The 60,948-nt window shown below is 38.1% G+C and overlaps 2 protein-coding genes and 1 long non-coding RNA gene across 4 annotated transcripts; all 3 read right to left on the bottom strand.

Moving 5' to 3' along the window:
- Positions 1-511: 511 nt before the first annotated feature.
- Positions 512-8,061, bottom strand: LOC148879994 (tetraspanin-10-like). The gene is made up of 12 exons (XM_088961777.1): positions 7,936-8,061; positions 7,602-7,831; positions 6,961-7,073; positions 6,773-6,827; positions 6,605-6,660; positions 2,527-2,574; positions 2,101-2,149; positions 1,929-2,012; positions 1,728-1,795; positions 1,458-1,583; positions 1,292-1,367; positions 512-872 (listed from the first exon to the last, which is right to left on the bottom strand). The coding sequence occupies exons 2-12, from the start codon at positions 7,653-7,655 to the stop codon at positions 804-806; spliced, it is 798 nt and encodes a 265-aa protein (XP_088817903.1). The 5' UTR covers positions 7,656-7,831; positions 7,936-8,061; the 3' UTR covers positions 512-803.
- A 5,882-nt stretch (positions 8,062-13,943) lies between these two features.
- Positions 13,944-16,680, bottom strand: LOC148879993 (uncharacterized). Of its 2 annotated transcripts, XR_016105834.1 has the most exons (3): positions 16,178-16,673; positions 15,592-16,096; positions 13,944-15,370 (listed from the first exon to the last, which is right to left on the bottom strand). It is a non-coding gene; the product is annotated as an uncharacterized LOC148879993 (long non-coding RNA). The 2 variants fall into 2 exon arrangements; XR_016105833.1 differs by lacking the exon at positions 13,944-15,370 and having other exon boundaries at positions 15,434-16,096; positions 16,178-16,680.
- Positions 16,681-24,505: 7,825 nt separating this feature from the next.
- KEA2 (K+ efflux antiporter 2) lies at positions 24,506-44,116 on the bottom strand. The gene is given in 9 exon segments (XM_088966636.1): positions 24,506-24,702; positions 37,454-37,522; positions 40,080-40,199; positions 40,304-40,363; positions 40,463-40,651; positions 40,868-40,924; positions 41,300-41,471; positions 42,050-42,464; positions 42,467-44,116. Coding segments are annotated over 9 exon segments (2,427 nt in total). The 5' UTR covers positions 43,719-44,116; the 3' UTR covers positions 24,506-24,609.
- Positions 44,117-60,948: the final 16,832 nt, after the last annotated feature.

The following is a 60,948-nucleotide window of genomic DNA, read 5'->3' as shown; positions in this document are numbered from 1 at the left end:
CGAATAAACTGTCGTTACCATGCTTGTGGTATTTCTTTGGATGTGTTTAGGGAATGGAATAAAGAGGCCGACTGGTTAGCTAGTTCAGGTCATCCGATCCGAATCCTAAGCACAACCGAACCAACTAGCTCCATGCTGGGGATCTAGATCCGGATCCACCCAATCTGGACAATCCAGTCGCAGATGCAACATATCATTGAGAAATTTAACTAATAATGCCTAACACGTGGCTGTATATGAAGAAAATCTATGATACCGAAAAGACATGGTACCATAAAATATTTGACCAATCACTCGAAGCATCAAAGCATCCGATGAATTTGATGAATAATATCTGATACCGGTCGATTGATCGTAAGTTTTTCTGATATCATGTCTTCGTAATCATAGTCAAACCCATATGCCTAATATATCTTTCCCACCGCTTGAAAATGACCAATAGATCCAGAGGGCTAAGAAATGGCATGGTAGTTTGGACGCGACGCCATGGATTAGATTGTGTGGCACTGGCTTTTCCAAATTTCGGGTTTGGATTTGGCCAAGAATTCCGGAAAAAGCTTGGCTGTTTGAAACAATCAAAGCTCAGAGTCAGATGGTTCAGAGTGCACACAAGGCTTCCGTTTACAACTGTGTAATCGTATAAGGAACACCAATATTCCAGATTTCTTGTTTCTTCTTCTCTTTCCATTTCTTTCACGTTTGGCATTCCATAATGCATTTCACTTGCCCTTTACCCTCAGAATGTCTACAAATTAGTGCCAATCCCCTTCAATGATAAGACAGATCGGAAGCACAGTCCATTTTCAAACCTTGGATGAACGACTCCTGGCAGCATTTCTTCTTGCGCAGCATCCAACAAAGTAGATAATTGACTGGTACCATGGAGCAAAAGAATGTTAGAGATGAATTATGGAAATTAACAGATATAGCACATAATGATAGGATATGCACTGAACTTTAAAAGACCAACAAGATATTTTGAATCCCCTCCCCAACAGGCAACATCTTTTTTAATCATAAACACTATATATCAACTCTTGCTATAAGCCAGTGGTTTTCCACAAGTAAAATACCAGTTCAACATTAAGTAATTCAATTTGAATGATGGCATAATGATATAGAGATCAACTGGGCAAGGGAACTTGATCAGTTTCCTCCAGAAAAGTTTTGAATGCTATTGACTGGGTCATCTTGAATCTTGGAGATTTTACTTTATGAGATCTACTTTCCACTAAAAAAAGGAAAAGAAGGAAAGGTTTTTATTGATTTTCATGCTAGAGGAAGTCCTTACCAAAACAACGAACAGAATCACATTAAATATTGCAACCACTCTCCATTCAGTTTTCATGTATTGTGCAACTCCAGCCCTAAAAATAATAGAAGGAAACTCATAAGTGAAACTCTACATAAATGTAATGAGAAACAGAGCACTGCATTTCTTCTCTTTTTTAACTTACTTGCAAGAATCACAACTGTAGCACTTAATGGTTTGGGAATTTTTGTAGAGTCTACAGTCATTGTTAGAACTGATTGGATGAAAGCTCAAGTCATAGTAAGAAGCATTTATGGCAGGGTAGCCGCACCTGAAAAGCATAACAAGAAATTCAACCAAGAAAATACCACTTATATGTGGTTGACTATCATAAATATGATAATATTAATTGATAAATTCATGGAATATGTTGACTCAACAATCATTTAACAATTCAAATATGCCAGGCACCTACTCAGATGGTGGTCGACAACAACCAGCCTCAATTGGGGTCAGCTTGGCCATTTTATATTGTTTAAGTGTCTGCACAAAGTAGTCAAAAAGGAATTAGGCACAATGTACATATGGATGTATGTATACCATTTTGGATATTGAAGTGCAGATGCAGCTCTAAAAATACTTGGAAGAAGAGGACCTATAGGTTGGAGAATGTAACCTTATATTTCTTGGGAAGGTTATTGCAGTCTTCAGATTTCACAAGACAGCTCTTCAAGTGTGCCCAGTTGTTTGTGTTATTCAACTTATCAAAACCACAATATTGAACTAGATGAGAGTTGGTACCTTGGCATTGGTTATTGAGACAGCTAATAACAAGAAACATGCCTTACTTGTTTTAGAAACCAAGAACTGTAATCCCGAAGTTGATACTCCTTGTACCTGGACAGATAATCAGATATTGGGTGATCAAATTACTGAATCCCTTGTGTTAACTTAAAGTTTCCTTCTTACATCTTAGCAGTGTGTCTAATGTGAATAATAATATCTAAAAACCATTGAATACATGGTTTGACCTTTTCGTATGAGATAGAATTTGAAGTTACTTTTTTTCCACCAGGTGGCAGGTGGTGGGGTTTACTTTTCTCATCTTTTCCTTTTTTTTTTGTAGGCCCTTTTTCTTGCCTATTAATTATTTCTCCTTTTGCATTTCAAAATTAATTGGAACTTAAGAATATATACTGCACCAAGAGAGATATTCTAGTTATAAAAGAACTATACAGTAACTTTTTGGTCACATTAAGTGGCACGTGTCTTACCTCAGACCAGCTACAGAATGTCCAGATCCATTATTTGTTATAATGAACCTATAAGCACAAGAAAATCAAATGAAAAACAAAGTTATGCCAACAATCTAAAATATGGAAAAAGAAATTCCTTTCTGTTCCATGGAGGATTGAGGACCACAAAAGCAGAAGGTTTCATCTGCTCCATTACTTCCCCAAGAGAGCCTCTTTCATCTCAAAAACCTGTTGATTACACTGTTATGAGAAGGATCAAAAAACAAAAAAGTGAATGCAACCTCAGAGAGTAAGCCTTCATTGTCCATGCAAACAACATGTTGATTAAACTTAAGGAGCAGCAAACAACATGGATCTGTTTAGCTATTAACCTAGGATGTTATTAGTGTTGGATAAGGAGAAATGTTTAGAAAATGCAAATCCATTTCTTTTGACAAGCATATAATAGATGAAAAGTAGACAGACAGATAAGGTGCAACTTAGCAACTTCAGAAATTCACCATCCCTTCTGGTCCTAAGCTTCTGACACATTGATACTTGCAGGGTGATCCTTCACAATAGCCACATTGTGACTCAAAATGAAATCTGAGAAGTCAACAAGGGGTTCACTGTGGATGCATGAAAAGTTCACTAGAATACATGAATTCATCAACATAGAGTTGTTATAGACACACACTGTTGAATAGGGTATTTGAGTACATCTTTCACCTTATAATATATCAATATAATCAGACAAGAAAGAAAGAAAAAAAAAAGTCTGTGCTCCTAATCAAATCTGCTCATCAGGTTTACTATTACCATTTACCAGCAGGATTGACTTGACATGTTACAGAGAAAAAACCAAGTGTGAGAGAATTAAGCAATAAATGGAGATTGATGAATTAAGATGGTTTTGCAATTCAGAGAAAAAAAATTGAAATGTCAAAATCCATCCCTTACATTCATAAGTTCATTTAATACTTGCTTACGACTAATTGGTTCACCTTGAGAATTTGAACAATGTAGTCTTATTTATAAAACTAAATGTTAGTTAAATGAAGAGGCAGCATCTAAAAAGTCTTCACATAAGATAACATAAGATGATATAGCATATGCTAATGAAGTTTATTATTAGCAGAAGAGCAGGGGGTAAGAACAAAAATCCAAAATCCCTTGGGAAAAAGACCCGTAGAAGTAACAAGTCTACATGTAACTGCAATGCTAAGTCTTAATTATTAGGATTGTTAGCATTCCATTCCACAATCTTTCTCCATCCATCCCTCTATACTTCTATCTGTTGGAAATAATGTGGTGAAGGTAAGTATTATGGCAAAGCAATCATTACTCAGATTTGAGGATTATGAGCAGATTTGCTGAGTCAAAACTATCCTTTGTAGAGAAGTATTATGGAAAATTGGCAATAGTGGTGCTAATTTCATGTTTTTTTCTGGATTTTGTGATGCATGTATGTTGCAGGCTTGCAACAGTGTATTTCTTGTAGTTATATCATGAATTGGTTGTAATTTGAATTGTAAAATTTCTCTCCATTCCTCAGTTGAAATTTGAATTCTAAAATCCCTCCCAGGGCTTCAGCCCCTTTCTCTATTTGGGAAATCATGGGCCCCACCTCTCTTCACTCTTTACTAATATAATGGAGCATACAAATCTAAACAATACTCCATCGAATGATTCTCATGGGCCCCACCTCAAAGTACAAACAAGTTAAATAGAATGATTCTCATGGTGTTGTAAGGGATTAACAGCTAAGATGATTTATTTTTTCAGTTTAAGAATCCAAAGAGTTTGCAAGGATTATCCAATTTGTCCATCATTATGTAGATTCTCTTTGTTAGTTGAAAAAGAAAGAAGTTCTAGCATCTTTTGAGTTTTGATGACATTATTTATTTATTTTTTAGAAATGGTAAAGTATAGACTTTCATTAAATCCAAAATGACTATCCCTGTACAACTAGAGGCTGTACAAAAAGAATTCATTGTCCATATAGCACTAAAAAGGTATCCCATGAATTTTTACAAAAAGATTGTCATGTACAAAAATGGAATTACAGCTTTTCCATTTAAACAACTTGTGAACTGCAAGCCAAGAATGAAGTTTTCCTACTATCTTCTGAACCACAGAGTCTACTGAACTACATATGTTATGGAAGAGACTAGAACTTCTCTCCTGCCAAACTACCCAAAATGCAGCAGCCGGTACTATGCTCGAAGAAATTCTTCCTCTTTTACTCAGGCCTTCCAACCTCCATTTTCTTAACAAGTCCATTACTGAAGCTGGGCAGCAATTCCTTGCTGCAAATAATCCCATAACTTTGATCTAGACAGAGAATGTAAAGCTGCGACGAGGCACTAAGTGATCAACTCTATACATTCCTCACCCAACAAATATTCTGCATTTACCATAATCACCCCCCTTCAATAGGTTGTCTGTGTGAGAATTCTATTTGAACTTGCACTCAAAACAAAGAAATCCACTTTGGAAGGTATATCCTTGCACCAAACTTTCCTGGCAAGAAACTCATAGTCATCCAACCTGGTCAAGAAGTTATAGAAAAGTTTAACAGAGAACTGGCCTGTTTTCTCCCAAGTCCACACCCTTCTATCGGCTCTGTTGTACACCACCTGTGTATCCATCAACATTCCAACTTCCAACCTCCCAATCATTTAAATTTCTCTGGAATTGCAGAGTCTGAACAATGTTCCCAGCTTACTTGCATACAATCAGACACCCTTACTTCCTTGTCTAAAGCTAGCTCAAAAAGAGATGGAACGGTCTCCATTAGTGGGCTGTTCCCACACCAGAGGTCCTTCCAAATTTTAACTTTTTGGCCATTTCCACCTGAAACCATACTCCCTTCATTAAATGACTTTGTACCTTCTCTATTCATTTCCAAACTTAGCTTGAATCACCCTCCTTCACAAGCAGTCTTGCTGCTCCCTGAATCTTCAATACCACTGGCACAAAAGGGATACATTCACCTCCTTCATTCTCCTTACCCTAAGTATCAAACCTCCCACTTTTTTGTGCCTACAACTTTTCTCCAATAAACAAGGTGGTATTTCATATACTCTTTTCAGCCTATCCAGGGAAAATTTATCATTTTCTTCTCAATAATTGCTGCCATATTGTCCGGGACAGGGTACATTGAGAGCAGATACAAAGGTAAGAGATGAGACATACTTTTCGGCAGTGTAAAGCTTGCACCTATCCATAATTGGTTCCCATATTGCTTTTTAGTTGCTTCTGGCTCCCAATGGCATTCCTAGATACTTTGAAGGCAACTTCCCCTTTTCACATCACCATTCTTCTGCCCATTGCTCCAGATTTTGCACCTCTCCCACAGCTATCAATTCACTTTTATGTGTATTCATGTGTGGACCATAGAGCACTTCAAACCACCTTACTATTGCCATTAGGTTTTTGATGCTAGAGTCAAAACTGAAAAGTTAAGATCATGCTTTACATTGATCAGCGGAACAGGATTCATGTAGCCGACCCCATATAGTTGGGATAAGGCATGGATGATGGTGATGTTTCACATGGATGCACATGCAGAACCAGGGCTTTGTTATGTCCTGACACAGAGAGAAATAATGGAAGACTGTGGCTATGAGAGTGGAGGTTGGACATTTAGGATGGTAGATTAAGTTACATGGCTATTCAAGTTTAGGTAAAACAGAGCTATTGTCATGAATTTCTATTATGTCAAAACCTCAATGGTTGATGGCCACAAAATTTAGGAATATAATGGTCATGGCAGATCTCATGCTGTTGAGCTTTTAAATTATTATTTTTTGTTGACTGTCTTATGAAACCTTTACGCTATAAAAATTGAACTTGCAAAATTTACCTTAAACAACATCTTTTTATTCGTCAACTAAAGTCTAAATTGGTTCTTAATGGTGCAAAGCAATGACAAGGTAAGCAAAGGTGTTGCACACTCAGGAGATAAAAAGAACTTTTAATTACCATTTTAAAATAAGAACCTTTTAAAAACAGAAAAACCAGTAAGGTGCAAAATAAAATAAGAAATCTATCTAATATCCAAGTAAATAAAAATAAGAGATCTCTCTTTAGCTTTTCTAATGGCAATACTTACGCTAATACTGTGAAGACCAGAATCCCCACCAAGATCAAGCACAACAACACTAGATACTGAAAGCACAGTCAAGGCCAGGTCTAGATGGGGAAAAGGATAAATAACGAATTAAAACACATACACATGCACAAAAACAAAGACATCTCATAACTTATTGAAGAAGGATACTATCCATAGCAATATGGAGATGTTCTTCAATGCGCCCATAAACCCAATCAAAGATCTGTAAACGAAAGAGAAGTGGCATTTAATTCCTGTGTAGATAAATGTTTGCGTGTTTAGTCTTTACTTGTTTATTTATATTGTGGTGGGTAGGGGGAATAAGCTTCAAGGCAAACCAGAGATGGACTGCATACATGACAAGAATGAAACCACCAAGGGCCAGAACAGGGAGAGTGAGCGACTTTCGACAGCCATCGTGGTGAGTACTCATCCAAACCCCAAAACAAATAACAGCTATTGCCAGTATCTGCACAATAAGTACATGGTTAGAACATCAACCATCTCAGAAACAAACTGACTGTGATACATCTTTTTGCGGAGGACATATGTTCTTCGGAATGGGAAGAAAGCTAAAACAGTGAAACAAGTATTATAAGTAGCGGGAAAAATTTCAACTCAAAAAGGAAGGAAGTAAACTCCATTTTATCAAAATTGCAAGAATAAAATTATAAAACAACAGAAATTTGCATATCAGCAGAAAACAACACATATCTCCGAACATGGAAACTAAATATCACAACAATGTAAAGCGACAAACAGATAGAACAAACATGAGAAGAAAAGAGGGACAAAAGGCTAAGAAAGCGAAATCACAAGGAGTGAAACCCATTAAAGAGATGGTAAAAAAAAACAATAGAAGGAAGAAACAAGGCAGGAGTTACAAAGAAGTTTCAAACATGTAAAATTCACCTTAAAACGACGATGAATAAGCAAATAAATCAGGAGGAAAGGCTAAACAAAAAAAGAAAAAAAGGGAAAGAAAACAAAAGCTTACCATGGTGAGAAAGTTGATCCATCTGATCACAAAGGTGCTGGTTCCTGAATCCATATTTCCACTCTGCTCTCCCTCTTAAAGCTTCCACAGAAACGCAGACGCATACAAAGAGAAAGAGAGGAGGATCTCTGCTATGCAAGATTGTAAAGCAAGATTTTATATTTTCTGCTACTATACATGATCCAATTTAAAGAGAAGTAATTTTCTGAGGTGGCACCTGCACTGTTGCACTGCGAAAGAGAGGAGCGATAAAGAAAAAGGGAACAGTAAGGACCTGAGTGGGGATAGATGATCAGAAAAGGGCATTTTGGTCAATAAAAATAAAAGAACTCACATGGTAGCCATGCTTTATTGCTTGAAGCTTCATTCATTTCGTTACTCAACATAACAAGGAAAGACAAGAGTAAGCAGAGGGTTTACTCCGGTCAATACTCAAAAACACATATAAAAACACATATAGGATAAGGAGGTTATTTAGTTGTTAATGATGAGCTACGCGAGGTCAAGAATTATTTGGTCATACATGATTGATCCTCTGCACTTTGGCCCCTAGATTTTGGATTGTCGTCAGGTATGTGGGGGCCAACTATTAAAGTTGCAAGGCGAAGATCAGACCGGACGCCAGACGGTCGTTGACCAACTGTGGGCATAATATGGAAATGTGAATGGACTTTGAAAAATAAGGTCCCGATCCAACGGTGGTGGGTAAGAATCCATGTAATCTTGGCCATATAATGCATATGAAGACCGGAAGAGGGACCCCAGTGGCCCAGTCACCCGACTCGGGGCGGGGGCAACGTCGTAATCTTTTGATGGGATCCCATTACAGAAAAAATCGTGTCCATACAAAACACGACATCCAACCATCCAACCGTATATAGGAATCTATTCCATAGATAGCAAGGTGGTCCATGTCACAGAACCTCTCCCTATGCTCCTAATTCTTTTCTTAATTTATATTTTTAGTTTTATGTAATTGCCCATTAAACAAATAAGAAAATAATATAAATAATAATCCTTCTATCTTATTCCTAAAATATCTCTCTCACACACATGCAACTCTAGAGACAAGATTGCCCCCGACAATGTCCCACAACACATTCTTACACTGTATTAGGAATATCTCCCGATGATGATGACATTATCATTTCTAGGATTATCATCGGGAGATGTTTCCAATACACGATGGAGATGTGCTGTGGGATGTTATGGGGAGCAATCTTGTGGGGGGCTGATTTGAATTCGCAACTCCAGATCTTCTACCCACAATACACTACCCCATGCCTCATGCATTGGGAACATCCCCCGTGCATAATACTATATAAAAGTATGAGATGTTCTCCATGTATGGCAACGATGATATTATTCTTCATGTGTGACAATAATATTTTACATATTTTATAATAACAAATTACAACAAGATTAAAAATTTTAAACAGTAATAAACATAGCATAACTTAAATTATGGATCAATAACAATTTACTAAATAAATTAAAATTATTAATTTAAACCCTATTTAAATTTAATTTTCAAATAATAAAAAATAAACACAATAAGTCGAGTTCAATATAGGTTTACCTTCATGCTACGTAGGCCCTCATTTTGCCACATCATCCAACTCTTAGCCTCTAACCATGCCACCCTACCTTCCATTTCAACGCTTTAACAAAGTTGGAAACTTCTCAAACATTAAACGTATAAGATAATTAATATTTAGTAATTAATTATTCATAAAATACATAAATATTTGAAAATTAATTTATTCATATCAATAATTATTGAATAATCAAATTTTACTATTTAATTATAAATTTATTATTATATGAAATTAATTATATATTAGTATTATCTGAAAAATGACAATTATTACATGAAAATTTCAGTAATTTAAAGATAATTATTTATTTTTTAAATTTCAAAAAAAAAATCTTTGAGCAATTTTTAGTCAGAAAATTATTGATTTTGAAATTTAATTTTGGTAACAAAAAATATTTATTGATATTTTCTTTTACATTGGCTTTTGGTAATTATTAAATTGAAAAATTATTGGGAAATTTTAATATTGATAATTTATATTTGGTAATTATTAATAATTTCTATAATTATCGTAATTTACATAGGTTTTTGGTCTTTATTGGGAATTTTTAATTTAGCGATTTCCAAAAACTAATTTTCATGTTTTTGTTAATTTAATTTAGTGAAAGTTAATTTAAAAAATCTAAATTACTGAATTTTTTATATTTTCAGTAATAATTATTCATAAATTCATTTTTTTTGAAAAATAATTTTTCGTATGAATAAATTCTGAAAAGTTTATTCATATCCATTCGGAAATTTATTCCTAAACTTTTGAAAAGTAATTTATTTAGATCAATATTTGTACTAAGGATTTTTAAGATATTTGTATTAAGGATTTTTAAGATATTCAAAATTTTCTTTCTATTTTTTATTGTGCAGACAACATTAAATTACGAATAGATATTTTTATTCATTTAGTTTTAATATCATATGCCAAAGTGTCAATTGTAGCAAATGCTTGAAATCAAATTCAGTTTGCACCAAAGTTGGGAGGGCCCTACTAGTATTCTTAACATGCCACTGGAGTGTACACGATTTTTGCTTTCGGGCCGGGAGATACTGTGCTTAGCTCTTTAAAGCTAGAGGCCCATTAAAAATTAAAATTTGCTCTTACCAAAAATCAGTTAGGTTGGATTATTTGTGTTATGGTTTTAAAAAGTGATTTGGAAATGGAATCGTTCTGATCATTAGTTTTTGGGTCGATAGTTCGATCGTTCGATTTGAATGGATGATCCATTCTAACAACAAAAATTAAAAATAAAAATGGCAAAAAATTATTGAACGGATCAATAGGTCAATGATTTGATCAGCCAAGTCAACAAATTATTAACTGATTCAACAGTTTTTGGCCATAAATCGGATATAGGGTAAAACGAAACCAATTGCCTAAACAATTCTCAGGCCAAACGATCCGACGATCCGAATCAACTGCAGTTCGAAAACTATGATTTGTGTAACCATACTGATTTCTATTTTGATTTTTAGACATTTTAATAAAATTGTTTCTCCTAGAGTGCTAATTTTGTCATGGTGTGGTGCATTTAGTCTATGAGGAGCAAAAGGAGATGAGCATTTCCGTGTTACTTTTGACAGTTGGAGCATTAGCAGTAGCGGTGAAAGAGACATCAGTACAGATTACTAAAAATAATAAATATAATTTCAGGGGAAGAAGTTTTTAGCCGGGTGGCTCCCCTCCCCCCTTTCCCCGGCGGAACACACGTCCAACTCCAACTGAATTACTGGCTTTACAAGTCACAACTCAACTGGCTTTAAGCGGAAACTCAGGTCGATTTTGCTTTTCTCTCCCACAGTCAAAGGTCCAACTTTTATTGTTATTAACTAGTGAATGGAAGTTAATTATATATATATATTTATATGAATAGGCATTAATAATTTTTATTATTGCTTATAAATTACCATTTTTAAGACACTCATACATTCTATGTTCACATAAATTGATTCTTATATGTCAAATCCATAAATTTATGTGGGTCATTAAGTTCAATTTGAACTATTTATTACTTTAATTTAACCATTCTTATTATTATTAATTTATTTTAGTATTTAATTTAAATTTTTTGTTATATAGTAATAATATTAATTAAATTTGTAATTATTTAAATATTTACTTAAAATATTTTTCTCCAACCAAGTGTAATTATTATATAATAGATTTGTTAATTCATATTTTGCATTTACGAATAAGCATTAATGATTTGGCTTAACAATTTTACTTGTTGTTAATAGATATTGATTCTTATTTAAGGTTTAGTTACTATATTTGGTAAATATTATGGGGCCTGCTTTGAATAAACATTAATGATAAATGATGATTGTTATTTCATTTTTTATTATTTACTTAATTAAGTACTTGATGATTGTTAATTATTTTTATAAATACTTATTGTTATTATTATTTACTTAATTCAGTAATTTTCAGCAAGTAATTATTTGATTTAATCTGAATTATTTCAAAATTTTAATTATTTATAATAGACATTTAGCGTAGGCTCTTTATTTGATTTAAGAGACTTACCATGTTTTATCTAGAGAATGACCCCATACTAAGAGGCAACTATAGTATTATTAAATTTGAAATTTACTATTTAACAATAAAAAAACAATATCCTGTTGAGCAACCCACTCCCAAAAAAGTAACAATAACTTTGAAATCATTAATCTATATATAAAATAGAAAAGTTAGATGGATGTTTACAACAATATCATCAATACTGGTTAATATATAGGGACGTATGAATTGATAAAAAGCATTTAAATGATATCCATTCAAAGAGGCAAAGAAGAAAAAAAATCATTCAAAGACTTACTAAGAAAAACAATTAATGCCAAACAATATTTGCAGGTGCATCCATCCTCTAAAGCAAGAGATGAAAAATACATGATTATAATCAAATCATCATCATGTATGGCTACAATCAACTACTAATATAATCAGGACTCCAAAGCCCATTCAACAGAGGAAACATGAAAGAAAGGAGAATAAGGGGACCATATCGAGTATGGAGGTCACCTCCAAATTAGGTGGCAACGTTTCTTTTGCTCGATCATGGTTATGGATTTTAAGTCTAAGCTCCCCACAATGCACGTAGGCTGGCTAGAAGTTATCTTTAGGGAAAAGGTAGGGAAACCTATACATAACCTAATGGTATATATGAATTATGGGAATTGAGAAATAAAAATAGGAAATGTAGGTTGAAATTATAATTTAGGGCATGTTGATGTGTCAAATTCAAGTCAATTAGAACACTCATAGATTTTAGTTCATTCATTTAGTGGTAATTTGAATATTTTTTTTTATTCCATGTCTTTATTGAGTAATATAGATTAATAATTATGAAATCAGTAATAATAATATGTATATTATTATTACTGTTATTTACTCGTAATATATTCTTATTATGTGTGTATTGATTTTGAAATCAGTAATATTAAATTATTATTATTATTATTATTATTATTATTATTATTATTATTATTATTATTTTTCTATTATTATTATTGTTATTATTATGAAGTGATTAATTTGTTAATATTATGATTTTTAGTTAATTCCTAAAATAATAATTTCTTTTATAATTCTTTTAGTTTAACAATAATGAATAATTGAAAGTTTTATAATTTAACTTTCACTAAATGATATATTTATTGGAGAATAATAATAGTATTAGTTATAATTACTTATCATAATAATGTAAATAATTAATACTTATTATATATTTATAAAATAATTAATACGAATTAATATAAATCTAAAATGATTATATCTCAATTAATAATTAACATTATTAAAATACTTCTTAATTATCATAAAGTAATTAACATTTCGAAGTAATAATTATCATTATTATAATCAAGGAATTAATTATCAATAAGTAATTGCAATCAGTAATTAATTTTTATCAGAAATTAATTATCAATAAGTAATTTCATATAAATATATGAATTATAATTTCTGATAATAATTCTAATATAAATAATTAACATTAAATATTTATTTTCAAAATAATTAATATGAGTTAATATAAATATAAAATGATTATTTCTGAATTATTAATTACCATTATGAAAATCCATATTTATTATCATTAATTAATTATCATTACGAATTAATGATGAGCAATATTATCAGTAATTAAGTAGTAATAATAATTATTATAAGAAATTATTATTATTAGTGAACTATTATTATTAGTAATTAATATATGGAATTAATTAATCAGAAGTCATTAATTATTATTAGTACCCCTCTCTTGCAAAAAGTTGGCTCATCATTATTGTCATCATCAATGACAACTTGATAAATACATAATTTGATAAAAATAGGTAAATATCATTAATTTATTGTTTTACCTTTTGGAAAACTAAATAAGAGAAAAATAAATGATTAGCATTGAAAATGAAAAATTGTTTGGATTTTTGCAAAAAAAATTATTGAACATAAAAAACCAATTATTCAAAAAGAAGGTCGTTAACCAAAGAGTAATTAAAATTAATCAATAAATAATAATTTTAAGAAATTAAATTAATAATTAATTATCTGTTTGAATTAAAATGGGTAATTTCAACAAATAATTTTAAGTAATTAAATTTTTATATTAACATTTTTTAATAATAATCAGTATTATTGACTAACAATATATTCTTATTATGTGTATATGGATTTTGAATTAATAATATTAAAGTACTACTACTATTAGTAGGAAAAAACATGTGAGTGCCAATTTAGTATCCAAACTTTAAAATGCGAAAATCTGATACCCGAATTTTCATTTTGCGACAATATAAAATCTACCATCGTGCTAATTAAGAATTTTGAAAATGTCAAAATTACCTTTCCAAAATAAATAGTTCATAGTTCATACGCACCTCCCTCGATTCCAACAACAACAAAGAACCATCTTCATTCTCGACCAGGGAAGAGCGCCCGGAAACAACCGAACCAGATCAGTGACGTCTCCTCCTCTGACGCCGACAAGATCTTCCCCTTACTCTTTCAGCTACCTGAGGTCTTTCTCTCCGCTCTTGAGCCCCAAGACCAGAACCGTCGCCGCCCGCCTTTAGCTGCCTTAGAACCTTTCAACTCTTCTTCCACTTCAATCCAACGGAGCCCTAAAGAATGTCTCAAGACCAGCGACTCCAGGCCTTCTACCACAAAGCTAACGATGAAGATTTCCCCGAGAACTTCCACTGTTAGAGCCTTAGGTATCTCATGCGGTGCTCCCACCCAGATCAGTAGCTTCACGGCCTCGAGGTCCCCTCCAGTAGAGGTTCTCCTCTGCTACTCCAACGAAACCCATAGTGGCATTTCCAACTCCCTGAGCGTTTCCAAACACCAGGCATGAACCGGGAGTCCAAACGTTCTTACCCTCCACCTTCGAGTTTCTTTGCACCTGCAATTCCTCCCAAGGATTGGTGATCACCGAAACAGAGACAACTTCTTTCATCCTATTGGGTATGGGCTCTGTTCGCAGACGAGTGTTTACCGCCCTGGCATGGACGTTACCAAGGCTGAGCTAGTAGGAAGAACGAACTAGAGAAGGCAAGATAGAACGGAGACCGTTGGAGAGTGGAAAGCCAAGGTCTACGAACAGTGACGGTGTACTCCCCGGTGGACGAATAGTAAATAAAAGTGCAAAGTTTCTCCCCTCCTTGGCTCCAACTCTTAGTGTATAAGTTCTCATCTAGCCAACTGTCAAGACCCCTCGGCTGCTCGACCAGCCGACGCATATAGCCTCCCCGAGGTGATACGCTCTGATTGGATGGCGGTTAAGGCACACGGCTCTATACGAGCCATACGTCCACTTCGCCTTCATGATAAGGCAAGGAACAACAGGGACCTCGGCTATAAGCACCGGCCAACAATCTTGGCCTATAATGAACAACCACATTAAAAGCGATCTATGTACTTCGCCAAATAGGAAGGATGTGGTGGCCTCGGCCAGGCGCAGCTCAGCAGCCTCGGCCAAAGTCGGAGAACAAGCCAGGAGATCTAAGGACTTCTCCTCCCTTCCCTCCCCGTTGAGGAAAGGGACCCCGAACACCTCGACGACTCAGCTTGGCTTCGGCTGAACTCCTTCAATTCAACATCCTAAGCGAACAACTAAGTGACAAACCACCTTAGATGGTAATTTCTTTGCTGCTTGTGACCTCTTGGAAGGGGGCACTGACCCTAACAACAAAAGAGAGAGAGAGAGATACGAGTGTGAGAAACAAAAATAAAGGCACAAGTTACGGAAAAAAGTATATTCCATTGAGTATTCATTGTCAACACTTTACAAAAATAGGCTTCAGATGGGGAGGCCAAACCCTTTACAAGAAATAAGTTAAGAAAAATAACAAACAAAAAGAAAGGAGGAAGCAGAAGAAGAGTCGCCTATGTGACGCCCTCACCAGCAGAAGCAGCTGGGTCCTCTGCAGCAGAGACTTCAACATCCCCCGAGACCTTCAGTTGGTCCACCGGGAAGCTCGACATCAGCCTCAGCACCTCGATCTTGGTGTCCTCAATCCCCTCCAGGTAGGAGTCAACCCCTTAGTCGGTGAGGTAGTGTTGGTACTCCTCCGTTGTCTTCTAGATGTTGACGGCATCCCTAGCCCTCTCCTAGGCCTCTGCCACTCACGCTTGAGCTGCTGACAAGGCCTCATCGAGGCGGATGTGCTCCAGCTCAGACTTCTTCAAGGCCTGCTTGATCTCGGCAGTGAGGGCCTTCTTTGCCTTGAGGTACTCCTCCTGCATCCTTTGGACCTCCTTCTCCTTGTTCATAGCCGAGACAACAACATATTGATCGCTCTCGGCCTCAGTGACCCACACCTTGAGCCGCTCCTTATCCTTGGCCTTCTTCAAGTGCTAGACGAGGAGCCCGACCCAATCACCTAAGCCGACGAAGTATTGGCAGACCTACAGCAAAAACACCTTCGTCAGTAAGTTAAAGCCATAAAGACAATGCCAACCAGAGAAGTGATGGAAAGAAAATCTTACCTCGGCCAGGTGGTCCGAGGTGTGGTCTCGGAGGTCAGTCGGGCTCTCATTCATCATGGCTAGACGATCCCCCTGATTGTAGCCCTACCAACTCCCCGGGTGTCAAGGGAGTCCCCTCTCAGACGTTCCCCCTGATCATAGACCTATGGCTCCGATGAAGATAGAGGGATAGAAGGATGAGGCCCCCTTTGCTGGAGGCCCCCTTAGCACATTGGCGGCCTCTCCTCCTCGGGTACCGCCCTCGGTTGAGTGGTCCTTGTGTGCCAACCTCTTCCCTAGGGGGGGGGGATTGAGGTGCATCAGGCTGGCCTCTTCTGGACAATCTCTCATTTCCGGCTCCCCTCTATCGGCCTCTTGCCTTGGTCAGCTCCAACACTAGCAGGAGCTTGAGGCCAAGGCGTCCTCTTAGCAGGCACAACCTCCCTTGGCATTTGCCTCCTTGGTGGGCCCTCGCTTGGTATCCTCTTCTTGGCTTGGGCCTTCTCCAATAGCAGCTTCTTCATGTCAACTGACATCTCTGCAAAAGAGCAAAATACACATTAGTACCTCTAAACAGACAAGAAAGATGACGTGTTAAAAAGCCGATGAAAGAAACTCCCCTACCAAGGCGAGCAGGACTGAGCTGAACAAAAACCAAAGGGAACTCTTCCTCCACTAGGGGCTTGGCCCAAATCGTCCTCAACACACGAATGTGGGTAATCACATCGGCTTTATCGTCTCAAAGAAGGACTTTGGCCTTCTCAACCGACAAGAAAAGCTCCCCCAACCCGGCTTGAATGACCAATCCTCGGGACATGACACAAAAAAGAATTTATTCTTGTAGTTATGAACAAATGAAGGGTTGTCAACAGCTTGGCCTCTCTGAGACTAGATATAGTACATACCCCCCTCACTAGGGTGTGGCCTCAGCACAAACATGACGCAAAAAATCTTTTGGGTCAGCTCCGCGTCTCGGAGTCGAGCCGCCACTAGCATAGCAATGATGGTCATAAGAGCATTAGGGGCCAGTTGACTAATGGAGATGTCGTACTACCTCATCAGCTTGGGGATAAGAGGATGGAGGGGAAAGCTAAGACCGAACTCTAAAAAATGTTGGTAAATGCAGATTTCCCCTTCTTCCGGTGTCCATGGCCGATCACTGATGTTGGGAACCCTAAGTCTATAGGACCGAGGGATGTAATACTTCCTAGCCAAGGTCTTCACCTGCTTGAAGTCAAGGACACTATCTTGCTCTGAGTGCAGAAGGTGGTCTATGTTCACCCCTCGGGCTGTATACTCGGTCAATAGACTTGGGCCGAGCTCAGGGACCTCCTCACCCTTGACCACGTCAAGTGACCTCGAAGACCCCTTGGCCTCCTTAGGCCTCATAGATCTGGCGCTCTCATCAGGAGAGTTGTCGCCTCTTCAGTTTCTTTCAGCACCTATAGGGGCAGTCCTCTCCCTCAACACCTTGACCTCAGGCCTCGAAGCAGGGACCTCAGGCTCACTTGGGTTGTCTCCACTGCCACAGGCAGCAGATGGGGTTCGGAAGGAGCTCGCTCCCGAGATATCTGGAGTTCATAGCATCAGGGCCGGAGTCCGAACAAGACATGACTGTAGAGGGGTTCTTTACCTAAGGATACGAGGTCTATGGATCTCTAAAGAAAACCCAAGCTCTCTAAGAGAAACAACACTTGGAGACAAATGGTGGGGGGAAGCACAACTAAGGCCCCTATTTAAAGAAAAATGGATGACCACGATGCGACTGCCTCCACGGCCCAATTGAGTGACTGACACGCGCCGTTTGCCTCAGGAAGATGAAACAGCGTTGGGCGAGCCGACCGGTCTGCTCGCCGTGTTGGTTGGTCCGCCCAGTGACTTTGAACCAGATGAAGCGCAACCTGACCGGCCCAATGCCCATCTCGTGTACGGATACGACGCATCACCTTGTCCCACGCACAATCCTCTCCTGGAACCCGTCCCAGGAACGGATTTGACCTGGCAACGCAAGAACCCATGGCGCACACGGTTTGGACCCATCGCTGAAAGTCATCCCCTGCACGCCTATGGCTTACTCGCAACGAGACCTGTCTTGCACACAGTGCAGCCACGACCACCTGTCACCAAGTGTTACCCTCGTCGATCCCAACCGAGGTTGACGCCTTGCACAAACTCGCCTTTTCATGAATGAAACAAGACAGGGGGGCAAGTACCCCTCGCACCCGTATCCCGCATGGACTTAAACTCTCGGGCAACGAAGTTGAGGCCTTTGGGGAGCACAAGCCTTTTGGCACCCCTCGGAGGGAAGGGAAAAGACCAAATCAACACCACCACAACTAGCATTAGATGCATCCTCAGCAAAGATGAAGCCAAGGCTAAGGCCCTTGCCATGAAGACCCATCGACGCCTCCTAGAAAAGGCAATGCCCTCTCTCTGGCCAAAATAGGGGCTCGTAGCTGAGACCTCCACTACGGCCTCAAGAGTAGGGGGCAAATGATGTAGGCGTAGATGACCTAGACCAATAGTGCACACACGCATGGAAGATGATGACACCTGGAGCGGACCCAATAAGGGTGCGGCGATTTAGAGCCAATGGAGCAGCCGTTTGTGGTGGCCTCGGATGGCCACATTCCTCAGGACTAGACTGCATCCTAACCATCCGAGCCCTCCTAACTCCAAACAGCCTCAAGTACAAATAGGGGGCAACCCCCTCAAGGTAAGGATCTGGACTCTGAACTACTAAGAGCTCTACAGTTTCTCGTGTGACCTCGTCTGAGCGCTCCTCACTCAGGCGTCATCCACCTCCTACTCCCCCATACTAACTTGACCATCAGAGTCTTTGCCTCGGGGTTAGCACCTAAGGTCTCAAACGTCCTCCCCCTCTTCATAGGTCTAACCTTCCTGCCCTCGGCCACAGCAGACCTTAGACTCTTCAGCCAGCCCTCGGCTTAGAAGCAAAATTACTTTGTTGCCCTTAGCCCATTCCGGACAGCAACAAATGGCAAGTGCATTTACTGATCCTCGACTATGGCGCTTTGTTCATTTGAATTAACTAGCAACGAGGCGATGAAGTTGAAGTCGGAATCGGAGTTGGAGCCAGAGACGTAAATGAAGATGGAATCAGAATCAGAGACAGATTTGGAGTCGAAGACGTAGATGAAGACGGAATTGGAAATAGAATCAGAGACAAAGTTGGAGCCGGAGACGTAGACGTAGATGAAGACGGAATCAAAATCGGAATCAGAGCCATATACAATCATAGACGAAGATGGAATCAAAATTGGAATTGGAATCAGAGACAAAGTAAGAGACGGAGATTGACGGAAAATAGAGTAGAGCTAGGGTTGATCATGGGCCGGGCCAGGCTTTGCACTTATGATAAGGGCTATAGCTTAGGCCCGGGCCCGGGGTTCCGGGCCTGAAATATAAGCCCTAGCCCAGGTCTATATGGACCTGGGCCGGGCCGGGCCTGATTTTGGGCCAATATCTTTCATATATATAAAACATTACATATCTATAATAAATTATATTAAATGACATAACATGCATATAAACTTATTTTATACATTATATAATATAAAATATTACATATAATATAAATTATATGTCATGCTATAATATTTATATATAAAATATATAATATAATATAAAATAACTTGTATACATATGTATACATTATACACAAAATGTGTAAGCCCAAACCCAGCCCTAAAATTTGCGGGCCTAATGTGGGCCTGGGCCCAGGCCAGGCCTGAACACAAAACCCAGGCCCAAGTTCGAAATTTCTAGGCCGAGTCAGTCCGGGCTGAAATGATTACCCCTAATTAGAATCATAAAACGGTATTTTAGAAATTTTAAAATATATATCTGTCACGTTATGTAACTTATAAATAGAATGTAACGGAAAGTTAAAAATTCAAGGATACTTTAAGATAATAGTGAAATAAAAAAGAACAAGAATACAGTTAGTTAAAAATTTAATGATACTTTAAGGATAATTTAAGATAATACTGAAATCCCCAACAGCTTGTTTTGGGATTGGTATAACTTCAGCTTTGATTGAGTTGCATTGATCAAATACATTAAAGAAGCTATATACCGAAATTAGTTTCACCGAAATGTCAAATTTAGTAGCTCCATTAAATTGCGTTTTGTGTGAGGTCTATCTTGAAAATCATGAAGCCCTCCCAATTGGACAAACATTGATTGATTCGCCTCAGATAATTTACCGAGAATAGTTTTTCGTTTTACCGAAAAGTTGACTTATCAGCGGCTTTTTAAAGTCTTCATGAAACATAACTTGCGTAGAATCTCCCTTGAAGTTGCAACACCAAAAGTCGGTATAAAGCCCCTCCCTAACGGGCACTGATTTGTTTTGAAGAAGCCCTTAAAAGAAGTTTCAATGAAAAGCCATTTGGGCTTGAGGTTTTTACTTTTTACCGACACAGAATCTGCTAGAACTAACTTGCATTAGGTCATGCAGCCCATTTGGATTTATTTTATGTTTTAAGTCATAATCCAACGTGGTTATAGCATGGTTTTAAAAATTGAACCGGATCAGACGGTTGAACCAGAAAAACTGGGAACCGGTTTTATTTTTCCCTAAAATCGGAATTTTGTTAGAAAACATTGATTTGATCAGCAAACTGTTGATCCGGGTGGTTGAACTGTTTAACGATTTTGACATTTTTTTTATATTTATTTTTTTAATTTTTTTTGTCAGAACAAACTATCCATTTGGTTTGAACGGCCAAACCGTTCAACTGAGAACTGGAATCCTGACTGGTTCATTGTCCGGTTTAATTTTATAGGGTGTCCGGGTGAGACAAACTTCACACAAAGCCAAAAGCCCTCCCAAACGGGCCCGAAGCTCTTATCTTAGGAATCCGATGTATGATCCAACCCAAGTGCCTGCTTAGGCCGTAATCCTTCTTTTTATCTTTTACCGAAGGGAAAGAGCAGACAAATGGGCTACCTTATTCCCACAGACTAGTCCGATACCTTTCCGGCAGGCTAGTTGGCAGCTTCGACACCTTTTCCATCATATCAAATTGTCCGCTCATATTGTTTTGTATTGTATATTTAGGTTGAGGGTGGACTTGTTGTATATAGGATTTTATCTGTATGAGATCCCAATTGGGTAAGCAACCTGAAGTTGTAGAAACAACTCTTTCTTTTTGCGTAAGAAATGTAAGAATTGCCTTCAAGCAAAGTCTTGGAAGAAACACTAACTGAATAACAATAAAATGATGATGGCCATCAACTCATCATCATCTCGAGTAAAAGAGAATTTATATAAGCTGTCAACCAGAAGATAAAAAATACAGTCAACAAGAGCAGCACGCCAAGGTCGGAGGTAACCTTTAGGCTATGTTTGGTTGGAAGGAAAAAGTAGGGAAAGAGAGGGAAATGCAACGAAACCTTTAGGATATGTTCGGTTTGAAGGAAACTGTAAGGAAAGGAATTGAAGGGAAAGGTAGGGAAACCCTTACAACCCTTGTATTGGCTTTCCTGTCTTTCTCTTCCTTTCGCTATCTTTTCCTTCAAACCAAACATAGCCTTACAAATTAAAGGTTTCCCTGTATTTCCCTTCCTTTCCCTACCTTTTCCTTCAAACCAAACATAGCCTTAATTTTTATCAACTCCTATATATTTTTCATCGCAAGTGTGGATGTATGTATGTTGGTACTGGACCTGCAATCTCAAGATCACCAAGGCATTTTCAATTGACATATAGGCTTCAACACAAGGCCATGGGGAAATGGGAATTTACAACAATCAATGAAGAAAAATTTAATTGCCTTCACTCTATTCAACCTTATTTGTATAGGCCAGTTTTCAAATCCGTCTAACTTTTCCTCTCAATTTCCCAAACCTGTTAAACCTGTCCTGGACCGTCGCACCCAAAAAAAGTTTATTACTTGAACTCGGATCAGTTAATGATAGCATTTAAACTTTTAACACTACTACTAAGCCATCTTACCTCTGTGTTATTTGATGAAATAAAATAAATTTTATTAACTTTTGTGTTCATCCAAACAAACAATACATATTTATGATTAACAATTATAACTAAAAATTAAAAGAAAGAATATTTAAAATTAGCATTTTATAACTAAATGAAATAAATAAATTATCAAATCCAAATTTATATCAAATGAAGATTTTAAGCCCAAGAAATTAATACAAATAAAAGATTAATAATAGAATAATTATCTTAGTACTTAAACTTTATAAATTTGTGCATGAAATATATCTTACAATTTTTATAATTATTAGTTAAAATTTCAATCTATATTAAATAACATTATATTTATCATTTACAAAAAATAAAAAAAATTGTTTACAAAATATTCAAGAATATAATATTACATTGAATATATCAAATCCACTAATTTACATTTATATGAAAAAATGATTTTTAGTTTCAAAAAAATTATAGAAGTTCAAATTTTAATAATGAAATAATTATTTTAGTAATTAAAAATTATGAATTTGCATATGATATATACCTTATAAAAGTTAACAAATTGATACATTTTGAGTAAAAATTATATATTTTCATAAATCATTAAATGATAATTTAATTTATATTTGAGAGTTGAATATTTAGTTAACCTTTTTGTTAATTTTAAAAAGAAAAAAAATAAAAAAATAATTGATATAATAATTAGGATAAATATAATAGGTTCATATGTTTTGTGTTTTGGAGTCTTAATTAATGTATTGTTTGATATTTATGCATATCGCTATATTAATTGTAATATATTTTTTCATGTACCTCAATATATATATGACCTTAAATTTAGTGTTATTAACGTGTTTATGAAATTCATATGTGTTTCCTAGTGTATCCAAGATTTTCCATATCTTTTGCCTGTATCCATGCATTTCTAAAGCATATCTATATCTGTATCCATATCTAAGTTGTCCGATATAATACTCGATATTGATGCTTTAATCCTTGGTTCAATATTAAGTATATAAAAAAATTTTCTTCAAAGTTCATTATCAACCAACATTCAACAAGAACCAATATTACATAGAACACTTCCATATAAAAGAGCAAAACAAGATAGTATAAATCAAATAAATAAATAAAACTAAGTGGCATAAGAGAATGGGTAAACAAATAAGTTTGTAATTTCAAAGAATCAAAAATCCAAAAAAAAACTCAAAAGTTAATTACTCTTCAATAAGTCTTGGACTCTTGTTCTTAACTATTAAACCTTAAGGGTAAATGGGTAAACAAATAAATATGAAGGTTGAAGGATTGGAATTTGAGTTAAAAAAAAAGAGAAATTCTCTTAATACATTATATATTATAAATTATTTTATACTATATATTATACCACACACACACACACATATATAAATATAAGATCGGGTATCAGGAATGGGTACCTGTGTCAAATAAAACCAAGTATTGGGTATCGGATACCCTAAAGTCAAATCCAAAACCCTATAGGTTTTAATAAACGGGTCCTACTTGGGTCGGAACGTATCGGATATTCGGGAATTTCCACGAAATTGTCATCCCTATGCAGGGCTGCAAAAACTTAGTTTCATCTAAAGCATAGTGCATGCCTTGAGAAGAAAAATATTATCTGGGGTTTTAGGGTTCTTCTAATGTTTGGATGGGAATTTTAAAGTTCAGGAACATTTTTTGCTAGAGGGAAGAAAAGTTACGAGAAACATCCCGAAATTCGTAAGGCAAGTTGTTTTGCCACTCTTAAAATACCACCTCACATAAAAATTCTCAATTGGCTTCTTAGCTTCTTTTTCTTGCAAAAATATCTAGTGTTTGGTTTACAGTCGGGACCAGTATCGGAATCGAGACCCATCAAATCGGAGTCAAAATGATCTATTCCCATAGTCCGTTTGATTCAGATAGGAATTGAAATGGAAATTGGAATAATCTAGAGTGGAATTTCATTCCCAAGGGAGGGGGAGGGAATGACCATTCCGTTAGCAGGCCCCTAGAGTTATTAATTCTTGCATTAACCCCCTTCTCCCCCATCTGCATCTTGTCATGCTTAGCCTTTTGGTTAGTAGATGAATCTTGTGTAACAAGTAAGTAGTTAGAAGCCCAAGTCAATAAGATCTTTTCTTGGTAGTGATGAAAAGCATCTAAACTCTTGGGAACCAATATTTGATCCATTGGGTAGAGTTGAGATGGTCTTTAAGACATATTGAAGAATTCGCAACTTCAGGGGCATCATGGTTTCTCATGCAAAAGAGGGGGTAAACAATTTGCTAAGATCATATTTTTCATATGCTTCCATGGAGGCATGATAAGGGAAGACTAACAAATGCAAGATCCTTTCCAAAATTTCAACAATTTACCACTATAATTACTACTAGTCGCATGTAAACTCCTTCCAATTATTTTCCAAGTAGTTTTAAGCTCTCTAGGAATCAGGAACCAACTTACCACGAGACTTCTTTTGTTCTCAACCAATTCTTCTTTTTCTCTTGACCTCCCCGAGAACTTGTAGAATTTCTGTCAGCCAATATCGTATTGGTTCTCTACAGAACAGAAAGGCCTGCATGCAACCAAGATTTGAAATGGGAATGATAAAGATTCAGATGACAAGTTTGATCTCTTCAAACATGACAAGAAATTGTTTTTCTCTCGGTTATATGTCTCAAGCAGATTTTCCAATTTCATGTCTGGTGTTCAGAACTCCATTTTTCTGACCACAAATAGAGATTTTGACCCAGGGAAATATCTTTGTTTTGAACTCCATCACTTCCAAGAAGATTCCTATATGGTAAAAATCATATCGAAGAACCAAAAGATGCCTCGAATTGCCACAAAATGGAAATAACAAAAGGATTCACTACATGACATGAATAGAAATGATGGAATTATTAACTGCAAATGTAGTGGCATAGTGCTATGTTGTTAGGAGTGCAACTTGGGTGTTACGTATCCTTTCTCAGTGAGAGGTGAACATGTATCTCCCTCGAGCAATTGTGCAGAGCACTACTCAAAGAGGGTTTAGTGAACGAAAGAACAATGAAGAAGAAGAAGAAGAAGAAGAAGAAGAAGAAGAAGAAGAAGAAGAATGATTTAATGGTCAAATGCCCTTGTTTATTGATAGGTTTCACTTATATAGGCTCATGGCCGTTAGTTGCAATGGATCTTTAGAGGAGTGATTGACTATCATTACAATCAATGATCATAACGGTAATGATTTGTAATGATTCTATGGCCACGTCAGCACAGAAACGTTTATACTGGGCTGTAATGGTTGGATACTTCTGGATTGGGCTTTGAAGAGAGCTGGCTGGTATGACAGGCCCAATAAATCCAAAGGTCTGTAACATTCCCCTCTCCTTAAAAACGGCCTTGTCCTCAAGGCCCCCATTCGAGGAACTTATGTCCTTGACTGTGATAATTCAAGTGTTGTTGTTGCATGACATCGTCTATATGCGTATATGACAATTAGCTCAAAAGCAAACTCATTGGAAGCCCTAGCAGAAGACACCCCTTCAGTTAGAACCACACAATCATAGTCACCCAGATGCCCTATAGGCCTATACTTGAGACTTGAGTTTCTTGCATCCTCAAATATCATTTCATGGTTTGATAGTGTTGTTTGGCCTCCAATTTATTTCTGCTGTAAACATAATTGCATCACCCTTGTACTCCCTTTTGGATTTGTTCCACATAAAGGCCATAGCTAGTGCAGCTTTTCCATTCTATGTTGGCCATACCTGATGGTGAGAGATGTGAAATAGATTAGATTGGGAACTAGGATTTGTCCAGAAATCAAGCAACAATGCTGCCACAAATAACTTATTGTCAAACTTGCCAAGATAGTTAATGGCATTGCATTTAGTAAAAGGGAAACATGATCAAGTCATATTCCCTCATCCACCATTAATTCAGGCATGTCAATGACATCCTCTATTGCATCATAGCTTAATGAAAATGTCATCAATGAGCTGCCGCACTTAAAGGTTCTAACACGGCTATCTTCAAACAAGGCTACTGAACCTTTAACCTGGCCATGTTCTCCATATATGCTAATAACCCGTATAGATTGATCATTGACACTTGCACAGTGAAAACACAATTTTAGAACATCATCTGCCAAGCTTCTGCAAGTTGAATGGAAGTCCACTAAAACATTGGCAAATAGTAAACTCATTTGTTCCCATCCAACCTTAATTATGTGGCAATGCAACTGTCCTCCTCCATCCAACAATTCTTCAGTACTATATTCATATATCAAGTAGCTGAAAGTAAAACCATGTGGCACAACCCCCTTATCCGATCTCATCCTCAAGTAGAATGTTGGCACCTTATTTGAGCGAACCAAATGATAGAACCCATAAAAACCCAAATTCCATGTTAAGACATGAAGCTTTGCAAGTATCGACCACCCAATGACCAATGTGAACTCCATAAACAAGTTTATTGAATTGTGTCCAGGTAAAACCACTTTGCAATGAACCTAAAGGCCTTCTCGATAGAACCCATAATCAATGCAATTATCCAAAGCAAAAAAAAAAAAACATGTGGGTGAGCTTTCTCTAGGGCCTCGAGAAACCACTTCATTGAAGAGATCCAGGGCCCACTCCCATGCATATTTGTTGAGTGGGAAGAGAGTGTGAAACCTTGGAATGAAACTGCTATAGAGTGGTAGCTAACAAGTTGACTTTGTTGTAGAGTTTTCTAGATTAATAAATTTCCCTATCTCGTTCTGGGGAACATTAACAAAACTTGAAATTACTTGGAATGTCCCGGGTACTTGGTTTCCTTGCCAGCCTGAACTAGAGTTGTAATTACAAGTGGTTCAACACTATAATTCCTCGAACAGGTGGCAGAAGAGCAGTCACCTAACGGTGGGGATGCATGCTTTGATACATCATATCCTATACTCAATATCAACTAAATGCCTATACTTTGTAGACACGTCCATTGTTACTATCCATTTTTCCCATGTTGATAGTATGGGATGTTAATGTGAGGTATCCACATCACTAATATGAGATGTTATTGTGGGGTATATATGTACTTGGGTTCTCTCTTCAACAGTTAGTTTTTAAGGGTGAGTTCTCCTAAGACATATAACATTAGATTAGGGATTTGTTCTAATGTAATTGATATTCTTTAAACTAGAGAGGGCCCTTACTTCGCAGGGGCCAGAATGGAATTGTAACATTGTAACATTGCTATTTGCTACACTAAAAAAGACAATAGTTTCTTAATAAGAAACTTGCAATTATAAGTACTCAAGTCTTGAAACTCATACAAAGACTTAAAAAGACATGTGCTCATTTTTTAAATGTTGCTCCAACAAAGCATCTCATATATAAAAGAACAAGATAATACAATAATAGTTTTGAGTTCTACTTCATAGTTGTCCTTTGTTTCACATCGAAAACTCCCAATTGACCTACACAGTAGGACCATTCGGCCCGGGAACCGTCCAGGCAACTGGTTCCGTTTTACCCCAAACTTGGTCCTTGGTAAAAAATCTTTGAATTAGTCAATGACACATTGACCTGGGTGGTCGAACCGTCGACCCGTTCAACGGTTTTTTGCCATTTTTTATTTTTAATTATTTTTTATTTTTTAATTTTTGTTATCAGAACGGGCCATCTGTTTGAATCGGATGGTTGAACCATTGACCTGGAAACCGGTGGCCAAAACAGTTTCGTTTCTGGGTCATTTTTCTAGATGTCAATAATTAGACAAAATAACTTTGTAGACATAGTCATGGGAAGGGTGGACATTGTAAGGGATTCCAAAACCTTGAAAGATAAATCCAAAGTGACCTTAAACACAGAAAAAATTTGGTGGTAAATCCACCAAACTAGAAAAACCAAGGAGGAAAAATCAGAAAATTGAGTCCATAGTTCCACTTTGAGATGGAGTTAAACATACATGCAATCAAGGAAGAGACAAAGCAGATCGTCTTGTAAGAAAAAAAAAAGAACATTGCACAAGAAAACCTAAAGAAAAAATAAAAGGGAAGAAATAAAATGGTGGTAAACCTATACTATTTTGGAGGATCTTGAAGAAGATAAAAAACAAAGAAAGAAAAGCAAAAAATGAAAAAACGGAACATACTGCACACGCTCGAATAAAGCCCACAATAGAAGAAACCTTTGAATAGTGAAAATCCAAAAGTGTAAAAACCATGGTTTTCAAACTATCGTTAAAACCTAGACGGATAGACATTTCAGCCTGGGAACCGTCTAGGCAACCAGTTACGTTTTACCCCAATCCTGGTCCCTAACCAAAATCCGTTGAATCGGTCAATGACCCATTGACCTGGGCGGTCAAACCGTCGACCTGTTGACCCGTCTAATGGTTTTTGGCCATTTTTTATTTTTTTAATTGGAAACCATCCAGACAACTAGTTCCATTTTATCCTAGTCCCGGTCTCTAGCAAAAAATCGTTGAATCGATTAATGACCCATTGACCTGGGTGGTCGAACCGTTGACCCGTTCAATGGTTTTTTGGTCATTTTTTTATTTTTATTGTCAGAACAGGTCGTCCATTCGAATTAGACGGTCAAACTATCAACCCAAAAACCAATGGCCAAAACGGTTCCATAATTTTTGTTGTCAGAATAGGTTATCCATTCGAACCAGACGGTCGAACTGTTGGTTGTTAGAATGGGCCGCCCGTTCAAACCTTATGTTTCAATAAAGAAAATGCTGCCATTTGGGGAAAGGGGAGACGACCCCTTTCCCTTTAATATATATACTAGTGGAGGGGGCCCTACGTTGCAAAAGCTCGCTCATAAACTAAGAGGCTCGAGCTCGATTCGAATTAGATACTTGAGCTCGAGCTCGAGGTCGGCTCAGGTCAAAAGATCGGAAGTTCAAGCTCGACTATCTTTGATTGCAGGTCTATCAAGTAGCTGAGGTGCCGAGTCGAGGTCTCCCTCAATTGTTGAGGTGCCAAACCGAGGTCTCCCTCAACTGCTGAAATGTCGAGCTGATGTTTCCCTAATAGGCGAGGTGTCGAGCTAAGGTCTCCCTTAGCTGACATGGTGCCAAGCTAAGGTCTCCCTCAGTTGTCGAGGTGTTGAGTCGTGATATCCCTCAGTGACCGAGGTGCCGAGCCGAGGTCTCCCTTAGTGGTCAAGGTATCATCTAGCTTGAGCTCGATTCGAATTAGAGACTTGAGCTTGATCTCAAAAGTTTGAGCTTGGCTCAACTCAAATTCGACTACCTTTGATTGCAAGTCCCCTAGTAGTCGAGATGCCGAGCTAAGGTCTCCCTCAGTTGGAGAGAGAGAGATGGTATTCTTGTAATTTGTAAGAAAGAGAAAGAGAGAGAGATAGTGGCATTCTTGTAATTTCAAAGAAAAAGCAAGAGAGAGAGTTGGTAGGAAAGAGTGGCATTCTTGAAATTTGAAAGAACAAAAAAAAGCGAAAGAGAGAGATTTGGTAGAGAGTGGCATTCTTGTAATTTCTATGAAAAAAAGGCAAAAAAATATTGTTAGATTCCATTTCCCTCATCTTCATGCCTTCTTAAGTACACATTTCAGCTTAATATATTTACTAGCAGAGGGAGCCCTGCATTGTAGGGGCCCACTCATAAACTATCAGGCTCGAGCTCAGCTTGAGTCAAAAGTTCGGAAGTTTGAGCTTGACTACCTTTGATTGTAGGTTTCAAGCAGTTAAGGTCTCCCTCAATTGCCGATGTGCCAAATCTAGGTCTCCCTCAGTTGTTGAAGTGTCGAGCTGAGGTTTCCCTAGCAAGCAAGGTGTCGAGATAAGGCCTCCCTTAGTTGACAAGGTGTCGAGCTGGGGTCTCCCTCAGTTGTTGAGGTGCTGAGCCGAGATCTCCCTCAGTGACCAAGGTGTCGAGCCGAGGTCTCCCTCAGTGGCCGAGGTGTCATCTAGCTCGAGCTCGATTCAAACTAGAGACTTGAGTTTAAGCTCAATTTCGGCTCGATTCAAACTATCTTAGCTCGGATCGAACTCGAATACCTTTGATTGCAGGTCCCCTAGCAGTTGAGATGCCAAGCTAAGGTCTCCCTCAGTTGGAGAGAGAGTGGCGTTCTTGTAATTTATAAGGAGAGAGATGTCATTCTTGTAATTTGTAAGAAAAGAGAGAGAGAGAGAGTTGGTAGGAAAGAGAATGGCATTCTTGTAGTTTAAAAGAAAAAAAGCAAGAGAGAGAGAGAGAGAGTTGGTAGGAGTGAGTGGCATTCTTGTAATTTGAAAGAAAAAAAAGCAAAAGAGAGAGAGTTGGTATAGAGTGGCACTCTTGTAATTTCTATGAAAAGTAGGCAAAAAAACACTGTTAGATTCCATTTGCCTCATCCTCAGGCCTTCTTACATACACATTTCAACTTAATATATTTACTAGTGGAGGGGGCCTTGTATTGTAGAGGCGAAGGGGGCCTTGTGTTGCCTCATCCTCATCCTCAGGCCTTCTTGTAATTTATGTCCCTTTTTACAATGCAACCCAAAACAATTGTTGCCTCAAAGCCCCTTGTATATCAAGATAAACATGAGGAGGTGATAAACATGTGATGCAAATAAGGAGTGCTATCAATGGATACGGTAAGGAGATAGAAAAATGGACAATTAGAATTGCACCTCAAAGGAGGTGGAGGGGCATATAAATTGGACCCCTCCCTATTTGCAAGGGCAACCAAGAGGAGTTCATCCTAAAGTGAGAGTAAGGAGTCCAAGAGTTAGAGGTGTAAACGGATTGAATTCGAATCGGATCAGGCAATATCCGAATTTGAATTCGATTAGAGAATCCGATATCCGAATTCGATTCAATATCCGATGGATATTGAAAATTAATATTCTAATATTCAATTCGAATTCAATTAATTAATTATTTTAGATAATTAATAAATATATAAAATAAATATTATATTGATATAAAATATATAAATATATAAATTATTTATATAACTTAATTATTATATAAAATATTTTATATATTATGTATAAGAATTAAATAATCGGTCAAATTCAGATATTTATCGAGTCGAATCAAATCATGTCCGAATTCAAATTCGATTAACTATTCAGTAATAATAAGATATCCGAATTTGACTGATTAGATATTTGAATTATCTGAATTCGATTCAATTATGTCAAATATCGAATTCGAAATCAGATTTTCGAATACCGTTGACACGCCAAAAGTGAGTCTTGTACCCCTTTCCTTGAATTAATTAAGAGTATTTGAGCTTGCCTAAGTGTGAGTGTTGGGAGTGAGTCCACTTAGTCCAAGACCCAAGGCTGCACGTGACATTAGCAAGGACTCTAGGCGTATGACACTATGCATATATTAATTAAATTTGAAAAAGATAACTAATAAATGAATCATGATTCAAACTTTTCCATAACTTTTTTCTTTTATTTTTTCTCCTTTTTTCTCTCTTCTCAATAAATTTAGCTTTATAGTTTACCAAATGGTATGGCCCTTAATGGTGAGTAGATCAGAAATACAAAATTCATGAATCTAACACCATATAATTGGGATAAGGTTTTGTTTCTTCAGTTGAGTTTCTCAATCAATCTTGAGCTACTTTCTTGTCGGGATTGGCATTTTCTTATGGAAACTTGAATAAACAAGAAAAGAAAGGAGAATGTAATTATATTCACTTGACTCAATGTGGGAAATAATTGAGAAAAAAAAAGAGGTCCCAAGATATAGTTTCTTTTTTTTTTTTTTTTTTTTTTTTTTATGTATGGGTGTTGATTCAGGCACATCCAGTTTTGTCAAATAGAGCACATCCCTAGTGAAAAGGAAAAAAGATATTCCATATAAGGATAGCAGTTAACAAAATGGGTACTTTTAACTAAAAACACGCAATCTATTGACCATAATTTAGGGGTGTTGTACAGGAAGAAGAGAGGAAGGGAGAGGAGAAGAGAGAAGAGAGAACTGAGAGCCCGAAAAGTACTACAGGCAGCGTAGTATATTATATTATATACTAGGGTGACAACAACTAAAACATAAAGAGAAGTTAAAGTACAATATTACCCCTGTGGTACTATACATATGGAAAATAATAGCTGTTAGCACTCCCCCTCAAATTGGAGCATAGATGTCAATCATGCCCAACTTGTCACATAAATCAAGATGTTTTGAGTGGTGTAAACCTTTTGTAAAGATGTTTGCAAGTTGATCCTCAAAACTGACATAGGGAGTACACACTTCTCTTGTGATGACTTTCTCTCTAATAAAATGCTTGTCGATTCGATGTGTTTTGTTCTATCATGTAGCATAGGGTTAGCAGCAATGTTTATAGCTTCTTTGTTGCCATAGAATAGGGTCATAGGCTTATCCACTGGAAAACCCAACTCACTCAACAGATTCTTTATCCACATAATTTCAGCCACTCTATGAGCCATTGCCCGATATTCAACTTCAACATTGGATCTAGCCACCACACTTCGTTTTTTACTTCTCCAGGTAACTAAATTTCCTCCTATAAAGGTGTAGTAGCCACTAATAGACTTTATGTCATTTAGAGATCCAGCCCAATCAGCATCAGTATACACTTCAACTTTCAAATGTCCGTACCTTTGAAACAACAAGCTAGCACATGAAAACCTTTTAAGATATCGGAGGATTCTTTCTGCTGCTTCAAGATGAGTGGACATAGGGGCATGCATAAACTGGCTAAGGACACCAACTGCATAAGCAATGTTTGGGCAGATCATAGAAATATATAACAATCTCCCTACAAGTCTCTGAAACTATTTCACATCCTTGATAGGTTCACCTTGGCTGTCACCTAATTTATGGTTAGGATCAATGGGAGAGTCGATTGGCTTCACTCTCATTTTTCCAGTATCCTGGAGTAAATATAGGACATACTTCATTTGGGAAATGAAGATACCCCTTTTTGAGTGGGCAATTTCAATTCCAAGGAAATATCTTGGAGGCCCTAGATCATTTACTTCAAACTGTGTGGTCAGAAAACTATTCAACTTTTGGATTTCATCCCTCCAGTCACCATTGACAATTATATCATCAACATATACTATCAAAGCAACAATTTTACATTATCCTCTTTTCACAAACAATGTGTGATCAGATTGACATTGCTTGTATCCTTTCTGCTGAACCGCAACATGGAATCTGCTGAACCAGGCTCTTGAGGATTGTTTCAGCCCGTATAAAGACTTCTTCAACTTGCACACTTTTGTTCATTACCTTGAGCCTGAAAACCAGGGGGTTGTATCATGTAAACTTCCTTTTCAAGGCCACCATTCAAATATATATTCTTGATATCAAATTGATGTAGATCCCAGTAAAGGTTAGGAGCAAGAGAGAATAGAACTCTAATGGAGTTTATCTTGGCAACATGAGCAAAAGTCTCTGCATAATCAACTCCGTACACTTGAGTAAACCCCTTTGCCACTAAACGAGCTTTATACCTCTCCACCGTGCCATCAACCCTATGTTTGACCATGAACACCCATTTACATCCAACTGTATCATTTCCCTTAGGAAGATCTACAAGTTCCCATGTGTCATTTTTATGAAGGGCATTAATTTCTTCTTTCATAGCATTTGTCCATTTAGGTACTGAAAGAGCTTCTGCCACATTCTTAAGGATAGGGACACTATCAATGGAAGTAAGAAATGCACAAAAAGATGATAAAATATTTTCATAGGAAACAAAGTGGGAAATGGGGTGTTTAGTGGTGCACGGATCTAACACCTTTCCTATGAGCAATAGGAAGGTCAAGGTCATTAGTAATAGAGGTATCAAATGCAATGGGGTCAGGGACACCATTAGGAGCCAAGGTACCTAAGTGAGTATGGTCCGCCCCCGAGGAGTTTGATGGCACTGTATGTACAACTTCTAGATTCTCCAAAACTCTTGAATTTGGTTGGCTTTTGTGACAATGAATGAAGACACGAAAATGAGGAGGATCAGGAAGAGGAGGGAGCTGAACCAGTTTCTCCTCATCCCTACACTCCCCCTGAGGAGAAACCCTCAAAGAAAGAGACATCCATAGAAACATAGAATTTCCGAGAAACTAGATCAAAACAACGGTATCCCTTCTGAGTGAAGGAGTACCTAGGAATATGCAAGGAATAGTACGAGAATCCAATTTCCCACAAGTGGGAGACAAATTTTGGACAAAACACTAACAACCAAACACGCAAGGAAGAATGGAAAGAAGAGGGGCCTTAGGGAAGAGAAGCTGATTGGGGCTTTGCATTCTAACCAACAAGAGGGCATACGGTTAATGAGGTAGGTAGAACAAAGAACAATCTCAAGCCAAAAACATTTGGGGACATTCATATGGAGTAGTAAACCCCGGGCCACTTCAAGGAGATGTTGGTTCTTTCGTTTAGCGACACCATTTTGTTGTGGTGTTCGGGCACAAGAGCCATGGTGCAATGAACCACGCAATGCAAAAAATTCCGTGAGATCACTATGAAAATACTCTTTCGCATTATTTGACTGAAAATTTTGGATTTCAAATTGAAATTGAGTGTAGACCATCCACTGAAAATCTTGGATAATTTTTGGTACTTCCTCCCAAGTTCGCATGGGATATACCCATGTATATATAGAATAATCATCAATGATGGTAATAGCCCCACACATAATTCAGATTTACTATTTTTTGAAGAAAATGAGTTCTACACTGTTTACTTAATTGATACGTTTGACAAGAGAAATCTGAAATGGACATTGACTTAAATAGATATGGAAACATCACTTTCAAAGACTCAAAAGATAAATGACCAAGGCAACAGTGCCATAAATAAACTTGACTCTTACAGGATTGACTCTTAGACTCTGTGACATGAAGACTAGCCTTATTCTTCAGCATGTAAAGTCCATCAACCATATGTCCTCTACCAATCGTCCTCCCCGAGGCTAGATCCTAGATCACACAATAAGAAGGGAAAAATTACTGAACAGTTTAAGGAATTAGTAATACTACTAACAGAGAACAAATTAATAGAAAATTTTGGAACATGTAAAACATCAGAGAGGGTAAGACCGAATGGAAGAGAGATAGTTCCTTGACCAGCTATGGAAGCATATGATCCATCTTCTAGTCTCACCTTATCTCTTCCAGAAAGAAGGTGATTGGTTTGAAAGTAAGAGGACGTACCTGTCATGTGTTTTGACGCTTTGGAATCAATGATCCAGGGAGAGTCAAGGTTATGAAAAGCAACATGGAAAGTTGTGGCAAAGTTACCTGATGTAGACGCAAATGAAGTTGAGGGAGGAGCATCCATCTGACGAATAGGTCTACCATAGAGCTCTAAATGGTTACAGAAGGAATTCATAATATTTTCCCTTGGGTAAGAACCAAATGAATGTGTCTAAGTCACAATATGGATGGGGAGTTGATTCTCCTGAGTAGCCATGTTTTCCATAGTGTGTTTTCTTGTACCTTGCTGTCCTAACTTTTTATTCATATCTGAACTTTGCTTCTTATTCAGATCTTGAGCCCATTTCGGCTTTCCATGAAGATCCCGGCATATATCTCTGGTGTGTCAGGGTTTCTGGCAATGAGTACACTACAATTTATCTTTGTCATCCATTTTTTTTCTGAAGATCTCCTTTCTTGGAAGTATTTCCCCCACTGATAGTAACACTCCCTTTTGTTGCCAACACAACTGCATCTTCACCAGAACTGTTCATCAAATTCCTTCTGCTTTCTTCAGATTGTACAAGAGTATAAACTTCCTGAACTGATGGAAGATCCTTAGAACCGAGGATCTGGACTCTGATAGATTCATATGTAGGGTTCAAACCATGTAAGAAAGCAAACACTCTCTACTGCGAGACGAATTTTTTGTACAGTTTTGCATCTTCATCACACTTCCAGTCCACACTTTGATAATGATCCAACTCCTTTCAAACTGAAGTCAAGTCAGAGTAATATACAGATGGACACCTCTCCCCCTGTTTATAAGTAGACGATTATGCCTGTAGTTGGTAGATTTTTGCATAGTGTCGCAGTTTCGAATATGTTGATTTTGCTTGTTCCCATATCTCATTTGCCGTTTCAGCCCACATGAAATTCCTCCTTAATTGAAGTTGCATAGAGACTAAAAGCTAAGACATAACCATGCTGTTTTCCTAATTCCATCTGTCATATTCAACACTCCCAGAATGTTGTTCTTTTACTCTCCCATTAATATAACCTATCTTCCCCCTGCAGTGATGTACAACATGATCCCTCTTGACCACTTTAAATAATTTAAACCATCAAGAGGGATAACAGCCATGGGAAATGATAGGTCCACACCCCCACTCATTCCATTCAGCGTTGAGGAAACACCGGATGTAGCAAAATCTTCACCACTCATGATTTCAGATTCAAAAAACACACTTAAAAGAGGAACACAACCCTAAAAAATATTACAGAAGGTATCGATCACTTTCTGACCTTCAGTCCACCATAAAAAATTGTTGTTGCAACACATAAACAAGGTCTTTACGACCTACAGTTTCACAGGGATCAAGCGACCCCACAAAAAAGGAAAAAGAAAAGGTGCAGCTCACCTCACATCCAATCGATAGACCTAGTACAGGTCTAGCACTGGCACACGACCAGAAAAGAAAGGAGAGAAAGGTTATGTCAGTCGAGCATCAGGGCAGCCGAACAGCAGATGATAGCAAAGACAGACTGCTCGACTTCTACATGTTGTCATCCTCGAAACAATGGCTTTTACATGCTGAGAATCAGGTGCGAAAAAGAGGGACAGACTGACTACTTAACTTCTCCCTTCAGATTTAATTGTCTCTGATACCATGTTGTACAGGAAGAAGAGAGAAAGGGAGAGGAGAAGAGAGAAGAGAGAACTGAGAGCCCGAAAAGTACTGCAGGCGGCATAGTATATTATATTATATACTAGGGCGAAAACAACTAAAACATAAAGAGAAATAAAAATACAATAGTACCCCTGCGGTACTATACATATGTAAAATAACAGCTGTTAACAAGGGGCGCTCCAAATTAATAAAAAACGGGATGTGCTAGTATCATACCCCTCTTTTTGGTCCATGTTTATTAAATTAAGATTTTTATTTTTGGTTGGGAGAAAGGGAGATGCAAGTGGAGATACATTGACAAATTTGAAAATGTATATTTCTTGTTGTTCTTTTTGCTTTTCATTGTCATGGTCAGAAGGTTTAAGTGACACTTGTTCAATGAACTATGCAAATTGTCACTTTTGTGAGGTGGACATTATGGACTTTTTTGTAATTAGCTATGTTGAATCTGGTCTAAACTTCACAATTCATGAGAATACCTTCTATTAGAAGCCTGCCAAACTAAGATTTAAGAAAAGGTGAGTGCTACCTGAAAAAGTAGTACAGAAAAGGTAGCACGCCCATGGCGTGATGTGCTTTCACCTCGTTCCTGTAACACCTGAAGAAGACCAGCAAATTCAATTTATATATCTAATATTACCAAGGGTTTCCATCAATCATCACATGACATCTTGAATCTTGATTCAAAAATATAACTGCAACACACTTGGGTTGACAAAAGATCAAAAGTTCAACTAGAATTTTAACAAGCTTAATAATAGAAACATTTCTAGAAATGAACTTATCCTTATGCTCTAACTCCTATCGTCTTCATTATCTGTGTATGTATGAATTCTCTCAATGTGGTAAAATTCCATATGTACAAGCATGCTATCTAATACAATAAAAACAGATATAGTTGTAAAATCATGAATAAATAAAAACTGAATCAACAAACATACTTTAGTATAGAGGACCATTACCCAATGTTAGTCCTACATATCCGCTCCCAGACTCAAATACACATTCTCACACTTGTCAGCCCAAGATTTTATCATTGCACCAAGTAATGGCTCCTTGTGATTATAAATACACTTTATTGTCCCTCTAGTAAATCTAAAATAGATTTTAGAATCACATGAAATATGCAACAGACACATACAGATGGCCAGATCTAACGTATCAAATGAACTATTTCTCAGGAAAAAAAAAAAAAAAAAAAGAGAAAGAGAAATCTAAACAACTGGGTACTTTCTTTGTGTGAAACTTTTCTCGTCATATAGACCTGGTAACACTGGCAAGCTAATGAAGAATACACGAATGAAAATGCATGTAATCATCATAAATTCCTTTAGAATAGTTACATGAGTTGAACCTGATGTAGGCTGTTGGAGTGGCGGTAGTGATATGTGGAGCTTTGAAAGTCTGACAGACTGTAAGCCCGTTGCTCCAAGGACAGTGATAAGCTTTAATGGAGCAGATGTGTTGTCAGAAGTCCCCTTCTTGGAGACCAAGACCTCCTTATATAGTGTCTCCCCTCTACACATTGGGCAGAGGCGATCATGCAGAACCTTTTGTTTGTTAGGTAGTTATGAAGGAAGGTGGCCTATTACGTAATGACATGGCCCTCTAAAACACTACGCACTCCACTGCCTATAGTTGGACTAGTTTACTATTCTCTAAAGTTTGTCGTTTCATATCCCACTTGTTTCACGGTTCGCATGATCACTCCCATGCTCCGTTTTTGTGGCACCCAGTTCATGCTACTTCAATTTGCATCACCGGATGCAGTGATCCTTTCGCACTCGCTCTTCCTGTGCTAATTTGTGGTTCATGGATCTCTCCTTTTACACCTACAATGGTGTATTACAAGATAATAATGCACTGGGAGAAAACTGCAAGATCATAGTTAATTATACAGTTCACAAGGTCCATCACTTCAACTTTGTTGGTTAGCCCTAACTTTACATGTCATGCAACAAAAGAATAGAAACATCCTTACTGCTTTTGTAGCAGTAACATAGCACCGCAAACCCATTACAATGGAACTACAAACCATGCAGTAGCAACCTGATGACCCTTGGTGAATCATGGGACCAAGCAGCTAGCCCAATAAACAGGTCCAAATTTTTAGGCCTAGACCATTGAATAACAAATTTTTAGGAGAGTCCATGCAACACCAATTGTTTCGTACCTAACAATAACAACACTACTACTACTGCTATTGCTGCTAGCCTGCTACTACTACTTCAAAACCTATATTGTTCAAGAAAGCTGAGGTATAATCTGCATAGATTTTGATTATTGCTATTCTATTTTTTGCATTAGCATACTAAGAAGAAAAGAAGGAACAGAACAAGAGTAACTAATATCTAATTATATAAAACAATATTAAGGAAAATGTGAAAAGCAAGTTGAGGCTTGAACTTTTATTTATTTTCTTCAAATTTTTAATACAAGCATGCGTATTGCAAGCCTAAACAAAGTCTGCAAGTCCACAGTCCTCCCATTTCTTAATATATTACTCTCACTGGTCTGAGTTATTAGTAGGATGAAAATGAATTTTAATATCCTGTTGTATTTATAGAAAGAAAAGTGAAATCACTGAATAAAGATGCCTTCATTTGTATTGCAAGTATTAACATCTTCAATTTGCAGTAACTTGAGAGTCCAAAAGACAGGCCAACTATTTTTTTCAAGTAGATGTGCAAAACATGTGAAACTGGCTACGTGGATCTAGCTTTTAATACGATATCACTAACCTGGAAGTGTGATTATACATGCAAAATATGTTAAACGTGAAAAAAGAAATATTCCCAAATCATGGAAGAGTATTTTTCGAATATAAAACTACCGACCAAAGAGAAAATAGGACTTAATTCAGTCAGCTAAAATCTTTAAAATTGACCTAAATCTACATAGTACAGAGTAGCACCTTTATAGAAAACAAATATAAATTGAAAAACCATGACAAAGGGAGAAAGTAACTATGAAACTTTGACCATAGGCCTCCCATACTTGAGCCAGAATATGCCTCCATGACAAAAGAAAAAATGATAACAATTATTTCTGAAAATAACCAACATTTCATCCATTGAAGACAATTATTACCATTTACCACTAAGCCTAATCATGTCACCATTTGTTTAAAGCAGAAAGTAGTTCATAGTCATCACCTGCAGGACAACAGCTGTTGAGGATAATGCCAGACCATTCCCAATAACAATTGCTGCAGGACCAGGCTGCCCAGAAACAAAATGAGCAACCAATCCAACTGCCACTGCAGTAACTAGGACCTGCATTTTATTTTTACATACAAAAATAATGAATTATGTATCAGATGCATAGAAGTAAAATGGTATCAAGGAGACCACATAATGCAATTAAAATTTTCAATCACCTGCGCAGAGCCTAATCCAAAAACATATTTCTTCATGGAACTTAACCTTTCCACAGAAAGCTGGAAATGTAAAATATAGATTATGATTTAGTTTTCTGCGGAACAAACAAAGTTCAATGTTATAGAATAGAATAAAATCCAAAACTTAAAGCACTCCACCTCCAGGCCAGTATTTAATAGCAAGAAAACAACACCAAATTTAGCAATTGCTTTTGTTCCATGAACATGACGAATGATAGAGAGACCATAAGGCCCAATCAAGATACCAGCAGCTAGGTAGCCAAGTACAGGACTCCCTGAACACCACAGAAAATAGCAGAGACCATCAATATTCCAACATAGTAACATCTGAAAAATCAATAGACAATGTTAAAAGGGGCTAGATAGACCTCTTGACATGCATTCCATCAAATGGAAATGTACAAAATATTGAAACTATATCATATTTAAAGCAATGTTTTAAAATGTTGAGGCATGACATGAGGTGTAAGCCTCCTTTCCTTTCTTTTTTTCTTTCTTTTTTCTTTTTCTTTTTCTTTTTCTTTTTCTTTTTCTTTTCTTTACAACACTTGCGAGGAGTAACCACAGCATGTCAAACAGAGAAGCCTCCTCCTCATTTATCTGAGAAAAGAAAAGTAGCAACATAACAAGAACATAATTCAATCACCAAAGTGAGAGAAAACTCAGGTAGTATTAGACTATTAGTCTTGACCCAAAAAATGACAGTTAACTAAAAGAAAAGGGTATATAGCTTTTTTAAGTTGGAAAGATCCACTGGAGGTTCATGCTATAAACCTAGGTTCAAAGCCATCATTCAGCTCTAACAACTAACCATTAACCCATTTGCTTCATAAAAGGAATAAATTAAGATATATATATATATATATATATATATATATATATATATATATATATACATATGTATGTATGTATATATATTCTGGCATATATATATATATATATTTATATATGTATGTATGTATATATATTCTGTACCTCTTGGTGGGGTAACATCTCAATCATTTTCTTCACTCTCTTAGGGAATCTCTGTACTTCTCGAAACAAAGGCTTTACATCTAAGGACACTTCTCCAATACCAGTAGTTATAGCATCTGGATGTTGAAGCAGCTGAGTACTCTTCTCTGCTTGATTATTAAGAAAGGCAATCCTGTGATAATTTCAGCATATGTGATCAGAAAAAGGCAGTCTTAAACCAAATCTGACAGTGTATCACTAAAGTCAAAAAGAAAAAAAAAAGGTTCAATAAGAAAGAAATCAGAAAGCTTTTCAATTAACTGCCGAAGAAGTAGAGAAAGATTAGGCCATAAATTAAGAAGAATATATGCTTTCTCTCAATATCATATCTTTCTATTTCTACCATGAGGTTTTCCATGCAAACTAATCATGGCATGTGTTTCCATAGCCGTCTGAATAATGCTTACTTACATGAGCCAGGCAGCCAGCATAAAGGGATTAACCTTCAAACTTTAGTATCTGGCCAAACTCATAGTTTGAGTTTCAATTGTTATTTTTCCATTTTGAGTTTCAGAACCTAAATCATAGAGATTAAATTAACAAAACAAGCTACAAAGCTGGATTTATATTTATGCTTGTATATCTTAATTCTTAACCAAAATATAAATATGCGACTATATTTGATAGACGCTAGAATGACTAGGGTCTTACATGATTATGACAATAGGAATGCCAAATAAAACTGGGAAAGATCAGAGGTTGACTACATACCCAGATCCAACAAGCAATACCCCAATTACCAGTCTGGGTAATTGCTTCCTTGCAAATACAATGAAACTTTGGAACAATGAAGTTGGTGTGAACTCAGTCCCATCTACTGAAAAAGAGAAGAATGATGCAGAGAAAAAACGAGAAGATTTCTTCTGGAATGCCTTGGGAGCACTGGCAAATGAACTCTCGTTAGTTAAATTCTTCTGTATTTCCTGTCTTTTTGTTTGAACCATGTTCTTTGACTTTTCAGCTTCAGCTTCTTTATGAGAATCTAAATTCAGTTTTCCATTCGGTTGATCATGCAAATCATCAGAAGGCTTTAACTCTTCAAAGGTCTGTCCAGTTGTATCAGGTTCGTCATCCATTGAAGGTTTGCCACCCAATAAACCATCCCTCTCCAAATCATCTCTTTCCCTTCAACATCAATGTGACAAGAAACTCCTTCATTCATCCCATCATCCCCAACAAGATATTCATCCTTCACTGCATGACCTTGTGGTGATGGTACTGTCAAAGTTTCTGATGCATTAACATTGGAACTGCATAGAAACTTCTCTGCTCTCTGCAAAGTAATCTCAGCATCATTTACACGTTGCATGGCCTCAAGTTCAAAAGCAACAGCTTGCTCAGCAAGAAGCATTATATCTGCTACATCTTCTGCTTTCAGTGCATCCATCTGTACTTTCTCTGCAACCTCATTCAACCTCTCCACTTCCTTCTGTAGCTCCTCTTTTCTATTCTGTAAGCATCTTAACTCCGCTTCACAATTTTCTTAAGTAGCTTGACAATCCCTAATTTGGTCCTGGCTCACTAGAAGTGCCACTTTCTCCTCCACCAATGAACTCGATGTTTCTGCAGTTTTTACATTGTCTGCATCACTTTCTGTGTAAATTTCAGGAGAATCATCCATTCCTTGTCCAATCTCTGGAGACTTTACAGCCAACTGAAACCTTGCTTCAGCCATTGACAGGGCCATGGTTGCTTTTTGAACAGATTCCCTGGCAACATCTTCTTCACTGATGATATCTTGAATAGAAATAAGAGTAGAATTTACATCATTCCAAGCTTTTGTTGCCTCATCTTTCAGTGCAATAGCCGCCTCCGATATCTTCTGAGCCCTTTCCTCAAATATGGTACTGTTAAGCTGAGCAACTTCCAATTCCCTGAGAGCTTTCTGGAGAACTTCCCTCAAGTCATCCACACTAGGTATCTCAACTCCTTCCCCTGTCGAACTACTTGGTTCCACATCAGACACAGGTCCTTTTTCTAAGCTCTCTGGGGACAAACTTTTCATTTCCCCGTTAGTACTGTCTAGGAATTCAGTGTTTAAAGAATCATTGCCTTGGCACTGTAATCGCGCTATTTCCCTGCTCACCTTCAAAATATGTCCTAAATTGCCATCCAGACACCCTTTTAGAGGTGATGCCCACAAAAATCTATCAAACTCTCCTGTGCGACGCTGACATGAAGCAATGGAACCACTAACGATTTTCTTCGTCTTCTTTGATGCGCAGCCTTTCGAAACAAGCCTCGGATATCCAGTATAGCTGTAACTGAAACTTCTACACATAAACCTCAAACGCGGATTTAGACGACCCAACGTCCTAGAACTTAAACTTTCACCAACAGGAAACGCATTTGGCTGCCGAAAATTACAGGTGAAATCCATTCCTCCGGTTTTCTTAGAAGAATCTCCTTAGACAAAATAATTATATGAATAAACCGAATCCAGATACTCTTCTAACATCCAAAATCTTCAGTTAGAGCATTCCAAGCTCAAGACGTTTTGCAAATTGCAACCAATTGGTCGCCATTCAAGCACCCGGCAAGGAAAGGCCAATTTCATACACGAACTAAGACATTGAATGAATTAAATTTACATCTCTACTTTGTTCGAAGCTATATACAGTGCAACCAAATTCCTTACCGCAAGACTGCAAATTGCAAAAGCTAAAAGAAAGGAGAAATAATTCTAATGTTCGAGAAAACCAATACTCCCCCGATCATGAGAAGTGTATCTCGAGTTCCGGTTGCAGATATCCATGGCGGATTATCTATACAACTAAACACGGAAGAAGAACCGTTGAAGCGAAAGCCGAATAAAACCAGCATCATTTTCCATCTCACGTCATCAAAATTAGAGGGGAAAAAAATCGAATCGGAATTTTTTTGGGCAGGAGGGCCGGCCCTTTAGGAGAATCGAATCGGATTTCGGTAGATTCGAACTAGGATTCGTTCGCAGTCGAATTCGAATCGGATCTTGTCCAACGGGATTTTATAGGATTCCAGTCAAATTGTTACGGGTCATTTATCAGAAGACCCGAGAGGCAACCATCTGATCATGCCAACTCAGTTAATACAGGCATTTGTGACTCAAGTGGGTGGTTATGGGATTCAGTAGACTGTTAGGCGGTTATTATTCGACCAATCATGGCAATCATTGTTACCATTACTGATATAACGGTCTCACAGTGACTATATAGCTCGAGGGAATCCCTCAACCTAATGGATCATCATTAGAATTATCCTTCATTATCCCCTGGTCTCCTTCTCGTTGAGTAGGTAACCTGCCCTCTGTGAGCGGTGCTCTGGCATTATAGCTCGAGGGAACCCTCCTCTCTTGTCAGTAAAGGGAATAGGTATGTATCACAAATTCATATTGCAATCGGCTTGGCTTTAATCTGATTTACATCATAAATTTCAAGTATATGGTACATATATATTTAAAATGAATTGGGTCCGATTCTAGGGTTAGAAATGGATCGGATTTAATCTGATTTTGAATTCGAAATCATCCATTTACGTAAGTTTTGGATATCCATTTTTGTCAATAATCAGATCAAATCCGAGAACATTATATGATCATTAATCAGATCAATTTCAGATATTGCTTCGATCCACTAAGATCTTATATAATACATATGTGTATTTGTGTATATTATGTTTTAGTATTTACTAGTTGTGAAACTTGTGGTGCATAGAATTTTTTAACCGAATTGCAAATTAGAGTTAATGGACTTTTAAAGAGCCCTAAATAATTATAAACACCTTACCACAAAATTTCATCACAGATACCCCCATTTAAACCTTTATCACACTAAGATTTTAATTTGGGCTATCTCATTGGTTAAGATATTCATTTCTTAAATGCCCTTGATCATACCATTTATGGACCAATCAAACCTAGCAAATGACCCAAGAAACTAATACCTCTAGAAACCCCATTCGTTAGCACCTGATCTTTGCTTAATTCGTTGTCGAAATCCTAATTTACCTTGAACACCCAACCAAACCATTCTGATCCTTTCTGAGTACCAAAAAAATTCTTGAACATCGTCATCAGACATATGATCTCCTAAAATATCTGCCCCTAAAAATTCAACCCAAGATTCCCCTCTGTTTATTTTTATTATCAAACCAAGATTCCCTTCGAACCCTCTCGTTAATCTAAAGTATCCACAACCCAAATCTCCTTTATCCTAACACCTTTGAATCAATTAAACCATACAACTGAACCTTAGACACACCAAAAACAACTACCTATAAATTTTCAACCTAAAACACCCCATTTGCCCCATCATTAAACAAATATTCAATTTTGAATGCTCTCATTGACCCAAATTTTTGTGATTTTGGCACTCGAAAATCAATCCCAAAATAGCTTCATTTGCCCATCCATTACACTAAGATTTCATTTCAAAGCTTCGCATTGATTGGATCAAGTCATTTTTTAATCTGTCCAATCTTGGCATAATTGGGCCAATCTGACCTTACAAGTTAACCCATAATGCCCAAAAACACCACCTTGCCAAATTTAAACCAAAGATTCCCTCATTTTCCCTATTACCCCACCAACATTATGTTTTAAAGTTAATAAATTAACTAAATCACTACCCCTCTAAATTTGCTTAATTCGAGCCTATTTAGGCCAATCTAACCCCACCAATTAATTCAGAATGCCTAAAAACCCCGCCTTGAAAATTTTTAGTAAAAAAAATACCCTTGTTTGCCCTTCATATAAAAAGATTCATTTTGGCCAAATTCATAGGTCCTTACATGCAAAACCATTATATATACTTAAATCCATCTCCACCCTTCATTTTTTAACCCAAAATACCCACGATTAGATTAGAATATTGTTTTGGCCTTCGTAAACTCGAATTAACTAAAATACCCCCGAGCTTACCAAAATACCTAAAATAAATAAATAAATACCATAATAAATTGTGATATTTTTTAATAATATTTTTATTATTAATTATAGTATTTATATATTTATTTAATTATTTAAATTATTTAATTAATAAATAGTATTTATGAAAATACTATTAATTAATTAATAGTGTTTTGATATAATTAATTAGTAATTCATTAATTAACAATATTTGTTATTAATTATGGTATTTGTTTAATTATTTAATAATATTAGATGTATTTTTTTGTAATAGTATTTTTATTAATTATGGCATTTAATTAAATAAATATTGTAATTAATTAATAAATACTATTAAATAGTGTACTGCTAACACTCTTAATTCATTAAATACATTAAATAATTAAAGAAATATCATAAAATAATGTTAATTAATATTGGTAATCAATTAAATAAATTAAATAATTCATTGTGAGAGAGGGATATGGGAGTGATGAGGTGGCTTCATGAGGGAGCAACAAAGGCTAAAATGAAGAGTGTCTGATTTCTCGGTTGGAATAAGGGAGAAAGCTCAAGTCATGACGTGGCATTTATATATATATATATATATATAAATAGAGAGAGAGAGAGAGAGAGAGAGAGAGAGAGAGAGAGAGAAACTTTTCTATTAAATAACAAAACAAAAATACATTTATACATAAATATTAAAAATATATTTATCACAAAAATATAATAAATAATTACTAAAAATACAATAAATATAATTTTTAGTATATATAAACCTTTTGTGAAAGTTATTACCTATTTTTGTTATTTACAAGCTTCAATACCTCTAAATTATTTAATCTATTTTTCATTATTTCAACCATATTTAATTCTTATTATCAAATATTATTAAATCTGTTATTATAATTTTTGTGTTTTTTATAAAACTTTTAAGGTCATTACATAATTTCTTTATTTAATATATTTTATTTGTTTCTAAAATATGATTTAGTTATTATTATTTTTAATATCTAAAATATTTAAATTATTTATATACAATGTTATTCATCTATTTAAATAATATCACTATTTAGTTATTTCAATATTACTTATTTATTGAATTTCATAATCCATAAAATTATAAGTTATACTATTATTACATAATTTTGTTATTAATTTTGTAAAATATAAAATTTTTATTAATTCAAATATTATGAAATCTATTATAATAATTTTCTACTTTTAATAAAATTTTTAAGTTTGTTACATAATTTCGTTACTTTAACTATTTAAAAAATAGTTATTTAAAATTTCATTATTTAGTTATTTTAAGTATTAAAAATTTAGTTACATAATTAATTTATTTTAGCTATTTAAATTTTATTACATAATTTCGTTTTTTTAAATATTTTATTATTTAAATTTTATTTATCTTAAAGTTATTACATAATATTAAATATTTTTTTATTTATAATAATTTTTATTTTTAAATTTTATTATTTTAATAATATTTAAATTGAATAATTCATAAAATTATAATTTATATTGTTAGTACACAATTTTATTATAAATCTCATAAAAGTATAAAATTATTAATAATATGAATATTATTAAGTATATGGTATTTTTGTGTCTTTAATAAATATTTTAAAGTTATTATATAATTTTATTATAATATTTAAATAATTCTTAAAATTTTGAATTCAAACTTTACTGTGATAGATATAGATGAAAAGTGGGGGAGACGATAAATAGGAATTAGACATAATTTAAGAGAGAAACTCTACTAAATTAGAGATAACTTAGGAGATAAATAGGAATTATAGATAATTTTGGAGAAAGTGGGGATAGTAGTGCCACTTGGCTAGATTAGATTAGATTTTGGTAAAAGGAGATTTTAGGAATAGTTTTAGGAAGGGATATCCAAAGGGATAAACATAGAGGAAATGGGGGTGGGCCAAGCATGATGAAGTGTAATTATGAGAGAGGAAGAAGGGAGTGATGAGGTGGCTTAATGATTATTTAGTATAGTAAACTAATGTAACTATGGTAAAGTACATTATTTTTAATTAGAAGTAAAACATTTGATGTTAATTAATGTAAAACCAAGTATGGTTGAAGTCAACCAAGTGGTCTAGACCAGTGTGGATAGATTTAATAATTTTCTTAAATTATTTCATAATTATTTATTAAAATAATAATAATGGATTATTATTTAAATAAATATGAAACAATTTTTGATAGATTAATTTTCTAATTTAATTTTCCTAAAATTTTGGACTATTATTTAAATAGTTTTGGAGAATTTTTTGTAGATTAATTCCCTAATTTTTTAATTATTATTTATTTAAAAATTAGGATTATTAGTTAAAGAGTTTCCCTGAATTACTTGATAATTGTTAAATATAACTATTGATTTTAAATAAATTAGTAAATTATTACAATTAGTAATATCGTTTAAGAATAAATAATTGTTGTAAAAATTTATTAAATTACACTAAATATTAAAAATTTTGAATGTCTAGTTCCCTAACCTAACCAGATCAATTTGGTTAGCTAAACAATTTCCAGCCAAACTGAAATGCTTAGTGAACTCTCCTAATTTCAAATAAATTAATAGCGTAATCTCTAAAAAATAACAATAGTTTAATCTCCAATAATAATTGAAAATTTATAGCAAAAATATACAATTGCTGAAAATATATTTATAATGAAAATCTATACTGCTTTAAAAAGTACAAATGGCCTAGGGATATTTCTAGAATTTTTTAAGGACAAAATTTACCCCTCTATATTTAACTTTATTGATAAAAAATAAGGGCAAATAGGGTAATCGGTTCTTGATATTAAATGAGTTGAAAAGAGATAAGTTAAAGATACTCGATGCATCCAATTCTCTCTCATTAAATCCAACATTTAAGTGATTAACTTGCATTCATGTTCATTGAATCATATATTTAAGTCATTTTTGTTTTTTCTCATCATTAAGTTCTATTAATTAAAACCAAACTTAACAAATTAAAAATTTTAATAACATAAAAGTTTATACTTTTACAATCTACCTAGCAAAAATAGTGTTTTCATCTAGTTGGCGGTAAGAAATTAAATCATATTGGGTCAAATTGATTAATCCATGTTGCCACGATTAAATAATAAAATAAAAAAATAGATAAAATGAAAAAATAGAAATTAAAAAAATTAAGAACATTTTTTACATACATATTAAATAATAATAAGTATGATAAATAAGAAATGTTGTTATTAATGATGGAAATTGAATGTAAAATTTAAAACCAACTGGGAATAAAAATATTTTCTTATTTTCCACCATTAAATCCTATATTTAAGATATATTTTTCTCATCATTAAATTCTTGTAATCAAATCCACAATATTAATTTTTATAGTATAAAAATAAATATTGTGAAAAGTAATTTAAAAACAAAGCCATTTCTACCCTCTTGGTGGTGTGTAAGCAATTTGATCATTTGGGGTCAAATGGGTTAATAAATAATGTCATAATTAAATAATAAAAAATTAAAGTAAATAACTATGAAATGTAAGAAGTATTTTTATTAATGATGAAAATGGAATGCCAAATTCAAAATATACCTATAAATGAAATGATGTCATAGTCAAATAATAAAATTTTTAAAAACAAAAAATACATAAAATCACAAAAAAAAAGATAGAGAAAATTTTGGGCACATATCTAATGTTTTATATTTATAAAAAATAAAATATTGGGTACATCTTTAATATTGTGCATTCATTATATTGAACAAAAATAAGTTTCATAAATGAGAAATAATTTCATCAATGATGGAAATGTAATACAAAATTTGATGTCAATGTAGAAATCAAACAATTTTTACTTTTAGATGGTGGGTTAGTGGTTTATGTCAAATGATACCATAGACAAACAAAAATAATGTGTGATAAGTAAAAAATATTTTATATAATGTAAATGAAATATATAATTTAAAAGGAAAAATTATAGATGAAGTCGGTTGTACATTTAAAATTATGCTGCAGGTTGGTCCTGATGGAGGATGATTTGACCCAACTTGTTGAGATGATGACACGTCGACCTGACTCAGCACGAGCAACAACTCAGCAACATGGCTTGACCGCGACCAAGTAACGAGTCTGTAGAACAACTTGCTACGTCATAGCTCTCTATAGGGGGAGCTCGCTACAATGCGAGCTCTAGGTCCCCCGAGCTACTGAGAAGGGAATACTCTAAGATTATTTCAGCTCGCGAGCCAAGGAAATCAGCTCGCTCCAACACCTGGGCAGAAGAACTGCCCTGAAGGCCAACCTTGATAAGGGTCACCCCGAAGTATTCCTAAGAGCTTACTACAACGTAGCTCGCGACTAAGCAATGCTACGCCCTCAGGAAGCTTCTATCTGACGACCATACTCGTTAGACTGTGCCACGTCTCTCGACTGATGGCGTAGTCCCTACCTGTTTGACAGCCTGCCCCACGTCTCTCGATAGATGGTGGCATGCATGTCCCTTCGAAGACGTGTCACACAGCCAAGCGAGTAGTACATTGTAATGATCACCTACGCAGCCCTAGCAAGTAACGGCTGCGACAGGAGCCCAATGGCAGTTACGCCTGATTTGACAAGAACACCCTTATAAAAGCCCTTTAAGCGGAGAGAAAGACTCTCTCGAATTAGATATGAACTTGCACTCTTACTTGCTCATGAGCTAATCTCGAGACATAGTGATCTAGTGCGACCTACACTCTTAGCCTTTTACACTTTTTTCTTCCTCCCCAACGTTCTAAATTAAGCTTCGGAGTATTCCCGCCAGGAAAATCCCCCAAGAATCCTTCATCTTCCTCTTCTCAGGGGTTGTCCGTTACCAACAAGGAGCCAGTCAGCAGCTAGCTAGGAGTGCTCAGATCGTGCCGCATCATTTGGCATTGTCTGTGGGAAACGCTTCTAAAAGCCTTCTTCCAAGCTTTTACAACACCTTCTTCCAAAAACTTAGCATTCTTCATGGCTTCTTCTAGCAATGCCAGACGTGGCAACAGCTAGAACGCTTATGGGGAGCAGCCCCGGCTTCCTACGTTCTGTATTGGACAATTTACCGTCCCCCTCTCCGTGGACAGAGTCCCCAGTTTGAATGTGCCTCTTATAGTGGCACCCGTCGTTGCTCCACTCCCTTTTACAGTAGGGGCAACCTTTGTTGAACCCTCGGTTGTGCCCCCAACAGCCAACCTGAACCAACTGGAGGACTTGGTGCAATGCATGCAGGCCATGCAGGCTCAAATGCAACAGTTCCAACAATTCCAACTCTACCAACAACAAGTGATGCACTAGGTTACCTAGTACCAGTACTAGTAGCAGTTTCCCTCTCTGCCTCAGGCCCAACTATCGCTTCCCCCTCGGCACCCGGCCACAAAACAGGCCAAGCCCACCCGCCGAAGTGAGCGGCCTTGTCAAGGAGAAGCCTCCCAGGTCCAAGATTCAGCCAAGAGCCAAGCCTCTTCCTGTAGCAAGAAGGAGAGGCCGGTTACCCCCGCTTCACAACTTGTGGGCAGGTCAGGGGCCTCTCACCCAACAAAGCTCGTGTCACCACAGCCTTCGCAGTTCGAGCTCCCACTCACGGGCAATCTGTTCGAGGTTCTGGTAGCGGACTACAGATAGGGCCCTTCGGTCCAGAGTTGTCACTAGCGGTCCGAGCCTATCAAGCTCAGTAACACTAAAGCGTCGAGCACCAACGCCGAGCCAACAAAGCAGCAGCGAAGACGCCGACGAGCTTGCCGAACTACTTCCAGAGCCTCTCCCGAGCTCAAAGGAAAAGAGGAGGTATGCTCAGCTGAAGTGAAAGCTACCCCCTCCTCTCGATTTCTTCCCCGCTATCTCTAGAACTCCTTGTTGTCCCCATGCCAAAGGATTTCAAGCTACGTCCTCTAGACAAGTATGATGGGTGTTTCGATCCAAATGACCAAGTGGACGCCTTCCAGTCCCAAATGCATCTGGCACGAGCCAGCGAGTCCTGTATGTGTGTGGCCTTTTCCATTATCTTCAAAGGAGTGGCCCACACCTGGTACCGAAACCTCGCATCTGGCACGTGCAAGTTTTCACCTCTCACTTCGTCACCAGCAAGAGGTGCCCGCAAACTCAGGAGAGCCTCCTCGGCATAGTGCAAAAGGAAGGGGAGTCCATCCGGATCTACATCAAGCGGTTCAATGATGCTTGTTTGCAGATACCTGACCTAGATCCCACAGTTCGTCTCACAGCATCCAAGCGAGGTATCATCGATAAGGAGTTCAAGTGGCATGTAGTTGTCAACCAAACCAAAACCGTAACCGAATTCCTTAAGCTCGCAGATCGATTTATTGGGACTTAGGAGGAGATCAATCAGAAGGGCGAGCAAGCCTAAAAAAAAAGAAAGAGGGAGCCAAAACCTTTGTCTCAGGGCGATGGCAGGAAGAAGAAGGACATAGCTCGGGGGGCGAGGCCAGTCTAACCCTCCCAAGCTCCAGCAGCAAAAAGGGACTACATGCCCCTCAACACAAAATGGCTTGAGATCCTCATGGCGATCAAGGACACTCCATACGTGAAGTGGCCACCTCTGCTGAAGGCTGACCCTAGCACCCGGAATAAATATTTGTATTGTAGTTTTCATAAAGATGACGGTCATAGTACCGAAAGTAGTAAAAACCTCTGCGATGAGATAGAAGAGCTCATCCGTCATGGATATTTACAAAATAATAATAATAATAAAGTAGGTCAACAAGGGGAGCAAAGTAGAGATGCTCCCGAGTCCAGTAGGCAAGCGGAGCAACCGCAGAAGCAGCCCCCCGAGGAGAGACCAGTTCGAGGGATCATCCATGTTATAGTCGGAGCCTCGATTGTGGTGGGCTGAACCTCAGTAGCAGCTCGCGCGTCAGCTCGCGAGACCGGTAGGGAAGGGCAGAACCCTCTGAAGAGACCAAGGACAGAAGACCCCATCTTCTTCACAGAGGATGATGCACATGGGGTCCACTACCCCCATGATGATGCGCTAGTCATAAAGGTGAAGATCAATGACTTCAAAGTCAAACGAGTCCTCATCGATTTACGTAGCTTGACAGACATCCTCTTCAAAGCGGGTTGTGATAAACTTCAGCTTTAAGAGAGTGACCTAAAGCCTACGAACACTCCCCTGGTGCGCTTCCGTGGAGAGGAAGTTCGGCCCCTAGGAAGGGTGACATTACATGTGGAAGTGGGCACCTGGCCTAGCATTGTGAGGTTTAACCACGACTTCTTGGTGGTCGCGACCCCCTCCTTGTACAATGCCATAGTAGGTCAGCTGATTACCCATGCTTTACGGGCTATGGTGTCCACCTACTACTTGGCCATGAAGTTCCCCATGGACTTTGGCATCGGGGTAGCGCGAGGGGACCAACTTGAGTCTCGCAAATGCTACGTCGCTGCCTTCAAGGGAAAAGCCAAGGTGGCCGACAACCTCGAGCTAGAGCGACCTTCGGAACAGAGCGAGGAGCGAGCTGTGCCTACGGAGGAGACCGTTTCTATCCCAACCTCTACCCCAATGCTTCAGATCGATGCTTCTATCGAGGAGCCCCTGTGATCTGAACTGATACGCTTTCTACTTAAGAATTTAGATATTTTTGCTTGGTCCGCGGTGGAAATGCTTGACATAGACCCTAGCATCATAACTCATAAGCTTAATACTAATCCTATAGTTAGGCCCGATAGATAGAAGAAACGAAACCTATCCCCGGAGCAGTGGAGGGCAATCAACAAGGAGGTCGAGAAGCTCCTTGCAGCCAATTTTATCAGGGAAGTCCATTACCCGAGTTGGGTGGCCAACCCCGTTCTGGTGAAAAGGGCTAATGGTAAATGGTGCATGTGCGTCGACTACACCGACTTGAACCGAGCTTGCCCAAAGGACTACTTCCCACTCCCCAAGATTGACCGCCTAGTGGATGCAACCTCGAGGCATGAGTTGCTGAGCTTTCTAGATGCCTACTTGGGCTACAATCAGGTCAGGATGGACCTAGCCGATGAAGAGAAAACTGCCTTCATAACCGAGCTCGACGTGTACTATTACAAGGTCATGCCCTTCAGATTAAAAAATGCTAGGATAACCTTCTAAAGACTTGTAAATAAACTGTTTGAGCCATTGATTGGCCAAAAGGTGGAATGTTATGTAGATGACATGGTCGTCAAAACCCAGCTTTCTTGTGACTTAATACAAGACTTGAACTTAGTTTTTGAAATTCTGCATAAATTCAATATGAAGTTGAACCCGAATAAGTGTGCTTTTGGGGTCACATCGGGTAAATTCCTGGGGTACATTGTGAACCGGCGCGGCCTTGAGGCTAACCCAGACAAAATAAAGGCCATCTTAGACTTGCAACCACCCCGAAAAATGAAGGAGGTTCAGAGGCTAAATGGCCGAATAGCCACCTTGAGCTGCTTCATGTCCAAGTTGGTAGACCGTTGTCTACCTCTCTTTAAAGCAATTAAAAGCAAAGGGTTCGAATGGACCTAAGACTGTCAGCTCGCCTTTGACGAGCTCAAAAAGTACCTCGCTAGCATACCCATCTTAACCCGGCCCAAAGAGGGTGATGTTTTAGAGCTGTACCTCTCGACAAGTGATGAAGTGGTTAGTTCGGTACTAATAAAAGAAGTAGATTGGGTCCAGTGACCTATCTACTAAGTTAATAAAATGCTGCAGGGAGCAGAGACAAGATACCCAGAGATAGAAAAACTGGCCTACGCACTGGTTATCGCAGCCCGAAAGCTCCGCTCATACTTCCAAGCTCACACTGTTATCATCCTCACTGACAAACCTCTAAGGCAAGTCTTACTTAAGCCTAAGGTCTCCGGTCAACTGACGAAGTGGTCTGTTGAGCTCAGGGAGTACGATCTCCAATATAAGCCGTGGACTGCTATTAAAACCCAAGCCTTAGCAGATTTCGTTGCAGAATGCACTTTCAGCTTTGAAGTCCCCAGGTCAGTTGAGCACGAGGCCCCTAGTTCGGGTGAGCCTGAAACTCCCAGGCCAGTTGAGTTTGAGCACCGTGAGGTTGCAGCCAGTGCGGCATCTCTCTAAGTTACGCTAAGCACGAACTAGGATGAGGAGCCCTGGATCCTTCTCGTAGATGGCTCCTCGAACCAGTAGGGCAATGGAGTTGGAATAGTCCTACACGGCCCAAGTGGCACAAAGTTGGAGTACGCATTGTGCTTCAAGTTCGCAGCATCCAACAATGAAGCGGAGTATGAAGCATTGATATCCGGGCTAGCTCTAGCCAAAGAAATGAAAGCCAAGCACATCATCATCTATAGCGACTCCCAGCTCGTGGTCAATCAGGTCACAGGAGAATACGAAGCTCGTGAACCGACTATGATTGCCTATTTAGCCAAAGTACAGGAAGCCCTGCTCAACTTCCAGTCATATTTCATCAGGAAAATCCCAAGGTTGGAGAACGCTGAGGCCGATGCCCTATCTCGGTTAGCTAGCAGCAGTGGTAACACCATGAGAACCGTGTACATAGAGAACTTGCCTAGGCCTAGCATTCTCAGGGGGGGGCAGAGGAGGTCACTCCTGTCGTTCAAGCAAAGGATAAGTGCTAGAGGCATGCCAACATCCACCATCAGCCCATTGCCGATCTCAAGTATCTCACTAGCCCATGGCCTTTTGCGTAATGGGGCATCGGTATACTTGGACCGTTTCCACCAGCAATAGGCCAGAGGAAGTTCCTAGTGGTTATAGTGGATTATTTCACAAAGTGGGTAGAAGTCGAACCCCTTGTAACAATCACAGCTCGAAACGTTCAAAACTTCTTTTAGAAGAACATAGTGTGCTGCTTCAAATTACTTCGGGTATTGATTTCTGGTAATGGTAAGCAGTTTGAGGACATCAAGTTCTAGAACTGGTGCCAAGACATGGGGATCCAACAGAACTTCACTTCAGTCGCACATCCTCAAGCAAACGGTCAAGCAGAGGTTACGAACAGAGCTATTCTTTGTGGACTCAAAATGCATCTAGACCAAGCTAAAGAACTGTGGGCAGACGAGCTACCCAACGTTCTATGGGCTTACCAAACCACAGAGAAAACCACCACAGGAGAAACCCACTTCAACCTCACCTATGGCACCGAATCAGTCATCCCAACTGAGGTTGAGGTTCCCTTGCTACGACTGGAAGCATATGACGACAAGGCAAATGAAGACGAGCTACGTACCAACCTCAACCTACTCGACGAAGTGAGAGACATTGCATATATCAGGACAGCATCTTACCAACAAAGAGTAGCTCGGTACTACAATGCCAGGGTCAAGAAGCGGAACCTCCGCATTGGCGACCTGGTCCTTCGAAAAGTTATGGTACCTGAGGCCGGCGTTGGTAAGCTAGAACCAAATTGGGAAGGACCTTATCGGGTGAAACGAGTTCTTGGGGAAGGAACATACAAGCTTGAAACCTTGAAGGGAAACAAGTACCTCGGGCATAGAATATTGTCAACTTTAGGCAATATTACCTATAACTATTGAGTGGACCATGAGTCACTCGCAGAGCCTAAGGGCCAAAATGTCGAGTTAACACGACCTCGGCGCAACAAGACCCAATCGTCTCCATGGCATGGGCAAACTTCAAGGGCAGGCTATAAGTCACCCCCTCATCCTAAGGGCTAACATACCGAGCTAACTGAGACCTTGGCATCAAGAAAGACTTAGCCACTTCAGCGGTGAAGGCAAAGTATGAAGTATCAGAGGTGTAAGCAGCTCGGGTCTAAACCCACGAAGAATAGTTCATCTCAGTACGTTGGTTGAACTAAGGAATAGCTAGCGAACACATAGTTCGGGCACACATGGTAATCACTTCGCAGTACACCATAGAGATGCTTCAAATGTTAAAGGGCAGCTTGGGCATGTATCTCTAAAATCTTAAATGACAAGATCACTTTGGCAAAAATAAAGGGAGCACACCATATTTAGAAGAAAAAAGAAAGGAATTTCATTACCATTTCAAAAAAAACCGAGCAAAACAACTCGAGAAAGTTTAGTAGAAGGTAAAAAGGGCACAACCACCCAACAAGATCTTTTCAAGACCGGATTTATGGCACCCGGGAGCCACCAAAAATCAGAGCAAAAAACCAACGCCGCTAGCCTTAGGGGTCCACCTCCTCCACCTCGTCCTCATCCTCCAAGGAGTCAAGCTCTTCCTCCTCCGCCTGGTCTGCCATCTCGAGAGACAGGCCCTTCATGGTGATGCTGTCAAGGTTGAGCCCGAAAAAATTCTTTCGGACCAACCAACAGCAGGGCTTGAATCCAGAGCGGTACGAGCTCGAGCCATACTCCACTTAGAGGTCGTGATACTCTTGGGAGTCCTTGAAGTCCTAGACTGCTCTCTCCCGCTCAGCCTCCACTATGTTGTCGAATTTCAAGTTTGGTCCAAAAGAGTGAACTCTAAGTCCCGAACCTATTGGCGAAGGAGTTCCCTCTCCACTGCCACCCTCGACGACTCCTCCCTATAGTGTGCGCTCTCTTCAGAAAGCCTGACAATCTGCGCCTCCTGGTCTCAGACGAGCAGCTCCTAGGACTCGCTCCCCTTGTGAGTGTGAATGAGCTCATCCTGGAGCTTCTAAACAATGACCTTCTGGTTACGAGTGTCGCCGGACTGGACGTGCGTCTGGAGGGCCATGGCATGGATGGCAGTGTTCACCTGCCAACAAGAGACTGGAGTCAGAAGACACCAAAAGGAAGTGAAAGACGAGAAGAAGAGAATGACCACTTACCACCATACAGTGAGAGGCGGCGAGCGCGGCAAGATCCCTAGGCTCCATCGCCCCCCACTTGGCAACCTCCTCGTTGCAGATCACCCTTCGGCTCCTCCGTTGAGCCACAACGAAATCGTTCACACCCTCCCAGTTCCCCACTGGAAACTGCAGGTAGGGAAACGACTAAGAAGGACTAGGAGGGACCACCCCTTGCTATGGGAGAGGTGAAGTCTGGCTCAGCGGACCCAAACTCGGTGCCCCCAGAGGTGGGGATCTGATCGGAGCGCGACCTCTTCACTTTGCACTTCTGGTTGCTTGAAAGAAGGTAGCACGAATCAACACCAGACATCATGGTTGCCAAAGAAGAAACCATAGGATATCAGTTCGGTAAAGAACATAGTACATGTATATACGCAATATTACTACCAGGCACTACGCGACCAAAAAAGACAACCTACCCGGACTCAGGCCGGCCTGTACGAGCTTCTCCTCGGTCAAGTAGTCTGAGCAGAGGAAGCCTACCGATGCCCAGGACAGCATCATTTTCTGAGTTTCGGGGTCCAGCTCGGCCCCGGGGTCCTGGATGGTGCCCCTTCAAGAAGTTGGGAAGGGCCACCCCTTGGGGTTACGGACCACAAAATAATCTCGCTTCCAGGTGGAAATCTTATTTGGTAGCTCGTACAAGAGCTTATAGCAGCGGTGGGGAGAGAGGTAGTAAAAGTGTCTCTCTGGTGGACCCCCGGGAGTGACATTTTTTATACAAAGAATAGAGGCAAAAATGTCAAGGTTCAAGGGAAGACAATACTCATAACACAAAGATATAGTCCCAACCATGTTTCGAATAACGTTGGGATAAAGCTGATCGATGGTAACGTTAAAATGGTTTAGCACTTCCACTATTAAAGGGTGTAGAGGGAGACACAGGTCAGCCTCGAGCTATTCGTGGAAGATAACTATATCGTTGGAACCATGCTCCCAAGGGAAGTTGCCAGTGGGGAGGTTGTAGATCAGGTCCCCAGGGAGGTGAAAATAGCGGATTAGAGACTTAAGTTTCTCTGCCGTCATAGAGGAAGGCCGAAAGTGTCAGGCTCCCTCCCCCGGGAAGTAGATGCTGCATCACCAGAGGTCACCCGAGCCTCCGGGACCTTCTCCCAAGCTGCCCCCGAGCTCGAGGGAGCATCATTGTCCTGTTTATCGCCCCGGTGGTAGGTATGGTATGGGTACCCAAACATGGTTGATAGTGATTGGGGACTCACCAGAAAAGACGAAACGAAGTAAACTGAGGAACTCGGGTAGACTAGATGGATGCATGACCTCATATTCCGAAGGCAGCAAGATGGCATGAGGCCCAGGGGGTCCTCTTATTTATAGTCACTGTGCCCCCAAATCAATGGCCCAGATCAAGGCAGATCTGACGGTTCATAGTCAAGTTGACCACACGCCTTCTGAAACCGAAATGTGATTGGTTGCACGTATCCCATGATTGAGGTAATGATAGTTGCACACATCCAGCGTTAAGAACCACTTCAACACGTTTTTGGTATTCAAAAAGTTAGAAAATCCCCTGATTCCCACGCATGCATTTAAAATGAGCAGTCAATCAAGTTTGAATTTTGATCAAATCAATTTGTCACACTTCATGAACTCCTCATGCTAAGGAAACACTCTTAGCTCGAGAAGTGGGGGGCAATTGATGAAGGATGATTTGACCCGACTTGTTGAGATGATGACACGTGGACCTAACTCAGCACGAGCAACAACTCAGCAACATGGCTTGACCGCAACCTAGTAACGAGTCCGTAGAACAGCTCGCTATGTCATAGCTCTTTATAGGGGGAGCTCGCTACAACGCGAGCTCTAGGTCCTCCGAGCTACTGAGAAGGGAATACTCCAAGATTATTTCAGCTCGCGAGCCAATGAAACCAGCTCCCTCCAGCACCTGGGCAGAAGAACTACCCCGAAGACCAACCTTGATAGGGGTCACCCCAAAGTACTCCTAAGAGCTTACTACAAAGTAGCTGGTGGCAAAGCAATGCTACGTCCTCAGGAAGCTTCTATCTGACGACCGTACTCGTAAGACTGTGCCATGTCTCTCGATTGATGGCGCAGTCCCTGCCAGTTTGATAGTCTACCCCACGTCTCTCGACAGATGATGGTGTGTCTGTCCCTTTGAAGACGTGTCACACAACCAAGCGGGTAGTACATTGTAACGATCACCTGTGCAGCCCTAGCAGGTAATGGCTGCAACAGGAGATCAGTGGCGGTTATGCCTGATTTGACAAGAACACCCCTATAAAAGCCCTTTAAGCAGAAAGAAAGACTCTCTCTCAAATTAGATCTGAACTTGCACTCTTACTTGTTCACGAGCTAATCTCGAGATGTAGTGATCTAGCGCGACCTACACTCGATGCCCTTTGCACTCTTTTCTTCCTCCCTAGCGTTCTAACTTAAGCTTCAGAATATTCCTACCAGGCAAATCCCTCAGGAATCTTTCATCTTCTACTTCTCAAGTGTTGTCCGTTGCCAACAAGGAGCCAATCAGCAGCAGCTAGGAGTGCCCGGATCACGCCACATCAAGTCAATAAACCAACAAAACTCTGATAACTAGCTCTACATTTCAAACTATAAAAACCCCCACCATGTCACCGAAGGCTTATGTGGTTGTTTCCAACATGGAACTTTTCATCCATGTTGGACAAAACAAAAAACCTATACCGAAAATATATTTTCAACTACTCTTCCACTTCGTTTGTCACTCGATCCTCCCTTCTCTCTCACTTTCACAATCATCTTTCAATCTCCCACTCTCTTAGCTTCGATTTATAGCCAAATTAACATCTCTCTCTCCCTCTCTCTTTCTTTATTGTTCACCTTCAATCTTTCTCATTTTTCTCCCTCACTCTCCCTCTCTGTCAATATCTCCTTCTCCCTCAATCTTTGTTGTTCTCCAATTGGTGTTAAATTCATAACTAATAACTTCTTGTGAATTTTTATCAAGTTGGTGTAATAATTTTT

The sequence above is a fragment of the Nelumbo lutea genome, chromosome 1, assembly GCF_056320005.1.
Source record: "Nelumbo lutea isolate HS-2025 chromosome 1, American lotus-T2T, whole genome shotgun sequence".
Classification (NCBI taxonomy): domain Eukaryota; kingdom Viridiplantae; phylum Streptophyta; class Magnoliopsida; order Proteales; family Nelumbonaceae; genus Nelumbo; species Nelumbo lutea.
Note: the sequence above shows the minus strand (reverse complement) of the source record. Positions and strands in the feature narration are given on the sequence as shown.

What these genes read in the sequence shown, in the direction of transcription:
- LOC148879994 (XM_088961777.1), bottom strand. Translation starts at nt 7,655, where the DNA reads ATGGATTCAGGAACCAGCACCTTTGTGATCAGATGGATCAACTTTCTC. An exon ending in CTGGTCTTCACAGTATTAGC is followed by an intron (nt 2,575 to 6,604) that starts GTAAGTATTGCC and finishes TTGTGCTTATAG; the next exon opens with GTTCATTATAACAAATAATG. An exon ending in TGATTCTGTTCGTTGTTTTG is followed by an intron (nt 873 to 1,291) that starts GTAAGGACTTCC and finishes CCATGGTACCAG; the next exon opens with TCAATTATCTACTTTGTTGG.